Below are 58,344 nucleotides of genomic sequence, written 5' to 3' on the forward strand. Positions count from 1 at the left end.
TAATCAGTAGATAAGAACTGCTTTAGGTGAAGGGAAAGACAACACTCAATACATGGAAGGTCAGCTCAATTGGACTGGACCAAAAGCAAAGAAGTTTCCGGGATAAAATGAATGCTTCAAAGGTCAGCGGAGCAAGTGCGGGGGTCTGGGGAACATGGTTTGCGGGGACTTCTAAGTCAATTGGCAAAATAATTCTATTATGAAATCATTCTGTATCCCACTTTGAAATGTGGCGTCTGGGGTCTTAAATGCTAACAAGCGGCCGTCTAAGATGCAGCAATTGGTCTCAACCCACCTGGAGCAAAGGAAAATGAAGAACACCAAGGCCACACGACAACTCAGAGCCCAGGAGACAGAAAGGGCCACATGAACCAGAGACCTACATCATCCTGAGACCAGAAGAACTAGTTGGTGCCCGGCCACAATCGATGACTGCCCTGACAGGGAGCACAGCAGAGGACCCCTGAGGGAACAGATCAGTGGGATGCAGACCCCAAATTCTCATAAAAAGACCAAACTTAATGGTCTGACTGAGACTGGAGGAATCCCGGCGGCCATGCTCCCCAGACCTTCAGTTGACACAGGACAGGAACCATCCCCGAAGACAACTCATCAGAAATGAAAGGGACTGGTCAGCGGGTGGGAGAGAGACGCTGATGAAGAGTGAGCTAATTATATCAGGTGGACACTTGAGATTGTGTTGGCAACTCTTGTCTGGAGGGGGGATGGGAGGATAGAGCGAGGGAAGCCGGCAAAATTGTCAAGAAAGGAGAGACTGAAAGGGCTGACTCAAGAAGGGGAGAGCAAGTGGGAGTAGGGAGTGAGATGTATGTAAACTTATATGTGACAGACTGATTGGATTTGTAAACGTTCACTTGAAGCTTAATAAAAGTTATTAAAAAAAAAAAAAATCACTGCTCAGCCTCTGAACTGCCTCCTCCAAGTCTGGAAAATACACTCAGGAGAATACTGGCCCATACCACTGAGCTCACCTCCCAGGACCTCCATCTTCTCAGTGGTCCTGGTCCAGTAATTCTGTAGTCATCTTAGTTCTTTGATGCCTTCAAACAGATGTTTAAAAATATTTTGTCTAGCTTTCCTAGTTGCCCTCTGTGGGATGGTCAGAACAAATCACCTAGCCACCATTACCAGGCACAGAATTCCTTCAGGAGTTATGTTGGAGTTACCTGAGTAGTCTCAACAAGGTAGCAACATGTAAAATGTCAATACACCCTTGATCATCTTTGCTTCTGTTGAAAAACAAACAAACAAACAAACAGTTTAGTAGTAACAACTACGCCTTGGCAAAATCAAATGCTTTCCCCAACAGGAGCTGCAGATTTTTATACTCACAGCAGCAAGTAAGGTTACCTCCACCTACTGAGGGCACACGGCAGTTAACTGATGCACAAGTATGTATTGAGAGTCTATTATGTGTGAAAGGAATGAAGAGATGGCATTCTCATTTTATACCAAACACTAGCTGATTGGTTAATTAGCTGACAGACTTCAAGATAAACCCTAAGGTTCAGGCTTCTGCTCTCTTCTGCTTTTTCTAATTGTATATTCTTCCCAAGGATGTCCCATCGCCGTTGAGTCAATTCCGACTCATATTGACCCTACAGGACATAGTAGAACTGCCCCATAGAGTTCCCGAGGATCACCTGGTGGATTTGAACTGCTGACCTTTTGGTTAGCAGCCATAGCACTTTACCACTATGCCACCAAGTTTTCCAAAGATTACAGCCTTGGAAACTCTATGGGACTACAGGAATCTAATTTCCACTGTTTAAATGCTTTTCTTTCTTTCAAATCAAACTGAAAACGGCAGAATAGCAACTCGATAGTTTCGGATTCTGGGGCAACAATGTTTGACAATTCTCAAAAAAAATAAATAAAATAAATGACCAACAAGGATACAAAAATTTCATTACAAATAAATGTAAATTAAAACAATGAGATACTATTTATTCCTCCTGTTAAATAGATAAAATATTTTTATGATAATAAATACCCAGTGTTAGTAAAGGTACAGAGAAAGGACTGCTCGTTAACACTCCCGGAGGATGGTAAACTGGCATGAGTTTTTTGGAGCAATATGGGTCAATAGAGCAAAATTTTGGAGACGTGCACCCCCGGCAATTCCATTTCCAATAATGAATGCCAAGAAAATAATGAAGAATGTGTATACTGATTTAACTACAAGGTTGCACGTTATACCAATGTTTCTAAGAGTAAGAAACTGGAGACAACCTAATAGCGGATTGGTTACATTAACTATAGTACAGCAGTACAAAACCAGAAAACCAAACCTGTTGCCCTCGAGTCGGTTCTGACTCATAGTGACCCCGTAGGACAGAGCAGAACTGCCCCCACAGAGTTTCCAAGGAGTGCCTGGTGGATTTGAACTGCCGACCTTTTGGTTAGCAGCCGTAGCACTTAACCACTACGCCACCAGCGTTTCCCAACAGTAATACAATGGAATACTGAAAACAATCGTGTACACAGATGGATGTCTACTGACATGGGATGTTTATCCTGTTTTGTTAAATGAAAAAAGCAAGTTATAAAAGGGTACAGTATGATCTCATACTTGTTTAAAAAACTGTGTTGTTGCTCTTAGTTGCCATCGAGTTGGCTCCTTCTCGTCGGAAAGCTCACGTATAACAGAACAAAACACTGCCCGGCCCTGCGCTGTCCTCACAACTGTTGGTATATCTGAGTCCATATATATATACATGTAGAAAAACACTGAGGGTCCACACATTACCACCAGCAATCTCTGATTTAAAAAATTTTATACCCATTTTTTAATTTATCTGCAACGAGCATGTACTACTTCTGTGATTAAAAAAAAAAATTACAAAGAAAAAACCTAATTAAAAAAAGAAAATGCTTTGCCTAGGTTTGATCTGTGATGTGAGGGGCCTTATGCTCCTAGAGGCATCTACTTGGTTTTGTCCCTTCTGACCTGAATGGATAATTCTCACAGTTGATTTTCTACAAATGCCATAATGGACATGACCATTTGCCTGGAAAGCACAGCTCTCATTTTCTACTAGAGGTCATTCACGCTCCCTCACAAGGAAGGGAACCACTTTTCTAGGGGAACAGGTTAGTTGTGGAATCGCTGGGTGGCACAAACAGTTAAGCGCTTGACTACTAGCCAAGACGTTGGCAGTTCAAACCTATCCAGAGGCACACTGGAAGACAGGTCTGGTGATCTGCTTCCCAAAGGTCACACCTTGTAAACCGTATGGAGCACAGTTCTACTCTGCAACTGAGGGGTCACCATGAGATGGAATCGGCTCAATGGCAACTAACAACAAGGTTGGCTGCAGAACTGTGTCCGTGGTCCCCACTTAATGGGGCATCCTTAGAGTAAGTTTTGGGGTGATGGAAGAAGCAACCAGAAAACAGATACAAATGAATGGACTGAAGTAAAGTCTTTATTTAGTCCTTATTTCAATTCTAGGCCCCTTGAATCTTAGAGGCAGAGATGACGGGAGGATTCCTGAAACCTGATTGTACAGATTCCTTCTAAGATGTTGAGTCATTTCAAAAGAGAAATGGCAGAACAATTGGAAATCACGTTCAAGGTTAAACAAGTAATCATGATAATACCCAACTGTTAGAGCAACCCCACAGCCACAGGAATAGTGGCGTTTGAATGGAAAGTTTGTACTGACGATTGATATCACGATTCCAACTGAACCAAAAAACTCTGTGAGGAACATAGCCAGCAAGTTCAGTAAATGATAATCCTATCTGTTTAAGAAGTCTTTCCTAAGAACGAAGGAAAAAAGTTACCTGTTCAGATGAGACAAACCTATAAACTCGTATAATTTGGCAAAGGCCTATCCCTTATATATCCCATACCTTCTACTCTAATTGCAAGAGATCCTGGGAAAACAGCTAGGACTGAGTTTTCTTTGCAGTGGCTGCCAAATAGGGTTGCAAATCTGATTTTAAACTTACAGGCTAGAGGAGTGAGGAGTTAATATAGAAAAACCTCATCAGGACATTAAGGGAAGAGGGGCCAAGTTCATCTTAACAATACAATGTTACCATCAACTTAGAGAAGAAGCTCTCAAACATGGTGTTAAAGGTGTGTCCAAAGTGATGTTTCTGATTAGTGGTTTAAACACTGTAGATACAAGGCTAGCCATAAAACAAAGCCACTCTCAGACATCTGTATGCTTTCTTCAGCGAGAGAGGAAAAGGTGGGGTTTCAAATGCCAGCACATGTGCATCATTTGTTGGGGGCCATCGTGGCTAAAAGGTTGATACTGCTCTTCTAGAGCAAGTAACAAGGGAGCCCCTGGGTAGGATGGAGCTCGAGAAGAACGGCAAGGCTGTGGAGAGATTGGTGGAGTGCCCCAAAACTGGGAGACAGGGAGATTAGGAAATGTGATGCAAAGCAAACTAAGCAAGAGGCATGCACTTGAGTATTAATTCTTTGCATGTTCCAGTGGACCTGCTGGTACTCATAATTTTATATTAGTACAGAGAAGGCTGCAGAACAAGTATGACAGGTTAAATGCCAGTTCTTGTGGGGAGTAGTTTGTATAGTTGGGGGTACAACTGAGGTCCCTTCCCCTCAGTTATTCATGGGAAACCCGTTCCAAGGCCACATAGAAACTGTTCTTGTCATCTAGGCAATGCCAACCAATTGGCCCAATTTCACAGTCTGCGCAGACCAGAAACTTGATGTTGCCCACGTCCTTGGTGAAGCCCACGTTCTCAAAGATGAACATGTCATCAACCAGCCAGTGCTCTTGGAGGAGATCGCCATCAGGATTGCTGCCATCAGCCAGTGCTGGCTTCTTTCTCATGGAGGGAAGGAAAAGCTGTAGGGGAAGAGAACATGAAGAACATGTCATGGACTGAATTGTGTGCCCCCAAAATATGTGTCAACTTGGCTGGGCTGTGATTCCCAGCATTGTGTGTCTGTCCTCCATTTTGTGATCTGATGTAATTAGCCTCCATTCATGATGTGTTGTGAATTCTAATCTCTGTATGTTACTGGGGAACCCTGGTGGCATAGTGGTTAAGAACTATGGCTGCTAACCAAAAGGTCGGCAGTTCGAACCTACCAGGCACTCTTTGGAAACTCTATGGGGCAGTTCCACTCTGTCCTATAGGGTCGCTATGAGTCGGAATCGACTTGGCAGCAACGGGTCTGGTTTTTTGGTTTCATATGTTACTGAGGCAGGATTACTGCAGGTGATCAAGTCACACCCTTACTCAAGTTATACCCTTGCTTGAGTCACACCTTTTATCTTACAAGAGATAAAAAGAGAGAGAAATGAGCTGAGAGAAGAGGGACCTCATTATCACCAAGAAAGAAGAGCCAGGAGTGAAGCACAGCCTTTGGACCCGGGGTCCCTGTGCTGAGAACCTCCTAGACCCAGGGGAAGACTGATGCCAAGATACACGGAGATCTCTGAGGAACGCCAGGCCCACACATGCTGAAAGGAGACAATGACCTTCCTCCAGAGCTGACACAGAGAGAAAGCTTTCCCCTAGAACTGGTACCCTGAATCCACACGTCTAGACTCCTAAACTGTGAGAGAATAAATATCTATTTGTTACAAGCCATCCACTTTTGGTATTTCTGTTACAGCAGCACGAAGACAGAACATAAATGCTGAACCCACCATTACCCTCATTTTGCTTATATTTTATGCTGCCAATAGTTTCCTGGGAAGAAAAAAAAGAGAAGGAGCTTTATCCTTAAGCTACAGACTAGGATGCTGTGGTGACTTGGCTTCAGTGCTATCCTTACCATGACCTCCAAGGAAGCTACATGGTCCTGATATCCTCCCAGCCCATTCTGCTCCACCTACACTGGCCTTTTTGCCCTTCAAACAAGGTAAGTCGGCTCAAATGTAACCTCTTCAGGAGATCTTTCCTCACCAAACAATCTGAATTAGCCTCTCTCACTGCCCATTTTTTTTATTTTTAAAAACAGGTTTATTGAGGTATAGCTGACACATAAATTGCACATATTTTAAAGCGCATCATTTGGTAAGTTTGGCGTAAGTACACGCAGGTGAAACCATCACCACGATCAAGATAATGAGCATATTCATCACCCCAAATGTTTCCTTGTGTCCCTCCCACTGTACTTTTTACATATCACTTAATCCCTCTGAAGTTATTAATTTATTGGCTTACTTATTTACCATGTGTCTCCCTCTACTAGAATGTAAGCTCCTGGAAGGCAAGGAATGTGCCTTCCTTGTTCCTTACTATACTCCCCAGCGCTTGGAACAGCACCTGACATACAGCGGAACCTCAAATATTTATTAAAAGAACGAATATAGGATATTTGGTTTTGATATATTCCATCATTATTATAAGTATGCTAGAGTTACCTTATAAAAAGAAAGAGCACTAAAAATGAAAACCTAGTTCTGGATTTGGAATATCATTCTAAGATCCCTCTATCTTCAATCTACTTGATTTTTCAGTAACCAGGAGAAAGCCTGTAGCAAACAGAGGCAATCCCTTTCATTTGTTCCACATGGCTAGTTTATACACTTTTACTTGTCCCAGACTAGTGCAGAATACAATACCAGTGAGGCTAGTTACCTCTCTGTTCCTCATCGTTATGGCTGTCAGTATACTTATTTCCCACTTCACAAACAATCCTCATGCATTTCCAAACTCTAATGCAATAGGATGGCCTCAGTGTGCTAGGCTGGCACGAGCAATCACAATAAAAGCAAAAAAAAAAAAAAAGACTTAAAATTAGCCCAGAAAGGTAAATGCTTTGGTAGAGATGAAGTTAAGCCTCTCCCCAAAGTGTAGTTAGGAAGCCCACAAGCGCTGCTAGAGCCCGGGGCCACATGTAGCTAGTGGAGTATGAGAACAGGTATCTGTGCACTATCCTTTGCTGTGTCACCTGAGACTTCATCTGAGGAGGTCACGAAATATATGGCTCCTCCTTCAGTTAGAGTTGTAAAGTTATTCCAGTCACTCGTTTTGCCTCATCTGATATTTAAATGTGCCCCTAATGCTTTCTTCTGAGCCCTGGTGGTGCAGAGGTTAAGTGCTCAGCCACTAATCAAAAGGTCAGCAGTTTGAACCCACCAGGTGCTCCTTGGAAACTCTATGGGGCAGTTCTTCTGTCCTATAGGGTCGCTATGAGTGGAACTGACTTGACAAGCAATGGGTTTGTTCTTGTTTTTTGGGGTTAATGACTAATAGGAGCCCCTGGTGACACCAATGGTTAAGCACCTGACTACTAGTCAAAAGGCTGGTGGTTTGAACCCACCCAGAGGCGTTTTGGAAGACAAGCCTGACAATCTGCTTCCAAAAGGTCACAGCCTTGAAAACCCTATGGGGCAGTTCTACTCAGCACACATGGGGTCACCATGAGTTGGAATCAACTCGACGACAACTACCATCATCAACAAATGACTAATGACATTGAGAATCTTTTCATGTGTTTGTTGGCCGTTTGTATTTCTTTGATGAAATGCCCATTCAAGTCTCCTTTGCCCATTTTTTGACTGTTGCAGTGCAATGGGTTTCTCTTATACAGTCACATGCTGCATAATGTCCCTTCTGACGATGTTGAACCGCACAGATGTTCATGGGCCCATATGCTTATATGGGGAAATGAGTGGCATGATTATGGCATTTGTAAGCTAAGTGCACAGGCCCCCCAAGGTGAGCTGTCCATTCAGGGCTGGCAAATCGCTTAAGACCACCAGGCAGGCAACTGGAATAACAAATGCAACACATGCAAACTGCCTGCCTGCTGTTGCTAAACAACTGTTTGTCAGCCACCATGCACCGTTCAGCCTGGGAGGCCTGTGTACTTTGAGAGCCACCAGTAAGCACTCAGGTCACAAATGCCATAAACACACCGATTTCACATACAACCTTACAGGACCGTAAACAGACGCTGCCCGAATAGATGCAGCACGTTACTGCATGGTGTTCCCACAATGTCCAAATCACATAACGTCCTATTTCACGGAATGTATTATGGACGTTGAACAATGCATGACTGTATATGTTCTTTCTGGCCTTGGGTTTATAACTCTGCCAAAACGATTGGCTACGCCACAATATTGCAAGCAACTGGTTATTTACTATGTAATTGACTTTACTATTTAAGACCACCCAATAGGATTAAGTTACCTTGTGGGAATTGGTCAATTACTGTACAATTTGAGTGACTGTGTTCTACTGAAGGGATTGGTCAGTCTATGGTTTGGCCAGGAGAGCTATGCCCTGAAATTGAACACAAGGGCCAAACCCTGAGGTTGAAGGGGGCCTCATTACCATCAAGAAAAGCCTGGAGCTGGCATGTCCTTTGGACCTGGGGCCCCAGCTCTGAGAACCTCCTAGATGCAGGACAGAGCTCTAATAATGAATATGATACGAGACAGTAAAAAACTGCGGTAACCACAGCAGAGCCCAGTGGCAGTGAAATGGCAGCAGGAACCAGGAGACTGGTATGAAGCAGCTGCAGCGGGCTTGCTGGCCCACAGAGGGAGAGAGAGCTGCACACCTTTGGGCAGGAGGCTTGCTGACAAAGTAGGGGTGCCTCCAGGCACTTGTTGGCTGAGCTAAAGAGCTGTAACTCTTGCCCAAGCAGGGCAGAGGCCAGAGAAGAGCCACCTGCCTGTGGCATGGCTGACAGAAGGGTCGCCTGCCAGTGGGCACAGGGGAGAAGGGCCTGCCTGCAGCATGGCCAACAAGCTGAGAGCTGTCTTGGTTGGAAGCTGATCTCATTGAAGAACTGTATGCTGTCTCCTGAGTTGTATCCTGTTACTTCCAAGTTGATCCTGATCCTGAGCTGTAGCCTATTTCCCTAGTAAACCACATAATCGTGAGTACGGTCTTTGAGTTCTGTGTGGCCACTGCAATGAATTATCAAATCCAACAGGGAAGTAGAAAGTGCCATGTGGGCAGCAGAGTGGGGTCGGCTGGTATCAGAAATGGTGAAAAAGTTGGAGAGTGGAGGTATGTCTGACTTCCATTTCAGAGGAACCTTTATGCTGATCTTGATTCTCAGCCCTCCCTCTTCCTGAATGTAGACAGGCCCTGAGGCTGGTTTAGATTTGTCTCTTTTTAGGTTGTAGTTCTTTGTATATTCAGGATGTAAAACCCTTATCAGATATACAGTTATCCGAATCTGTAGGTTATCTCTTTGCTTTGTTCATAAAGTCCTTTGATGAACAGAAGTTTTTAATTTTAACGAAGTCCAATTTATCTACTTTGCCTTTTGTTGCTAGTGCTTTTAGTGTCATATTTAAGAATCTACTCTTAAAAACTAGGTCTTAAAGCATTACCTCTATGTTTTCTTCTAAGAGTTTTATGATTTTAGTTCTTATATTTAGGTCCTTGATCCATTTTGAGTTATTTTTTTTATGGTGGGAAGTAGGGGTCCGGCTTGATTCTTTCACATGTGAAAATCCAGTTATTCCAGCACCATTCATTAAAAAGACTATTCTTTTGCCATTATATGGGCTTAGCACCCTTGTCAAAAATCAGTCTACCACAGATGTATGTATTTCTGCACTCTCAATTCTATTCCATTGATCTATATACCTATCATTATACTAGTATCAAACTGTTTTGATTACTGTAGCTTTATAGTATGTTTTGAGATTGGACCACATGAGTCCTAATTTACTCTTCTTTTACAAGATTCCTTGGCTATTCGGGGCTCCTTGCAGTTCCATATAAATTTTAAGCATTGGTCTTTCCATTTCTGCAAAGAAGGATGTTGGAATTTTGATGAGGATTGCACTGAATCTATAGTTAACTTTGGGTAGTATTGACATCTTAAGTCTTCCAATCCATGAACAGAATGTCCTTCCACTTATTTAGGTCTTCTTTGATTTCTTTCAGTAATGTTTTATAGTTTTCAGTGTAGAAATCTTTTACTTCCTTGGTTGAATTTATTCCTAGATATTTTATTCTTTTAGATGCTATTTTAAATGGAACTGTTCCCTTTATTTCCTTTTCAGAATGCTCCTTGCTGATGTATGGAAACCTGACTGATTTTTGTGCCTTGATCTTGTATTCTGCCATTTTGCTGAATTTGTTTATAAATTCTAGTAGCTTTCTTGGGGATTCTTGGGGGGGTTTCTCTAGATAGGATCAGGTCATCCACAAAAAGGGATAGTTTTACTTCTTCCCTCCTGATTCAGATATCTTTTATTTCTTTTTGTTGCTTAACTGCTCTGGTAGTATGACTTCTAGTTTTTTTTTTTAATTGACAGCTTTATTGAGATAATTGTGTTGTGGTTGTTGTTAGGTGCTGTTGAGTCAGTTCCGACTCACAGTGACTCTATGTACAACAGAATGAAACATTGCCGAGTCCTGTGCCATCCTCATAATTGTTATGCTTAAGACCACTGTTCCAGCCACTGTGTCAGTCTATCTCCTTGAGGGACTTTCTCTTTTTCACAGACCCTCCATCAAGCATGATGGTCTCCAGGGAATGGTCCCTCCTGATAACATGTACGAAGTACGGGAGACAAAGTCTCACCATCCTCACTTCTAAGGAGCATTCTAAAATAAAATACACCAAAGATGAATTAAAAATTTTAAAACACACACAGACCAATGGAATAGAACTGAGAGTCCAGAAGTAAACCCACACGTCTATGGTCAAGTGATTTTTGACAAGAGTGCTAAGTCCATTCGATGGGGAATGAAGAATCTCTTTAATAAGTGGTGTTGGGAAAATTGGATTTCCACATGCAGAAAAATGAAATAGGATCCATGCCTCACACCATATACAAAAACAAATTGAAAATGGATTAAGGACCTAAATATGCAAACCAAAACCATAAAAAAATTTTTTTTAATTGTACTTTAGATGAAGGTTTACAGAACCAGTTTCTCGTTAGACAGTTAGTACACATATTGTTTTATGACGTTGGTTAACAACCCCACGACATGTCAACACTCTCCCTTCTTAACCTTAGGTTCCCTATTACCATCTTTCCTGTCCCCTCCTGCCTGTTAGTCCTTGCCCCTGGGTTGGTGTGCCCCTTTAGCCTCATTTTGTTTTATGGGCCCGTCTAACCTTCGTCTGAAGAGTGAACCTCAGGAGTGACTTAATTACTGAGCTAAAACGGTGCTGGGGGCCATACTATTAGGGTTTCTCCAGTCTGTGTCACACCAGTAAGTCCAGTCTTTTTTTGTGAGTTAGAATTTTGTTCTATATTTTCCTCCAGCTCTGTCCGGGACCCTCTATTGTGATGCCTGTCAGAGTAGTCAGTGGTAGTAGCTGGGCACCATCTAGTTGTGTTGGATTCAGTCTGGTGGAGGCTGTGTTAGTTGTGGTCCATTAGGCCTTTGGACTAATCCTTCCCCTATATCTTTAGTTTTCTTCATTCCCTCTTGTTCCCGAAGGGGTGAGACCAATGGAGTATCTCAGATGACTGTTCACAGGCTTTTAAGACCCCAGACGCTACTCATCAAAGTAGAATGTAGAACCTTTTATTAACTATGTTATGCCAATTGAGCTAGATGTTCCCCGAGACCATGGTCCCCACAGCCCTTAGCCCAGCAATTTGGTCCCTCAGGGAGCTGGGATGTGCCTACGGAGCTTCCATGGCCTTGCCTTGTACAAGCTGTCCTGGCTTGCCCAGTACTGTGTACTGTCTTACCTTTCACCAAAGCTACCACCTATCTATTGTCTATTTAGTGTTTTTCCATCCCCACCCCTTCCTTTCCTTGTAACCATCAAAGATTCTTTTTGTATGTAAACCTTTTCATGAGTTTTTACAGTAGTGGTCTCACACAATATTTGTCCTTTTGTGAATGACTTATTTCACTCAGCATAATGCCCTCCAGATTCATCCATGTTATGAGATCCTTCGCAGATTCATCATTGTTCTTCATCGTTGCGTAATACTCCATTGTGTGTATGTGCTGTAGTTTATTTTTCCATTTGTCACAGACTGAATTGTGTTCCCCAAAAATATGTGTCAACTTGGTTAGGCCAGGATTCCCAGTATTGTGTGATTGTCCTCCATTTTGTTATTATAATTTTATGTTAAAGAGTATTAGGGCGGGATTTTAACACCCTTACCCAGATCACATTCTGATCCAATGTAAAGGGAGTTTTCCTGGGGTGTGGCCTGCACCACCTTTTGTCTTTCAAGAGATAAAAAGGGAAACAAGCAGAGGGGGGGACCTTATATACCAAGAAGAAAGCATTTCTGGGAGCAGAGCACATCCTTTGGACTTGGGGTCCCTGCACGGAGAAGCTCCTAGTCTGGGAGAACATTGATGAGAAGGCCAACAGAGAGAGAAAGCCTTCCCCTGGAGCTGATGCCTTGAATTTGGACTTCTACCCTACTAGACTGTGAGAAAATACATTTCTCTTCGTTAAAGCCATCCACTTGTGGTATTTCTATTACAGCCGCACTAGATAATCAAGACACCATTCATCTGTTGATGTGCATCTAGGTTGTTTCCATCGGTTTGCTATTGTGAACAATGCTGCAGTGAACATGGGTATGCATATTTCTATTCGTGTGATGACTCTTATTTCTCTAGGATATATTCCTAGGAGTGGGATCACTGGATCATCTGGTATTACTATTTCGAGCTTCTAAGGAAGTATCATATCATTTTCCAAAATGGTTATATCATTTTGCATTCCCACCAAGCAGTGCATAAGAGTTCCCATCTGCTCGCAGTCTCTCCAACATTTAAAACCATAAAATTCTTAGAAGAAAATGCAGTAGCAATGCTGTCAGGCCCAGCTTTTAACAATGGATTATCTGATATATTAACAAAAGCACAAAGAGAAAAAGACAAATAAACGGGACCTCACAAAAACTGAAAACTTTTGTTCATCAAAAGACTTTACCAAAAAAGGGAAAAGACAAGCTACCAACTGGGAGACTATCTTCAGAAACCACATATCCAATAAGAATCTAATAACAACAACAACAAAAAAAAAAACCAAAACTTTGACTATTTAACAACAAAAAGACAACCCAATCATAAAATGCGCAAAGGTCTTGAATAGACATCTCACCAACAAGGACATTCAAATGGCCACCAGACACATGAAAAGAAGCTCTGCGTCATTATCCATCAGAAAGATGCAAATGAAAACCATTTCACTCCCATGAGGTCTTAAAAAAAAAAAAAAAACCTCAGAAAATAACAAATGTTGGCAAGGATGTTAGGAAACTGGAACCCTTACCCACTGCTGGTGGGAATGCAAAATGGTACAATTATTGTGGAAAACAGTGTGGCAGTTCCTCAAAAAACTAAAAATAGAAAGGTCTATAACCAAAAGACTTGAAAGCAGAGACTCAAATAGTGCTGCAATGTTCTCTGCAGCGCTATTCGAACAGCCAAAACCAAAATATCCATCAGCAGGTGAATGGATAAACAAAACGTAGGACATACATAGACTGTAGCACATACATGCTCAGCCAGCAGAGAAACGAAGTCTCGATACATGCTATAGTATGGATGGAGCTTGAAGACCATGCTGAGCAAAATAAGCCAATCACAAGAGGACAAATACTGTATGACTTCACTTATATAAAAAGACAAGAAAGGGCAAGTACAGAAACTAAAGTTTATTAGTGGTTACCGGGGTGGGATGGGGGAGAAAAATGGGAGTTAACTGTGATGGAAAAAAATACACTGATTAAGGGTAACCTATTATTCTAACTGCTGTCAATACGTTGTATACCTGTAAAAAGCTGAACTGGCAAAAGTTTTGTAATAGATATATTTACAATGACAAAAAAAAAAAAAAAAACTAGCTGCTGAGGCTGCTTACGTACAACCAAACACCCCATGGGATTTGGTTGCTTGGTTTGGGGGTTTAGAGTCATGGTCTCATGGGACATTCCAATTAATTGGCTAATAATGTGTTTAGTGCTCCAGTTCTACCTCCTAATTCACTGCATAGCATCTGGGGTCTTAAAAGCTTGCAAGCAGCCATCCAAGGCACAATGATTGGTCTCCTTTTGCCTCGAGCAACAGTAAAGATAGTCAGGAATAGGAGGAGGATATAGAATGTTTGGCTAATGATCTCCATGAACAACTGCCTCCTTTGCTGTGAGACCAGACAAACTGGATGGTGCCTGGCTGCCATTACTGAACATTTTGATCAACGAGTCAATAGACAAATCCTGATCAAAAGGGGGAAAACGCAAAACAGAATTTCAAATTCTCATGTACTCCAGACTTTCTGGAGCCCTGGAGTGTGGTGAATCCCTAAAACTACTGCCCTGAGATAATCTTTAAACTAAAAATATCCCCTGAAGTCATCTTAAAACTGAATAATAGTTTAGCTTCCAAACCAAACCAAACCCTCTGCATTCAAGTCCGTTCCGACTCATGTCTTGAGCATTATGCTCTTTTAAGAAGTATCTAAAAAAAATCTATATGAGATCAAACTGACAACAGCAACTGGAAGATTAGAAAGGAACCTTAGGGCAGTGAGTTTATGTTAACGAGGGAAGAACAACTCAGAAAAGGAGTGTGAGAATGGTTACACAACTTGAAGAATGTCACTAAACTGTACATACACAAACTGTTCAACTGGTATCTGTTTTGCTGTGTATATTCTCGACAACAACAAATACATAAAACTTAGGAAAAACAAATTATAAAGTCCTTTCTGCCAGTTTATAAAAGTAAATAAAACCTTGCCAAAGGAAAGGGGAGTGGGAACTAGTACATATCATGTACAAAATGCCAGGCACAGTGCTGTCACATAAATCCTTTCCTGTAATATAGCCCTTATTTTACAGAGTGAGCAAACTGAAGTTCATGGACATTAACTAACTCTTGCAACGCTACTGAATGATAAGGTCAGAATTTAATACTGTGTACGTTTTAATCCCAAGATCCACGCTCATTCCGCCGCTCAATAATAAAACGAACAGAAAGCTCTACTCCCGATCCTTGGAAGCCTGATCAAGAAAGCTGGAGGAGGTCCGCCAGTCTCTAGACTAAAAGTCATAAAAACACCCATAAAACAAAGACATTGATCGATTCTCCCTTCTTTTATGAAAAGGGACCTGCTTTTGGAGGGGGTGGTGCTGCTTCTTGCTCCTACAGTGAAACCCGTGAGAGCTGTAACTTGACGGGAACTGCCTTGTTTTTCCAGGTCTCTCAATTTCTCTGCCTTTGACAGTCTTACCACTTTTCTATCACTTGCTTTAGTGGAAAATATTTTATCTGTCCTTCTCTGACAGGTTTCCACCTTACACAGGTTCTGGCTTTCACAGGTTTCACTGTATATTGCACATTACACTTTACCGTCTGTTCAACCACCTGAAATAATAAAACGATCTACTGCACATTAAAAAAAAAAGTTTGGAGTGATAGTATATGTACATGGTTGAAATAAGATTGTACTTTCCTGCGGGTATGATGATGTTGTTGTCAGGTGCCGTTGACTCAGTTCTGGCTCATAGCGACCCTGTGCACAACAGAACGAAACACTGCCCGGTCCTGCGCCATCCTCACAATCGTTGTTATGCTTGAGCTCACTGTTGCAGCCACTGTATCAATCCACCTCGTTGAGGGTCTTCCCCTTTTCCGCTGACCCTGTACTCTGCCAAGCATGATGTCTTTCTCCAGGGACTGATCCCTCCTGACAACATGTCCAAAGTATGTAAGAGGCAGGCTCGCCATCCTTGCCTCTAAGGAGCATTCTGGTCGCACTTCTTCCAAGACAGATTTGTTCGTTCTTTTGGCAGTCCGTGGTATATTCAATATTCTTCGCCAACACCTCAATTCAAAGGCGTCAACTCTTCTTCAGTCTTCCTTATTCATTGTCCAGCTTTCACATGCATATGATGTGACTGAAAATACCATGGCTTGGGTCAGGCGCACCTTAGTCTTCAGGGTGACATCTTTGCTCTTCAACACTTTGAAGAGGTCCTTTGCAGCAGATTTGCCCAATGCAATGCGTCTTTTGATTTCTTGACTGCTGCTTCCATGGCTGTTGATTGTGGATCCAAGTAAAATGAAATCCTTGACAACTTCAATCTTTTCTCCGTTTATCATGATGTTGCTCATTGGTCCAGTTGTGAGGGTTTTTGTTTTATGTTGAGGTGTAATCCATACTGAAGGGTGTGGTCTTTGACCTTCATTAGTAAGTGCTTCAAGTCCTCTTCACTTTCAGCAAGCAAGGTTGTGTCATCTGCATAACGCAGGTTGTTAATGAGTCTTCCTCCAATCCTGATGCCCCATTCTTCTTCATATAGTCCAGCTTCTCGTATTATTTGTTAAACATACAAATTAAATAGGTATGGTGAAAGAATACAGCCCTGACACACACCTTTCCTGACTTTAAACCAATCAGTATCCCCTTGTTCTGTCCGAACAACTGCCTCTTGATCTTTGTAAAGGTTCCTTATGAGCACAATTAAGTGTTCTGGAATTCCCATTCTTCGCAGTGTTATCCATAGTTTGTTATGATCCACACAGTCGAATGCCTTTGCATAGTCAGTAAAACACAGGTAAACATCCTTCTGGTATTCTCTGCTTTCAGCCAGGATCCATCTGACATCAGCAATGATATCCCTGGTTCCACGTCCTCTTCTGAAACCGGCCTCAATTTCTGGCAGTTCCCTGTCGATATACTGCCACAGCCGTTTTTGAATGATCTTCAGCAGAATTTTGCTTGTGTGTGATATTAATGATATTGTTCTATAATTTCCACATTCGGTTGGATCACCTTTCTTGGGAATAGGGATAAATATGGATCTCTTCCAGTCAGTTGGCCAGGAAGCTGTCTTCCATATTTCTTGGTATAGATGAGTGAGCACCTCCAGCACTGCATCTGTTTGTTGAAACATCTTAATTGATATTCCATCAATTCCTGAAGCCTTGTTTTTCGCCAATGCCTTCAGAGCAGCTTGGACTTCTTCCTTTGGTACCATCGGTTTCTGATCATATGCTACCTCTTGAAATGGGTGAGTAACGACGAATTCTTTTCGGTATAATGACCCTGTGTATTCCTTCCATCTTCTTTTGATGTTTCCTGAGTCGTTTAATATTTTCCCCATGGAATCCTTCGCTATCACAACCCAAGGCTTGAATCCGTTCTTCAGTTCTTTCAGCTTGAGAAACACCGAGCGTGTTCTTCCCTTTTGGTTTTCCATCTCCTGCTCTTTGCACATGTCATTATAATACTTTATCTTCTCGAGAGGCTGTTTGAAATCTTCTGTTCAGTTCTTTTACTTCATCAATTCTTCCTTTTGCTTTAGCTGCTGGATGCTCAAGAGCAAGTTTCAGAGTCTCCTCTGACATCCATCTTGGTCTTTTCTTTCTTTCCTGTCTTTTCAGTGACCTCTTGCTTTCTTCACGGATGATGTCCTTGATGTCATTCCACAACTCGTCTGGTCTTCGGTCACTAGTGGTCAATGCGTCAAATCTATTCTTCAGCATTAGCCAGTGAAAACTTTATGAATAGCGGCGGAAAGCTGGAAGATGAACCCCGCAGGTTGGAAGGAACTCAAAAGGTGACTGGGTTAGACCTGCCTCCTCAAAGTAGAGTTGACCTTAATGACGTGGATAGAGTAAAGCTTTCGGGACCTTCATTTGCTGATGTGGCATGACTCAAAATGAGAAGAAACAGCTGCAAACATCCATTAATAATCAGAACCTGGAATGTACGAAGTATGAATCTAGGAAAATTGGAAATCATCAAAAATGAAATGGAATGCATAAACATCGATATCCTAGGCATTAGTGAGCTGAAATGGACTGGTATTGACCATTTTGAATCAGACAATCATATAGTGTACTATGCTGGGAATGACAACTCGAAGAGGAATGGTTGTGCATTCATTGTCAAAAAGAACGTTTCAGGATCTATCCTGAATTACAACGCTGTCAGTGATAGGATAATATCCACATGCCTACAAGAAAGACCAGTTAATACAACTATTATTCAAATTTACGCACCAACCACTAGGGCTAAAGATGAAGAAATAGAAGATTTTTATCAGCTGCTGCAGTCTGAAATTGACTGAACATGCAATCAAGATGCATTGATAATTACTGGTGATTGGAATGCAAAAGTTGGAAACAAAGAAGAAGGACCAGTAGCTGGAAAATATGGCCTTGGTGATAGAAACAATGCCGGAGATCGAATGATAGAATTTTGCAAGACCAACGATTTCTTCATTGCAAATACCTTCTTTCAGAAAGACCAACATAAACGGCGACTATACACATGGACCTCGCCAGATGGAACACACAGGAATCAAATTGACTACATCTGTGGAAAGAAACGATAGAAAAGCTCAATATCATCAGTCAGAACAAGGCCGGGGCCGACTGTGGAACAGACCATCAATTGCTCATATGCAAGTTCAAGCTGAAACTGAAGAAAATCAGAGCAAGTCCATGAGAGCCAAAATATGACATTGAGTATATCCCACCTGTGGGTATGATTTATTTCAATAAAAAGTTTACAAAAAAAACATCAACTTTCTCCTTGGGGTGATGGGGTACGAAGGGTACTAAGAATCCTAGCCTGAAAAAAACCTTTTAATTCTTCCTTCAAAGTGTATTTCCAGGATTTCGGACTTTTATCCCATCTGAAATACGGTTCTTCTGTGAAACCTTGGGTTCCAGTACCCTGGTAAAGTATTAGGGTTACAGGATTTTTTTTGTCATGAGTTGCTGTTTCTGGAGCTCCGGTGTGGAGCAGATCCGAGCCTGTCAGGATTAAGGACTGGTGGGTGAGGGCTGGATGCGGGACACTTATCAAGTTAACACTCAAGCGCCAGTTTGGCAGCTTCCGAGGCATGGAGTTGAAAGATAAACCTGCCCGGTCTCACAGGTTCGCCGGTTCTAGGAAACCAGCAAGCTCAGGGCGCATTCCTTCCACCTGTACGCCGAGAGGGACAGGAACCGCCCGCCCAGCTGTAGCTCCGTTGGACCCGGCCCCAGACGCGGCCTCCGGGATGGGATGGCATGGGCCGGACCCCGGGGGCGGCGCCGAGTGCTCTCCCGCGGGCAAGCCTGGAGCAGACGATGACTCTCAAAAGCCAGGCGGAAGGGCAGACGGAAACGTTCACCGCAAAGCGCTTCTGCAGTCCAGGACCCGGGCCGCCGCCCCTGCCTCCTCCATCCCCTGCAGATGGCAGCCGCGCCGCAGGGAGCCAGGAGGGGCGCGGCCCGGGCTGGGCGGAGCCTCGGCCCCGGGGCGTGGCTTGGAGACCGCGAGGAGGGGTGCGGTCTCCACAAAATGAGGAACCGGGACTCACTCCGACCTCCTCGGCCTCTCGGCAAGAGCGTGCGGGGTGTTTAGTGCCTCTATTCCGCTTTCCTACCTGTCGGCGGGAGAAGAGAGCGGTCCCTGGCTGCAGCACCCGGGAGCCACAACGTTGGCACAGCACCGCCTTCCGGTTTCGGCCCTCGGCTGACACTAATTCGTTCAGCTGCTCCGCTGGTTCCATTGCCGCTGCCGCCACAGCCTCCTTGGCCACTACCGCGCAGGCGCTGTCTCTTAACTGCGCGGGCGCGGCTTGGCGGAGACGAGGCGGGGAGCGGACGACCACTCCCTCTCTGCGCAGGCGCCCGCTTCCCCTGCTCTGGACTCCACTGCGCAAGCGCCCTCATTCATTGCCTGAATCGAGTGACTGGGCGTCCCTTGGCTTTGTGACAAGGTTACCTCCTGGGACCAGTGGCAAATCAATTCTCTCCATACATACCTGGTCACTGGACTTCCCTTAATATTGAGTGAGGAGTGAAAAGCCATTAAAGATAACCTTAACTCAAGTTTTCTGACTGAGATTTGAATCCATTCTCATACAGGAAGAAGGGCATTATTGGGGGCAACGTGAAGGGAATCCAGTTCTGATTTCCCATCATTAAATTTTAGTCGTGTTAGATTCTTCTATAGGAAATTATATAGCAGAGTATGTACCTTTGTGGTGTTGGAGAAGGATATCTGGAAGCATTACTTGCTTACCATTTAGGATGTGAAGGAGCCCTGGTGGTGCAGTGCTTAAGGGATTGGCTGCTAACCAAAAGATCTGCAGTTTGAATCCACCACCTGCTCCTTGGAAATCCTATGGGGCAATTCCACTCTGTCTATAGGGTCGCTATGAGTCGGAATCCACTCCACAGCAATGGGTTTTTTATGGTGTGAAAGTGCTTTAGAAATTAACTTATTAAATCACAATTTCCTTATGGGGTTGGTACTGTTGTTATCCTCAGTGCACAACGAGGAAGGTAAAAATCAGAAAGGTTACTTTCCACGGTCTACAGATCCAGGCCTGACTCTAAAGCCACTGCTCTTGATCATTACACTGCATACTTTGTTACTCTGATTAGCCGCCTTTAGATCTTAGTTCTATTCCAATAGGCCATGCGTCTCCTGAAATGGGCAGGGGAAACGGAATATGAGGAGGAACTACGCTACTTGATTAAGTAATTCCTAGTCTATCCACCACCCCATCCCTTTTCTCTTCTTCCTCTTCATCCCTAATTAATTCACCATTTAGTGGGTATATAACACGCCAGACATTATACTAAACCTTAAGGGTACAATACACAATTTGTACTTGAGAACATAGTCTAGACAGAACCAAACCCAGTGACATGTGATTAAAGACAACAGTCACAGGAACAAAGTAAATCGAAGCATGGAGTGCAGAGTAATTCTGTCCGGGCAGTTAGAAAAGGCTTTATCTAGTTGACATTTGAATTAGACATTAAAAGGTGACTAGCTTTTGTTAGGAAAGCAAGAATATTTCAGGTAGAGGAAACAGTATAATACACAGACAAAGGTGAAAATAAATTTAGTGGTTAGTGTGGCTGGAACACATTATGCCTGGTAAAGAGGGTTAGTGGAGGGAGGTAAGATCAGAAAGGTAGAATACATCCAGATCACAATGGATCTAGTGTCATGTTAAGGAATTTGAACTTTATCATATAGATAATGGGAATCTACGGTTTTTTAGGCCAGAAAATCTGCTGAATGCTAAGTACTGTAATGCTCCTGTGCTTTAAAAAGATAACTGATGACAAAATGGAGGGACTAGATTGGAAGAGGAAAAGACCAGAGGTGAGACTATCAGGAGGCCATTACTCCATGAGCCCAGGCAAGAGATAGAGGCCTGAACCATCTGGTAGGAGAGGGAATGAGGTATGAGAATGGATGGAGAACAGTTAAAGATAAAACTGTGTAGAACTCAGAAACAAATCGCATGTATGTATTGTGATGGTGGTGACACAAGATGAATGATAGCTTTCCTAGGTTGGGTAACTAAGTGACTAGTTTCCACTTAAAAACAGGAGGAACCACCAATTAGGGGTACCTTTGTATCTGTGCGGGAGCATGAAAGGTTTAAGACCAGGAAGAGTGGAAAAGGCAATGAGTTTTACACGTTGATTTTTCTGCAGAATACTCAGTTGTGGCTGTTCATATGAAATATTTGGAAATCATGTTCTAAAGCTCAGAAGAGATGCCACCAGTCTACTAACCATTCCTCACCCAACCGCTTTTCTGCCTCCCCTTCAAAAAAAAAAACAAACCCTGAATCTCTTCCTGAGACAGCAGGGACCACGTGTTCTCCAGACTGTGGTTTGTCTCATCAGCAGGCACAATCCATCTGTTAAAGAACATAGATCGAAAGGCTGGCAGGCACCTTTAGTAATAATTTCCTCATGTGGTTCCTTCTTCCCTTTGCTCTGGGAATATCAGGATTTTTGAAGTTTTGCAGGACTTCTGCATAGCGGTTTATATCACTCGCCATAAATCAAAGCAACCAGAAAAAGGTCTAGGGAGACTGGAATCCTAAAATTCAAGTGGGGTGCTAAATGAGTTCAAGACTGTGGTCATTGTTAGGTGCTGTCAAGTTGATTCCCACTCATAGCAACCTTATGCGCATCAGAATGAAACACTGCCCGGTCCTGCCCCATCCTCACAATCATTATGGCTGAGCCCATTGCCGCAGCCACTGTGTTACAGTCTATCTCCTTGAAGGTCTTCCTCTTTTCTGCTGACCCTCTGCTTTACCAAGCATGGTGTCCTTCTCCAGGGACTGATCCCTCCTGACAACATGTCCAAAGTATGTAAGATGCAGTCTTGCCATCCTTGCTTCCAAGGAGCATTCTGGCTGCACTTCTTCCAATACAGATTTGTTCAATATTCTTTGTCAACACCACAGTTCAAAGGCAGCAATTCTTCTTCAGTCTTCCTTATTCATTGTCCAGCTTTCACATGCATATGATGCAATTAAAAATAGGATGGCTTGGGTCAGGCACACCTTAGTCTTCACAGTGACTTTGCAGCAGATTTACCCAATGCAATGAGTCTTCTGATTTCTTGACTGCTGCTTCCATGGGTGCTGATTGTGGATCCAAGTAAAATGAAATCCTTGACAATGTCAATCTGTTCTCCATTTATCATGTTGCTGCTTACTGGTCCAGTTGTGAGGATTTCTGTTTTCTTTATGTTGAGGTATAATCCATACTGAAGGCTGTAGTCTTTGATCTTCATCAGTAAGTACTTCAAGTCCTCTTCACTTTCAGCAAGCAAGGTTGTGTCATCTGCGTAATGCAGGTTGTTAATGAGTCCTCCTCCAATCCCCCATGTGTCTGTCAGTTTGTCATACTTTGGGGCTTGTGTGTTGCTGTGATGCTGTGATGCTGGAAGCTATGCCACCGGTATTCAGATACCAGCAGGGTCACCCATGGAGGACAGGTTTCAGCTAAACTTCCAGACTAAGACAGACCAGGAAGAAGGACCTGGCAGTCTACTTCTGAAAAGAATTAGCCAGTGAAAACCTTATGAATAGCAGCAAAACACTGTCTGATACAGTGCTGGAAGATGAGCCCCCTAGGTTGGAAGACACTCAAAAGACAACTGGGAAAGAGCTGCCTCCTCAAAGTAGAGTCGACCTTAATGATGGGGATGAAGTCAAGCTTTCGAGACCTTCATTTGCTGATGTGGCATGACTCAAAATGAGAAGAACCAGCTGAGTTCAAGACTGCCTCTTCTTTATACTCCTTTGTTTTGAGGTAAACTACAAGTGTGAAAGGGCCGAATGAAAATGGCAAATTTTAGGTAAACATTTTACTGATGAGAATCTCCATGATGGTTAAGCAGCTACCTCTTCTCTGTGTCTAACAGAGAAACAGAACTAGTAGGCAAATACACAGGGTGAAAAGGCTGAAGAGATGGGACCTACAGCTGATCCCTATCTGCTCCCCCCCGCCCCACTCCCTCAAACGTCTGCTGAAGGCAGTGCTGGTTAGTCACAAACTCTCCTAGACTTTTCAGACAGGTATTTTTAATATTTTCTTAAAAAAATATAAAGGAAATTAACTCTGTGGGTCAGCACAACTCAGAGAAAGGGGAAAAATGGCATTTCTGAGCAAGGGAAAGTGCATCCTTGTTTAGGTTATTATCCCACAAGCCCAATACCCATAAAGCAAAAATTTCATTCCACAACACACAGGAGCCTTGAATGGTGTCTTAGAAATGGTGACAGCAGAGGTACTGGAAGTAAGAAAAGAGTTTTGGTTCTCCCTGATTACTCTGGGATAATAACTGATTGTACCGGGATGAATAAAATCCTCCCTAAGGACAGGTAAGGGAACCTTACAGGAGGAAAAGGACTAAGTGTACCAAACACAGCAGTAAAAACCACTCCTTGTCAGAAGTGTGCCCGTCAGAGAACAGGGCAGTAGTCAGGTAGCTGAACTACTAGGCTGCTGCCACCACGACCCCATCCCAAAATAAATAGTCTGGAAGTGTAATAGTGTAGTAGTATTTGATGCAACAAAGAAGAATGGTCTCTCACCCATTCAAGGCAAACCTTGCCACAGCTAGCAAAGCCTGGCCGGGATTAAGACGATTGTAAAATCACAGGTACTTTTAGTTTCTCCCCAGGCGTACTGAACTCTCATATTATACCATCTTCTCTCATCCCAACATCTGCTCACTCTGTTATTCTTTCCCATGGTCTCCAGTGCCAAGATGTGTAACACCCTACTTTGGAAAGACCTTGGGAAATTAAAAGATCCTTCAAATAATACACCCTTCTCAGTCTCCCAGGTGACACGTCAGTGGTGTTCCACTTCACTTACTCTAACCTCAGATACCAACCCTGTCCCCCTGAAGGCGTGTCAGATGAATCTCTCCTCATGATACCCAAAGTTTTGATAGGACCTCCCCCTTTCTTCCCCTCCAGAATGGAACTGTGTTACCCCTAGCTAACTGTAGACTAAAAAAGATATTTGTTCCCGGGGGAAAAAAAAAAAGACTTGGAGTGTACCAAGCTTACTCAAGTTGGTATCCTTCCAATCATCTAGGCTGGATGCACACACCTAGTAAGCCATACTTACCTTAGTTCTCTGCAATACATGAGGCACAACATACACACATATATATATATATTCTCCTAAGCACATGACAAGAGAAAGTGCTCCCCAGACCACAGAGGAGAGATGATCCTGGACTTCCACCTCCACTCAATGTGCATTCTCTTTCCTGGAGTGTCTGTTACCCACCCTTCTCAGGGACAACTAACATCCTCAGGAGGAGTGTGTATCAAATAAGTACAATCATCACCATACTGGTGCCTATAATCACCCTGTGAGAAACAGACATTCTGGAAAGGATCCTTGATTCTACCGCGAACAGTCCTTTGGACTGGCCACTAGCTCTGGCTGATGCTCCAGCAATGGTCACTTCTCTCGGAGAACGCACACGCCAGCATCACACCGCTGGGTTCCCATGGATGTTATGACTTCCCAGCTGTCAATGATAGGGTCATAGCATTCAATGCTACTCAGCAGGGAATTCCCATCATATCTGAGTGGAAAAGAAACAAAAGAAGAAATTAAGCTTTTGATTTTTTTGCACGTAAGTCCTTCATCCAGGTTGCCACTGGAGATGTCTCCCCCACCCAAGCTCAATCTCCAACCAAAAATGAGGATTGGATCACACAGACTCTTGCCCAAAAAAATGATGACACTAGCCTGGGTTCTAAATCCTTACCCTGCAATTGCATAGAGTCTCCCCCGAAGCACTGTGGCCCCTACATAGCATCGTGGGGTGGTCATACTAGTGACAGTAGTCCAGGAATCAGTGCGAATGTTGTATGCTTCAACAGAAGAAAGGTGGGCTGTACCATCAAATCCCCCCACCACATAAATATGGTCATTCAGCAGAGCTACCCCTGCACCTGGGGAAAAAGAGGGGATGGCAAATGAATGATACTAAGCCTAGGATCTGAAGCCCAGAAATAAAACATGGTCCCTGATGGCTAGTTCAATTCTAGGGTAACTGAGGGATGTGAACTGGGGCCAGGCAGATCTAGAGTATCTAGTCCAGCACAGGCTGTCCCATCTGTAAGTCCTTTGGCTAGGACGTGAAACAAGCAAAGAAAGATTGAAGTGGTTCTTTTCTTCACCTTCATTAATTCAGAGCTCAATTCCTCTTCATTAGGAAAAAAGAAGAGAGTTAAAAAAAAAAAAGGCAATAAAAGTGGCAGGAAGGAAAGGACTATGTGACTGGTTTTGCAGCAATTTTAACCTATGGAGAGCTAGAACAGCACAGTGCCTTCTCTTCCATTTCTGCCTCCTCCACTTCAAGAGTTTTTTAGTGAAGGTAAATAGCTACCTATGCATTAAAGATTTTATTCAACAAACATTTAATATGCACTACATGCACTAAATTGTATTAGATATTGCAGAATGTAAGGAAGAACATGGACATAAAAAAAATGAATAAAACAAGAAGGATTTTTCCCTCAAATTTATAATCTAATTGAAAGTTTAAGCTGTCTTCATCCGCACTAATACTCAGAAAAAACAGAGGTAAAGAGGAGAATGGAATTTGCCTACTGTTTTACATTGTCTACTGTGAAGTGGGAAATTTAACTCTGACTTACTGATACCCTGTGCTGTGAATGAACCATTACTGAGTATGGCAAGATCTGACAGCACTGTGTTTTGACCCCTCGTAAGTCTGGCTGTCTTACCAGAGCGCTTGATGGCCATCGGTGTAACATTAGTCCAGTGTCCTGTATGGGGATCATATTTCTCAACTGAATTTAAGATATTCAAGCCATCATATCCTCCTGAAACACAAAGTAGACATCATTCCACAGAGAACGGTAAATTCCCGTGTCCACTCCCAGTCTGCCTTTGTCTGAGTGCTTCTACTAATTTCTTTGGTTTCAGGTCTCCCACAGCAGTTCCATTAACCTGAGGAGAAACTGACAGTACTCTATTTTCTGTTTACAAAAAATAGATAACCCTCATTAACAGAAAACATATTGAGCTAGGCCATGGTTTCAGTTGAAGGAAGTCTATGAACCTAATTCTGGTAAAAAGGGATTCCCATACAGTGTCTGCTACCCACTGAGTTCTTTCCTATCCCTGTATCCCAGGCTGAATACCAAGACAGTAGATCACCCCACTGGCCACCACCAGTCCGGCGCCTTCCCGGGCTGTCTGCATATCTCCCAGCATGCTCCACTGATCAATGTTTGGGTCATATCGCTCCATACTGGTATGACGCCTGCTTCCATCAAAGCCTCCAGAGACATAGATCATATCTGCCCAGGATGAACAAATTAGACTATTAGAGTTTGAGAGATTTCTAATAATTCTCTTATCTACAAATTCTTCACAGATCTTTCAAATGTCTGGTAGCAAAATTCAAAGTGTTTTTTATGGGATAAACCAATTAAGTCTAAAAAGAATGGGGCAAGATGGAATCCTCAAAAGCATTTGAAGTCTAGATGGAGTCTGTAAAAATACAACTACCACCAGTTTCCCACCCAGCACGTAGGAATTTGCAGCTTAGTAGTGAGTGCTGAAACAACCATGAAGACTGAATAGCTTTGGTAGCATTAATATTTCCCAAAGCAAAAAGGAGTATTTGACCCTACCAGTCTTCCTCTGTTTCATGCTTCTTCCAGACAACAGGAGAGATATGAAGCCTGATCCATCCACAGGGAAATGAAAACATCACCCTGCACATCAAGCCTACCTCCCAGGGTGGTGGCTCCAGCAAGGCCTCGTCGGACATTCATAGGAGCCACAGAATACCAGACCCCATCCTCATCTGCTGTGTAGTCTAGACATTCCACTGAACTGAGGCGGGAACGGCCATCATAGCCACCAATTACGTAGATCCGGTCATGTAGGGAGACCGAGGCCACATAACGTCTCTTACGTGTGATGCTCTATGGATTTTGGAGAAAAAAGGTACACAGCATTTAAGTCAGATAACTCTTTGGGCATTACCTTTTGCTATACATCCTGTTTTTACCCACAGACCTCTTTGTTTCTTCACCTGTCACCATGAGCCATCCTTTAGACAGTGGTTGATCCTCAAGTGGCTTCTGGCTGTCTGCCTACCGAATGAATACTTTCTTGCTTGTTGTGGTGTTCTTAAAGATGCAATCTTCTACACATTTACCTCCTTCCAAAGTTTTCAAAGAATGTAATGTCCTTCCATTATTTAGTATCTGCCTCCTTTCTACTCCATAGGGCACTGGGCTAACAGACTGATATCCTTCCATGAGTGGAAACTATTCCAGCATTGCTAATCAAAGGGCTAGGATTCTAAGACCCTAAAGGTAAGAGAACTGAGCAAAAAGATGTCTATGTTTTCTGAGAATAATGATTATTGTTCATTAAGCACTGAAATAAGGATGTATCGAAACAGAAAGACCACAAACTTCTGAGTTCAACTGAACACTACTTCAATTTAACACTGACTTCAGTTTAACACAGTATGACCAGTGAAGCATGTTGGGAATTATACAGATGCCAAAATAGTTGTGGCCAGCTGAGTTTCATTTGACACAGGGCCAATCACTTTCCGAAGTCTAATCTTTAGTCAACAACTGTTTAGTACATACCCACTGTGTGCAAGACACTGTTGTAAAGAACACTGTTACTAGGTTTTTCTAGTCTTAGGACTGGATTAGCTATGACCTAGAGTCAGGGAATGAGGACATTTAAGCTCTCTGCCCACAGCTGGTTCTACCATACTTACTGGCAAAAAGCTCCACTCCTGAGTCTTGGGGTCATATTTCTCTACCACATCGATGGGAGACTGCTGGCTTCCAAAGCCCCCGACCACCAGGAGCACTTCATTGGCTCCTAAGGACAAAGGGAGAAAAAGACAGGTTACCTCACCATCGCTGGCTGCGTAGCTACTCACAAGGAAGTATAAGTAGAACAGTACTAGGGTATCTTGTTTGATGTGGCCCAGAGAAGCGATCTGGAATAGGAGATACATTGTAAGGCTGCTTAATAGGAAATTATTTCTTCTTGAGGACTTGACTCTAAAATTTAAATTTCTGGACCACATTAAGACCCCAGAAGGCAAACAGAACATACCACTAAACCATCTCAACCATCTGCATAGCTTTGGCTGACATACTAACTGAGGTCCTAAGTGCACGTGGGAGACTAAAAAGCTCCCTCCCCTCTCAGCCTGGAAAACTCAAATTGGGAGAAAAAGAACATCTCCTAACCTTGTCTCTAAAAAGTTGAGAGTTGAAGCTTAGGAACCAAATGATAGATTTTTTAAAATCTCTTCTCCATGAACTTTTACTTTTCCAATTTAGCCAACTATGTATGTATATGACCATATTCCTTGCCAATTCATCAAAACTGCCAACTGACCATAGATTTGGCTTTAAAAGAGTCTTTTTCTCTATCATTTACCCAAGCTATTTTGACAGCCTTTAGATCCTCTTGTCTTTTCTCCAAGACCTTGTTCTAATAAAATACTCCCTACCATGTCTCTCCATTGAAGAAATCCTTGTGCATCTAGTCTACCAGAACCAATGCAGAAAACGGTTGTTGTTGTTGTTGTTAGGTGGTGTCTAGTTGGTTCTGACTCATAGCAACCCTGTGTACTACAGAACACAACACCGCCTGGTCATGCGTCATCCTCGCTATCATTGTTATGCTTGAGCTCATTGTTGCAGCCACTGTGTCAATCCATCTCATTGAGGGTCTTTCTCTTTTTCGCTGACCTTCTACTTTACCAAGTATGATGTTCTCCAGGGACTGGTCCCTCCTGATAACATGTCCAAAGTATGGGAGACGAAGTCTCACCATCCTTGCTTAAAGAGCATTCTGGCTGTACTTCTTCCAAGACAGATTTGTTCCTTCTTCTGACAGTTCATAGTATATTCGAAAAAAGAGAATGGTTAGGTGGAGCATGTTAGACAATTCAATCTTTAGGAGGGCATTTAGAAGCCTAAGGTGATCTTATAACTAACTTGGACTTGAAATAATACAGCAACTTCAAGCTGACAAGAAATACATCACTAATGAAGTAATGGATCTGACAATTAGCATCAACGGCTGCTAAAATCAATAGGTGGAAAGCTGGTATACTACTTTATAATGGATGAACAATCAGATATTGTGCAATGTGATATAATAAGTACACCACTACCGCCCAGGAAGTATTCTTTCCAAAATACTGAACTGAATTTCATCAAACCTCTAGTTTAACTACCAGTTTAAAGGAAATATAAGGGACAGATAAACATGTTAAGTGACACTACAGGGATGCAAGAAGCAAAACTCAGAATGTGGGAAATTCTACTGGTCAAACAACCTAATTTTTTCGATAAATAAATTGCAAGGAAAAACCAAAGCAGGTGGTGAAACTTATAGATTAAAAGAAACCAGGGAGAGATGTAAACCCAATGCAATGTGTAGACCTTGTCTGGATCCTGATTCGAACAACCTAAGTGTTCAAAAACAAATGATAAAAATTATGAGAAAATTGGTGAAATGTGAACATGTGCTTGATATCTGAAGATAATAAGGAATTAGTTTTTTTTTTAATGTGATAATGGTATTTTGAATATGTGTAATTATATATAAACCAAAAACCAAACCTGTTGCTGCTGAGTCGATTCCGACTCATAGCAACCCCATAGGACAGAGTGGAACTGCCCCATACAGTTTCCAAGGAGTGCCTGGTGGATTTTAACTGCTGACCTTGTGGTTAGCAGCTGAACCCTTAACCACTATGCCACCAGGGTTTCCCTAAATTATTATATATAGATAAGATTATATCGTGTCCAGCATTTGTTTCAAAGTAGACGAAACAAAATAGGTCATGTGTCAAAAAATTGTTGAAAGTGAGTGATGGCTATAGGGGGAACACTACATATGTTAGTTTTTTTTATGTGTGTTTGAAATTTTCTTAACACACACACACACAGTTTATAAACTGAGGAGTTGAATCTCATCTTCTAAGACAGCAGCTGTCTCCTACACTTGACCAATAAGGTAAACGGACCCTTCTCCCAAGTGAGCCAGAAAGTAGGTCTCAGCAGTCAGCTTCTTAGAAAATCAAAGCATTTGAACAAAGGACCCTTTCATATTAGAATAAGTTTATATGTACATAAAATTCTTTCATGCTGGGAGAGGCCAGGGCCAAAAGTTATTTGTTTCTTCCTTTGGAGCACTATTTCCCTGTTCACCTCTTCTTACCCCACCTATTCTATCCCTCTGACTTGAACAGAGAAGGTAAAGCAATTCTTCTATCCAAATACATATACCCCCTTGTAGAAGAGTATGCTAGTGGATGATATCTGTATGAGTCAGAGAATGACAATACTCCACATCAATTTTCGGCTGTAATTTCTGTTGATCTATGTAATTCCCTCTGCATACAGATTAAGTACGGTGAAAGGACACAACCCTGACACACATCTTTCCTGACTTTAAGCCACACGTATCCTCTTGTTCTGGCCGAACGACTGCCTCTTGGTCTATGTACAGGTTCTTCATGAGCACAATTAAGTGTTCTGGAATTCCCATTCTTCATAATGTTATCCATAATTTGTTATGATCCACAATATAACACAGGTAAACATATTTCTGGTATTTTCTGCTTTTAGCCAAGATCCATCTGACATCAGCAATGATATACCTCATTCTACGTCCTCTCCTGAATCCAGCTTGAATTTTTGGCAGTTCCCAGTCTATGTACTGCTGCAACCGCTTTTGAATGATCTTGAGCAAAATTTTACTCATGTGTGATACTGATGATATTGTTTGATAACCTCCACATTCTGTTGGACCACCTTTCTTTGGAATGGGCATAAATATGGATCTGTTCCAGTTAGTTGGCCTGGTAGCTGTCTTCCAAATTTCTTGGCATGGAGTGAGTACCTCCAGCACTGCATCTCTTTGTTGAAATATCTCAATTGGTATTCTGTCAATTCCTGGAGCCTTGTTTTTCACCAATGCCTTCAGTGCAGTTTGGACTTCTTCAGACCTCGGTTCTTGATCATATGCCGCCTCCTGAAATCGTTGAACACTGTCATGGATTGAATCGTGTCCCCCCAAAATACGTGTCGACCTGGTTAGGCCATGATTCCAGTACTGTGTGGCTGTCCTCCATTTTGTGATTTTTTTGTATGTTATAAATCATATAATCTCTGCCTGGGGTTAAAGAGGATTAGGGCAGGATGTAACATGCTTGGTCAGGTCACATCTCTGATCCAATGTAGAGTTTCCCTGTGGTGTGGCCTGTACCACCTTTTATCTTAAAAGAGATAAAAGGGAAGCAAGCAGAGAGTTGGGGACGTCATATCACCAAGAAAGCAGTGCCAGGAGCAGAGCATGTGCTTTGGACTTGGGGTTCCTGTGCAGACAAGCTCCAAGTCCAGGGGAAGACTGGTGACAAGGACCTTCTTCCAGAGCCAACAGAGAGAGAAAGCCTTCCCCTGGAACTGATGCCTTGAATTTGGACTTCTAGCCTACTAGACTGTGAGAAAACAAATTTCTCTGTGTTAAAGCCATCCACTTGTGGTACTTCTGTTAGAACAGCACTAGATGACTAAGACAGATTTTGGTACTGACAGAGTGGGGCACTGCTCTAACAGATACCTAAAACGTGGAAACAGTTTTGACACTGTGAATGGATAGAAGACTCTGAAGAAAGTGAGAACTGCTAACGCTGGAGAAGGCACAGATGGTGAGAAACAGCAGCAGAGGACTGGCAGCAGCAGAACCAGGAGACCAACACCAGACAGTGCTGGAGCTGACCCATGGAGCGACAGACCTGAGTGCCTGTGCGCAGGAAGCTTCCTGACAGAGTGGGGTGCCTCCAGGCACTTATTGGTGGAGCTACAGAGCTTGGAACACTTGCTCCCACAGGGCAGATGCAGCGTGAGGCCCAGGGACCCAGAGGTCAAGGAATACAGGAAGCTGAGCTGCCTCAGTCTCAAAAGGTATGGCCACGACCTCTGGGGTTTCAAAGGGTGGACCCATGGCTTCTGGTGTTTCTGTGGATGGAGTCACCATACAGGTGGTCTAGGAGAATGCTGTACCTAAAGCCAAGGGAGCAGAGTTACCATCCCAGTGGCCCTGGAGGGCGAAACTGAAGCCCAGGGCTGAGGAGCCTCCACTCAGAATCTGGAGAACATGGTCAATACCTAGAGTCCGGAAGGCAGGGCTACTGTGTAAACGGTACCAGAGAACAGAGGATTATTTTCAAAGTCTTGAGGACTAATCCTGTTGGTGTAGTGGTAAAGAGCCACGGCTGCTAACCAAAAGGTCAGCAGTTCAAACCCACCTAGGTGCTCCTTGGAAACTCTATGGGGCAGTTCTACTCTGTCCTACAGGGTTGCTATGAGTCAGAATCGACTCAACAGCTATGGGTTTTTTTTTTTTTTTGAGGGCTAATGTGTTCTGCTGACTTTTTTGGTGCCTGTTATCCCTTCTTTCCCTGCAATTTCTCCCATTTATAATGGAAATGCCTAGCTTGTGCCCGTTCTGCCTTTGTACTTTGGAAGCAGATTAACTTGTGTTCTAGACTTCACAGACAAAGAGGAGTTTTTAGATTTTGGACTTGGAGTCGATTTAAGACTTTTGCTATGATACGATGGGGTGAGTGTGTCTTATGTGTAGCAAGGACATGAGTTTTTGGGGGCCAAAGGGTAGCGTGTCATGGATTGAATTGTGTCCCCCCAAAGTATGTGTCAACTTGTTTAGGCCATGATTCCAGTACCGTGTGGTTGTCCTCCATTTTGTGATTTTCCTATGTGTTATACATCATCATCTCTGCTTATGGTTAAAGAGGATTGGGGTGGGATGTAACACACTTGCTCAGATCACACTCCTGATCCAATGTAAAGGGAGTTTCCCTGGGGTGTGGCCTGCACCACCTTTTATCTTACAAGAGATAAAAGGAAAAGGAAGCAAGCAGAGAGTTGGGGACCTCCTACCACCAAAAATGCAGCACCAGGAACAGAGTGTGTGCTCTGGACTCGGGGTTCCTGTGCAGAGAAGCTCCTAGCCCAGGGGAAGATTGATGGCAGGGACCTTCCTCCAGAGCCAAGAGAGAGAGAAACGCTTCCTTTGGAGCTGATGCCCTGAATTTGGACTTCTAGCCTACCAGATCATGAGAAAAAAAAAAAAAATTCTCTTTGTTAAAGCCATCCACTTGTGGTATTTCTGTTAGAACAGCACTAGATGACTAAGACAAACATCAACCAAGCCTTTCTGCTATGGTGACTCTGTATTCCTCCCATTTTTTTTTGATGCTTCCTTCGATATTTTGCCCATAGAATTCTTCAACATCTCAACTCAAGGCTTGAATTTTTTCTTCAGCTCTTTCAGCTTAAGAAATGCCTAGTGTGTTCCTCCCTTTTGGTTTTCTAACTCCAGGTTTTTCACATTTCATTATAATACTTTATCTTCTTGAGCTGCCCTTTGAAATCTTCTATTCAGCTCATTTACTTCATCATTTCTTCCATTCACTTTAGCTGCTGTAGGTTCAAGAGCAACTTTCTGAGTCTCTTCTGACGTCCATCTTGGTCTTTTCTCTTTTCCATCTTTTTAATGACCTTTTGCTTTCTTCACATATGATGTCCTTGATGTCATTCCACAACTCATCTGGTCTTTAGTCATTAATGTTCAATGCGTCAAATCTATTCTTGAGATGGTCTCTAAATTTAGGTGGGATATACTCAAAGTCATACTTTGGCTCTCGTGGACTTGTTTTAATTTTCTTCAGTTTCAAGCTGAACTTGTAGAAAATACTGAAGTTGTCAAAGATTTACTTGGATCCACAATCAACGCCCATGGAAGCAACAGTCAAGAAACCAAATGATGTATTGCACTGCTGCAAAAGATCTCTTTAAAGAGTTAAAAAACAAAGATATCACTTTGAGGACTAAGGTGCACCTGACCCAAGCCACAGTATTTTTAATTGCCTCCTATGCATGCAAAAACTGGACAATGAATAAAGAAGACTGAAGAAGAATTAATGCCTTTGAATTATGGTGTTGGTGAAGAATACTGAGTCTACCATGGACTGCCAGAAGAATGAGCAAATCTGTCTCGGAAGAAGTACAGCCAGAACGCTCCTTAGAAGGATGGTGAGACTTGTGTCACGTACTTTGGACATATTATCGAAGGATATTTCCTGCAGAAGGACATCAGGTGTGGTAAAGTAGAGGTTCAATGAAAAAGAAGAAGACCCCAATGAGATGGACTGACACAGCGGCTGCAACAATGGGCTCAAACATAGCAACGATTGTGAGGATGGTGCAGAGCCGGGCAGTGTTTCGTTCCGTGGTACACAGGGTCACTATGAGTCGGAACCAACTCAACAGCATCTAACAACAACAACAGTTCCCAGAAAATAAACTAGGGGAAAAAAAAAAAAACCACCTTTTTCCTTTATAATACAATTGCATTTAGGCAGTTCTTGAAGGGTAGGGGCATAGAAGCAGATAGGAGGTATTTAGATCATGCTACAAAACTCAGAGTGCTGACAGTACTTCCTGTTGGTTCAAAGTTTCTTAGCAAACATTCTGGTAACAATACGCCCAGAGCAGAACCTGGACCGAGATGTGTGAGCCACTCTGGGATTTTATGACTGTAGCAGCTGGGGCTCTAGGCCACTGGTTCCCAAACTTCGTCATAAAGGATTCTCTATTATTATTTTCCCGATAGATCCTATGTTTTGAAAGACTGTCTACCAAGTTGACTTTAAGTAATTAAGTCTCCCATTATTGTCGGTAACAACCAACAGAGCTTTTGATAAATATGAGAGCACCAGTATTTTCACACTGAATGGATACAATTTTAGTCAAGTTTGATATCTTTGTTTAGCCCATGTAGCTTTCTCTAGCATAAAAATGATTTTCTTAAAATTTAACCATAATTCCACAAGCTAAAAACACAGCAAAATATAGTATTTTCTTCCAGCCTTGTTTCTAAATATATATAAACATAAATAGGACCACACAGTATTGTATCCTGCTATTTTTATTTCATTCTCCCACAGCATTAGCTAAATGTTTTACTACATGCTTCTATAATATTTTTAGGCATTTCAGTAGTTCACAATTTTAGGTTATAAACAATCACAAATCATCCTGTGATAAATATTCTTGAATATGAAACTTTTCCTGGTTAGTATTATTATTTTTAATTGTGATCTAGGTGAAAGTACACAGAGCAAATTAGTTTCTCATTAAACAGTTAATACAAATTGTTTTGTGACATTGGTTGCCAATCCTGTGACATGTCAACACTGTTCCCTTTTCCACACCAGGTTCCCTGTTTCCATTTGTCCAGTTTTCTTGTCCCTTCCTGCCTTCCCATGTTTGCTTTTGGGCTGGTGTGCCCATTATTAGTCTCATATACATGTTCCTGGTTATTTTCTTAATATAGAAATGAGGAGATTCCTGGAGTGAACATGAAGTTTTAAAAAATCTTCTGATATATAAGATTAGAGTTACATTCTGAGGTTGTACAATTTATACTCCCACCACTACTTTGATATAAAAGTGTCCAATTCAGTCTGTTTCTCTTTAGCACTAGATATTGTCTTTTAATCTTTGATAATGTGGTAGACAAAAGGTTGTATTTATTATTTTAATTCCTATAAGATTGTATTACGAATTACTGGTAAGATAAATCTTTTCCCCTTACATTTAGTAGTCATTGTACTTCCTCTTCTGTAAACTGAGTGCTTTAGTGTAAAGATACGAACATACAGTTCACAAAAGAGGAAGTTCAATGGCTACTAAATACATAGATTTTCTGTTACACATTTTTATGAGCTCTTTACATACAAACTATTTTCACGCTTTGCTGTGGTTATAGCAAATCTATTCTCCTACCTGGCCTTATAATTTTGTACCAATTCTTTGAGGTAGGAAAGATAAAATTTTTTATTTAGTCAAATACACTGATCTTTTCCTTTGTGCCTAGAAAGTCTTTCTCCCCTGGAAGAATGCCTAAGAGTTTAACATCTTTGGGCCCTAGGTCTCCTAGGCTGGGGACCACTACTCCAACAATCTAATGTTTAAAACTAAGAGCTAATGAAAGGGTTGGCCAAAAGGAAGCCTCTTCCTTCTTTGCCAATAAATGGCGTAATTGTTAAGTTAGATTTTAATCTTTATGATGAGGAAAGTGTGTCCAAAAAAAATCTGGCAAGAACAGAGTGAAAAAGTACATTACTAAAGCAGAGGCATCTTGGCAGTGCTATGGTCATTATTTTGTTGGTGGGGGAGGGGTGAGTACATGCTGTGGTGTGCTACTAGAGGAACAGGGAAGATAGACAGCAGTACTGCTGAAGTAACAGAGTTCAGAGACCTACATTTTCATTTGCATTGATCTGTAGCTCAGAAAAGGAAACAGTCAGAAATTAGGAATGCAATTTCCATAGATTTTCTGTGAGAGAGTAGCGGGTAAGGTTAATAACTAAAACAAAAATCCCCAAACTTTATTTGGCATGCTATTTTTACTTAGCTATTGAAACCAAGGCTTAAATTCCTTATGCTGTATACAGAAGAGTCATTATTCTGGTAGCTGGTTGAGCAATCTCTATGAATACAGATGGGTAGAGGACAGGATGGTGGCAGCAATCTGCCTTCTAAGTCACTAACAAGTTTTAAGAATCTAGTTGGAGACGGCTTCAGAATTTCCCTTCTAGAACTTCTGAAAACTAATTTCAAAACTATGAAGGCATGTAGAATCATATTCTGATCCCTCAACGTCAGGGCAACAAGCAAGTTCTTTGAGCAACCAGAAGTCTTTCATTTGCCTGTTTAGAGAAATGCAAAAAGAGTATCTCCAAAGAATTTTCTGGGTTTGCTGATTCACCAAAATTTTCATTGGCTTCAGTTCAATTTAAAAGGCAATTAGTGAGTGCTATCATGTACTGTCTAGGACACCTTTGGGTCTACAAAAAAAAACCCAAAAACCCATTATATATATATATATATACACACATATATATATATGTATGTATCTTCTGTATTAGAAAGAACCTTAGTGATTGAACTTAACTTACTTAACATAGAGATGAAGTGTTAACCCAGGGAGGTTAGAGGACTTGTCCAAATTCATACAGCAAGTTACTATAGTGATAGCTGGGAGTGAAACCAAAACGTCTTATCTCCTTAGTGCCAGGTTCTTTCCCCTCTGTCACTGTCTCACATCGTATTTAAACATATGTTTTATAATTTTTTAAAAAACAAAAGTAACCACACACTTATGGTATTAACACAGAGGTATATAAGTAAAACGTTAATAGTTAATACTCCCCTGCAATCCCATCTCCACAGGGTAACCTTGTCAAAGGTTTAGTGTAGATTCTTGCATACTTTTGCTTATGCTCATAGAAACATAAACACATATACAAATAAAAGTTTTAATTAAAAAGAGTTTTTTTTTCCCCTTTTCCCACTTAGGCCGGTAGCCTGTCTACCCAGCTATCTGACGCAATGCTTTTAGCTACACAATATTCCATGGTACAGTTGTATTATAAATAAGTCAACTACTCATTCCTTCAGACAGAATTCACGTGGCATCCCCTTTCTTCTGCCAATGCTAGCATCTTATAGTAAACATCCTTACACACATATCCTTATATGCTGGTGTTTATTTCTACAGTATGGATTCCCAGAAGTGGAACACAAAGGACATGCACATTTTAAACTTTATAATAAGCTTTAATCTTTATTTCCAGACCTGCTAGTGAAACATATTTTTAAATTTTTATGGATGACTTAACTTTTCCTTTTCTGCTCTGTATACTATCTGAACGTCTCTTTGTCAATCTACCGCCTATACGTTTCTTCTGCAATCTTGTATTATCTTTTTCTTGTTGATTTATATAGGTTCTTTTTTTATTAAAAATATTAACCTTTTGTCACACACACCAAATATATTTTCTCCCATTTTATGTGTTTTGCCTTAGTTTGTGATGTCTTTTGCCATGACTTATAAAAAAAAAAAAAAAAACAGATATAAGTAACCTAGAAGGCTTCTGGGTTTTTATATCTTAGTTAAAGGATCCCACCCAGAAGCTACACAAATATTTTCCTATAATGTCTTCTAATATTTTCATAGTTTTTCACATTTAGCCCTTCAATCTATCTTGTGTTGATTATATATCTCTGTATACTGCATGAGATACAGAGCACATTTTGTCATCCTGTAGGAGCTAAAAGAATAGTACCATCTACTATTCCTTCTCTAAGAGTTCCCTTTTTAAAAAAAAATGCAGGTATCTCTGGGTGGTGGAAGTATGAGTGATTTTTTATTTACTTTTTCCTTATTTGTATTTCTAAAATTTCTAAGTTGAATATGTAGTACTTAGGCCATTAAAAAACATACAGGATAAATCACTATTGTACTGAAACCTATCCAACCCAAACCAAATCCACTGCCATCAAGTCAATTCCGACTCATAGCGACCCTACAGGACAGAATGGAACTGCTCCATAGGGTTTCCAAGGCTGTAAATCTTTATGGAAGCAGACTGCCACATCTTTCTCCTGAAGAGTGGCGGGTGGGTTCAACTGTTGACCTTTTGGTTAGCAGCCGATTGCTTTAACCACTGCGTCACCAGGGCTCCTTGAAACCTATCAGTGAACAGCTTAATTATCAATTAACACCTTAGCCTGCATGAATCCAAAGTCAAATAAAAGAACACGAAGCAGTAAAAACAAAATACCACCCCACAAAAACAGAGTAATTTATAACCTACAAAATGCTTTTCCACATTATATCTAGGCTCTTGGGACAGTAAAGTAAGGAGGCTAGAAAATGGGAAGTGAACTAACATCTGAGTATTTATTATCTTAGATACATTATCTCATTTAATCCTTCCAGTAACCCAGTAAGATAAGACATTGGTACCTTCATTTCAGAGGTAAAAACATAGGCTGAGATAAACTGATATCTTGCCCAAGGTCATACAACCAGTCACTGGAGTGGCTGGGATTTGAACTTTAATCTGTTTGTTAAAATAATAGCTAACATATATAGCACTTATTATGTGCCAAGAAATGTTCTAAGTCTTTTACATAAATTACTTCATTTAGTCTTCATAATGGCCTTAGAGTAGGTACTATTTATGATCCTCATTTTACAAGTAAGGAACTGAAGTGCAGAGAGGTTAAGTTTCTTGCCAAAGTTAACATACCTAGTAAGTGGTAAACTGGGATCTGCACCCACAGTCTGGCTCCAGAGGTCAGGCTCTCAACTACTGCACATCACTGCCAAAACCCCTGTACTTTCCACTATACTGGGCTGCCTCTCCTTCCTCTTTTCATTCCAGAATGGAGAAAACACATGAGGGGAAGGGAACAGTGGGTAAGAACATAACACTTAACACATGGCATTCCAAATCATCTCTAATTCACAGACGGTAAATGAACTGCAATAAAATGCTAATGTATTACATAATACTTGACAATTTATAATTGCTTTCATACACTTTATCTCATTTGATCCTCCAAATTGTTATTGTTGTTGTGTATCCTCAAGTTGAATCTGATTCATAGCGACCCTACAGGACAGAGTAGAACTGCCCCATAGGGTTTCCAAGGCAGTAGTCTTTACAGAAGCAGACTGCCACATCTTTCTCCCTCGAAGCGGCTGGTGAGTTCGAACCGACGACCTTTTGGTTAGCAGCCAAGTGCTTAACCATTGTGTCCCCAGGGCTCCTTAATCCTCCAAATAGTTATGTGGAATAGACAGGGAAGATATCCTTGGTGTATACGAAAGAAAGCTCAGAGAGGTAAAGCGACTTGCCTGAGATGACACAATTACGAAATGATTGAAAACAGGTTTGAAACAGTCTCTTTACTTCTTACACAGTATTTTTTTGCAACTACATTAAGCCACCTCCAAGGAGTAGCTGAAAAATACCCCAATTCTGCCAAAATGCCAGCTTACCTAGACGAGCCCTTGTCCTGGGTCCCTGCATCTGACTCCGAAGTTCAGGCCTCAGATGAAACTTCTTTGCTTCATCAACTAGGTCTCTGCACTGTAAACTACAGCGGATGAAAGGCTGAAATACAGCAGATGGTACAGTGAATCACAGGGGCCTTCTTTAATGCTAATTAGGGTACAAATGGCACATATAAAGGATTAACTTCTAGTACAGAAAACCAGTTTCCAAAGCCCTGTGATCCCAGGAGAGCTGCTGGTAAATAACTGTAATAAATTTAAGAAACTATTTCCGTGGGTTTCCAGAAAGTTTTTTAAATTTATGTTCTGAATAGATACATTTTACATAGTTAAAAAATCAAATGATAGAAGATGATACATACCAAGAAGTTTTGCTCCTAGCCCTATTCCCACCCACCTCGGCACTTACAGGTAGTAACTTTTATTAGTTTGTACATTCTTCTGATGATTATGCAAATGTAAGTACAGAAAAACTGACAAGAATTTTAAGAGGAAACCAAAAGGCCTCTGTCATTCTCTGAGATGATGGGGAGAAGTACATCTTACTTGAAATAGTTTCTCCAAGGTTCACAGCACTAACATAATCCCTTTGTGTATTTTAAAAATAGATATTTTATTGTGTTTTAGGTGAAAGTTTACATAGCAGATTAGGTTCCCGTTTAACAATTTTTATACAACCTGTTCCATGGCATTGGTTACATTTTTCATAACACTGTCATTTCTATTTTGTTTGTTCTGTTTCCATTAACCTAGCTTCCCTGCTCCTTTCTAGCTTCTCATCTTTGTTTTAGGATAAATATTGACCATTTGGCCTCATATAGTTGATTATTTAAGGCGGCACAGTACTCACAGGTGATATTTATTTTATAAGCCAATCTATTATTGAGCTGAAAGGTGACCACCAGGAGTAGCTTCAGTTCCAAGTTCAAAGGGTACCTTAGGGCGATAGTCTCAGGGGTTCCCGTAGTCTCTACCGGTCCAGTAAGTCTGAATTTTTTTAGGAATTTCAGTTTTGTTCTACATTTTTCTCCCTTTCTATCCAGGACTTTCTACTGTGTCCCTGGTCAGAATGGTCAGTAGTGGTAGCCAGGCACCGTTTAGTTCTCCTGGTTTCAGGCTAGATGAGGCTGTGCTTCCTGTGGGCTATTAGTTCTGTGGACTAGTTTCTTCTTTGAATCTTGGTTTCCTTCATTGTCTTTTGCTCCGGACGAGTAGAGAACAATAGTTGTTTCGTAGATTCCCTGGATATCTTTCATTTGCCTTCCCAAATTCACTCTGCTGCTGACTCAAAAGACTGACCTGTATGAACTATATAAACTATGTCAATAGGGCTCCCATGCCCTCTGGCTTCTTGTTGGGCTCAGTTATTGGGAGGAAGGAGAGTGAGGTGAGGGTCTTTATGCCCCTGGCTCCCTCACTGCAAAGCAGGCTGTATCCCTCAACCAAAGGCCACAGCTCCTCACCAGGCAATGACTCCACTGACTTTCTTTCCTTCCAGGTTTTGGTAACCAGTCCTCGACCTTGTCCCTTCAGGCCTTGGGGTGGTTAACGACTTCGCTGTATGAGCTCCCAGTTACTTCACTGTCTTTTATTATTCTCCCAACTCACACTTTCGTAAACAGCTCCTTTCTAAGAAAGCCCTCCTCAAATTATCCTGCTTTTGAGTATGCCATCTGGGACAGGACTGATACAAGCTCTAATTACACAGTACCTCCATTAACCTAACCCAAGAAGTTTTCACTATGAATTAAAAAGGAAAAAAACAATGACTGTAGCAAATACCATGTACAAGACAACTTGTACATAAAAGCTCTTAAATATATTTAACTTATTTAATATTGACAACAACCTATGAGGTAGTACTATTACTATTTCCACTTTACAAATAAGAAAGCTGAGCCACAAATAAATTAAGTAAACTGCCTAAGGTTTTCCCAGTAACTGGCCAATTTGGGATTTTAGTCCCAGAGTCTGGCTCCAGAGTCTGTGTTCCTAAACACTAGGTAAAGAACCAGACACAATGTGTATGTGGATGAGTTATCAGAAAAAAATTACAAATAGGAAAAAAAAAGAGTTTGAGATGTTACACTAACCAGTTTGCACCGTTTCTAACAAGAACAAGTGAAAGACTGTGTTTGCAGTTAACTCCCAAGAGATGTGGGGTTCAGCTAGCAGGAAAAACTCATTCATTGATTTGGGCCTTAACTACATGATATCAGTGTTACCCCAAAATGTTGTTCAGATAATACATGTGGTATATATGGTAAAAAATCATGAAAATATACTACAAACAACTTAAGTTGGAGAAACACTTTAAAAAATAAACTCAAAATGATATAACCAAAATTGATATTAAAATGCATAAAACTGTTTCCATGCTGATTTCAGCAGGGGTCAAAAATATAGAAGGTTGCTAAGCAAAGCATCTGTGCCCACTGTTTCAGAGCAATTACGACCCTTTATTTTTAATGAAGAAGGGGACAAAGTTTACCATCTGATGTTGGCTATGTAACATACTAGGGGCATGTTAAAAAAAAACCCACAAAATTAAATTAAATTATCGATTTTCATCTGAGTCAGGAGCCTGACTTGCCAAGCAATTAACTTTTCTGGAAAATATGCCTGAGGACTGTCAAGAACAAGCCCCTCTCAGATTCCTGGAGAAGCGAACCAGGAGACTCTGTGCCGACATTAAAATAATTGAGTACACAATACTAAGCTACAAGCGACACTCAAAAACGACTTACCTCAGCATCTATCACATCTGTGATATACCTGGGGGTCAGCAGGGGCATCCTGACATACTGCAGCAGATCAGGCAAAGATTCTTCTCGTTCCTTCTTGCTGTGCTTCACCCAGTTGATGACGGCCTCAAAGACTGGCTCTTCAGAATCCACCTATAAATGTATACATGGATCTCTGCTTTTCAAATTAGCTCACATTCTCAAAGGTAAACCATATTTTCTCCCTCTCGCTCCCTGTAACTGATTGAACTGTGTCCCCAAAAAATATGTTGTAAATCCTAATCTCTGCCTATGGTTATATAATCCCATTTGTGAATAGGCTGTGTTATGTTAATGAGGCACGATTAGGTTATGTCAATGAAAATTAGGTTGTTTGTTATGTTAATGTGGCAGAATTAGGGTATTATCTTCCGAGATATAGAGGAGATTAAACAAGCAAGAAAGGGAGCAGAGATGGGGGAAGAGAGATGCCAAGCCACACGAAGACTGCCCAGGAGCAGAGGCTCAAAAGAGACAAGGACCCTCCTCCAGAGCCAAGAGAGAAAAAGCCTTCTCCTAGAGCCGACACCCTGAATTCAAATGTCTAGACTCCTAAACTGTGAGAAAAAGAAATTTCTGTTTTTTAAAGGCACACATTTATGGCATTTCTGTTATACAGCAGCACTAGATAACTAAGAAGTCCTGGTGGTATAGTGGTTAAGGGCTCAGCTGCTAACCAAAAGGTCAGCAGTTCAAATCCACCAGCCACTCCATGGAAACCCTATGGGCCAGTTCTACACTGTCCTATAGGGTTGCTATGAGTCGGAACTGACTTGAAGGCACCTAACAACAACAGATAACTAAGACACTCCCCATTTCCACCACCATTATTTCCAGTCTTCCAAAAATAGACAGGCTCTTGGGAAAATGAGCTTTTCAGACACAGCTAACTCAGTCCAAGAAAAGAATTACAGTCAACTTGGGTAAAAGCAGCTCGTAAGACAGATGGTGCCTATCACATGTTAGCCTTCACTTCAGAATTTTCCCCATCCCTCAATTTTTTTCCTGGTAATTTGTTGCCCTACTTGAAATAACTCTTATTCATAAGTCTTGTCTAATCGTCTCCAGCCTTGCTCCCCAACAACTCCTTCATCCAAGCCGGTTAAGCAGAAGTTTCTCTTACATTATTATATGGAATGCTGCAGTTTTCAAAGTATTGTCAATGAGCGTTTGAGGAACTACTACATATTAGGCACTATTGTTTGAGCTGACATATATAATTAGTCATCTGGGGAACTTAGGTCTAAGCTTATATGTGAGACAAACTGAGTAGCTGAGACGCACCCTAAAGAGCCTACAATATACTACTGGGAGTACATTAGATGTAGTAACACGACCTCCCAAAGGCAGACAACTAAGTATAGGTCCTGTGTTCCTTCTACCAGTCCCTAAAGCATTTCTCTTCTGAGAGATACTTTTCAGCGTGTGATTGTAACTAGAGAAAGAAACTATCCCCATGAACTTTTTCTAAGAACTATCTCTAGATATGCAGAAAATGTTTCAGAAAGTTCCTTCATTCCACAGATTTACTGACAACCTACTAAGTGCCAGGCACTCTGCTGGGGGCTTATAAAATGAACAAATCAGGTATCATCCTTGCTCTTAAGAGAAGAGACAATTGTTAAATCAGAAAAATAAACAATCCCACTTAGTCATTATACAGTATATAGGAAAGGTACAAGGTAACAGAAGACTTCTAATTTAGGTTGGTGGGTCAGTGAAGGGCTCCCTGAAGAAGCAAAAACTACAATCCAATGTGTGAGTAGCAGTTAGCCAAAGAGAGTAAAAGAGTAGTCCTAGGCGGACAGAAAAGCACCTGCAAAGACCCTAGGGCTGCATAGTTCAATATAGTAGCCACCAGCCACATGTGGTTATTTACAGTTAAATTAATTAAAATTAAAAATTCAGTGTCTCAGTAGCACAAGCCGCATTTCAAGTACTCAATAGCTACATATGGCTATAGGCTATCAAATTAGACAACACAGATGTAGATCATTTCCATCCTCACAGAAATGTCCTAGTGGATAGCACCGCCCTAAAGCAAAACAGAAGTGACAGCTGAGAAAATGATCAAGGTTAGTGTAGTAGAACGAAGGAGGGAGGGGCAAGGGTGGCAAAAGATGAAGTTGGAGGGGTAAGCAAGGGCCAGATCACAGAGGGCGTTATAAGACTGGAGTTTACCCTAAGAGCAACTAGAAAACATTAAAATGTTTTGAGCATGCTAGTGACATGATCATAATATCCTGGCTGCCATTGGTAGAACAGTTGGAAGGATCAAGAGCGGGGAGACCAGTTAGGAGGCTACTCTGGTACACTAGGCAAGAGATAATGGTGCTTAGACTATAGTTATGGCAGTGATGACGGACAGAAGTAGATGCACTGGAGAAATACTTGGGTGGTAAAAGTAATGTAGCATACAGATGGATCAGATGCAGAGGAGGGTACAGAAGTGTCCATGAGGTTTTTAACAATTTCTTTTAAAGGTAAGAATGGTAAGCTCAAAGTTCTAAGCAACTGCATGCTAAGCTCTAACGTTTTCTAGGTTTAAATTAGCTACGTCAATTATGAGCAGAGATCCTTGATCTAACTGAAGACAGAAACTCTAATTGCAGAAAAACAGCTAAACTAGGAGGAAAAAAAAAAAAAAAAACCCATATAACATTCATGTTTAACCACAGGGAAAAATGCATTTTTTCCATAACAAATTTTCAGGGAGAATTCTCCTATGTATCAGACACTGGCATTCTTATTTAACGGTCTGTAAATTTTATACTAAGTACTAATATTATCTGCATTTTATAGAAAAAGAAACTGAAGATTAGTGGTTAGGTAACTTATCTAATGTCACAAAGCCAAGATTCAAAGCCCACGTTGTTTTAACTCATATGATATACTGCTTCCCATTGTTTTAAGTACTATTGTTTTGAATAAGAGGAAGCTTTAGTTAGTAACTGGGAGTCAGACTTCTGGTTTCTATATCTAGCTGGTCAATGCAACAGAAAAAATATGTCATTTGCTGTTTTTTCAGAAAAAAAAAAAAACCAAGGACAGTTTGACCAACACTTATGGAAGGCCCCACAAAATGGTTCTCAAACGGTTTCTCATCTCAGCTTCTGAATAAGGTGGCTAGTTATTGGCTCTCTCTGTTCCATTTAGTTTTACTATAGATAGTTCTGAAGTAAATGACTTCTGTGACTGCCTCCTCATTTGGCCAGTCAGAAGCAAACTGACTAGGTAATCAGCTCACAGTTTAGGGGTTAAGAGACCAGACCCTGAAGCCAGACTGAATCCTGGCTCTCCCACTTACTAGGTGTAGTATGGTAGAGTTAACTTCCACGCCTCAGTTTCCTTCTCTGATAAATGGAGATAGTCATGAGAATCATATAAAATAATCTCTATAAAATACCAGAAATAGCACCATCAGCATGTAAGCCCCAGGGTCCAGGGATTTTTAAATATGTTTTGTTCACAATTGTCATGCTCCTCTGGAACTATCTGGGCACACAGAAAGTGTTCGATAAACACTTGATAAACGAACCGATAATAAATGCCGAGCGTCAGCTATTTTATTCTCATGTACAGAGAACTTCAAGTCATGGTGTCGATTTTATTCACTATATTTTCTAATATATGGAAAAGTCAAGAAAAATCAAGATATTCTAGCGAATTATCAGTTCTCAAGTCTGCATTTGTACACTTTGGCCATGCCTGGCCTTTTAGTGCGAGGATAGTGCATCACGAGGGTAAAAACAAAGACTAGCTAATACTGCAGCTCAGCAGCATTTGTAAGAGCAGCTTCTCGGAGGTGACAGGATTGCTCCTTTTTACATGGGAACAATGTCACCAATGAGCCCTAAACAATTTTCTCTCAGAAAAGTCACTAGGGAAAGGTGTAAAGAAAAAGTTGGCTCAAATGTGACAAGATGTATGGAAATTACAAAAACAAAAGTGGGAATTAAAAAAAAAAATTGATAAGAAATTTATGTAAGACCTGTTATTATACTACATAAAACTCCTGGGTTTTACAAAATAAATCAGGTAGTAATCATTTGGTTTACAAAAGAGTCTGTTTATATTATAGGATTTCTTTAACAAATTCCCCCTCAAGGACTTAGAATATTAATCAAGCTTTGATTCTTTCTAATACACCTCTTGTTTAAATTAAGGCATTTACCTGTAGAGGTGCCACTAACTTCCAGGAATCTATTAATTTAAAATCTGGTTTTTATTATTGAGGAGACACACAAAAAAATGAACTCTCAAGCCTTTCTAGAAAATCTAATTCCTCCTAACTGGGGGAAATAAAACCCAGCAGGTGGACTTTTATCCTACCACTTGACTCTGCTAGGAATTTTCTAGAAACTACTACTAACTTAAACAACTGGGTCACCAAAGATAAAAGGCATATGAAAGCCCTATCTTGGACTTCTCACTACAATTCTTAGCCTGATGACAAGCCCAAATGCAGTAAAAACTCTCCTAACCTACTGGTACTATGATTCAAACTCAGGACTAAGATTCTTCCTGCTGGGTTAAGTCACTGAACACTGGCCTGAGCACAGGTAGTCCCCTCTGCTGGGTGAGGTACTACTCCTCTAACACCCAGTTTGCACGTCCCTTCCTTCCATCCTCCTTGCACCTCCACAAGCACTGAGGATCCGGCCCTGCTGACACAGATCATCACCTCCAACCTCTTGTCCCTTGCTTTTTGATCCACTCCAGGCAGAGGTTTACTTTTCTCTCTTCTGTGCAATCTCCTTACCTTACACAGGCATTGCTATTACTCTCATAATCTATTATAATAACTTTTTGCTTATATGTTTGTTTCTACTACTACATTTGTGAATTCTCTGAAAGCAGGAACTGTCTTATTCATTTTTAGATCCTAGCACCTGTTATAAAAGGAGATATTCTCAATAAGTATCTGTAAAATGAGTGAATGGGTAACAGAGAAGTACCATAGACATCTACTTCCATTTCCAGTTTTTGCTTATTCTACACTGTTAGAAAGTGATTGTTAACCACTGGGATCATACATTTCATAGAGGAAAATGGCTAACTCCTTCTCTATAAATATGCAAATAAATTTGGCCTGTAATTTCAGGAGGGTCAATGGCTCCTTTGGAGCCAATACAGATGCTGGATTAAGAAGCCCTGCAAGGAGACACAGTAACTCCACCCTGCTTTGCAACTTTTCAAACAGCCCAGTCTTGGAGCCACATCTGTACCTGGATTTCATCACACTTGATTAGCTTTTCCACCTCTCCTTGACTTAGAAGAATGAATTCTTCATGCTGTACCACTTCGGGGAAATGCTTCTGGCTAAAGACCTCAGCTGCTTGCATCAAGTCAACACAATTGTGAGTTTCAGCAAAATCTCTGATACCCAGGCAATTTGAAGGGTCCAACTGACTTTCTAAGAACTCACAGCAGGCTTGCTTCACACCTAGGACAAACACAGTGAATATTTCAGGATACTTGTCAGGTGTTGAATTGGTTTATATTCTCAGATCTCAACATTTTCTCAATACAGTATCAAGAACTCTGGCTCAACACCTAAGAACCAGATTAGAAATTTTATGCTTAAGCGGTTCAAATCCTACTTGTATTTTATATGCTATATGATCTTCAGCAAGTCCTTTATACCTGTCTCTGCTTCATCTTTAAAATGAGCATAGTAGCAAGACCAATTCCTTTCAGGGACACTGGCACAATGACAGGGAGAGCCCTGGTGGTGTAGTGATTAAGCATCTGGCTGTTAACCAAAGGGTCAGCAGCTGGAACCCACCAGCTGCTCCTCGGGAGAAAGATGTGGCAATCTGCTTCAGTAAGATTATAGCCTTGGAAACCCTATGGGGCAGTTCTACTGTCCTATAGGGTCGCTGTGGGTCTGAATTAACTCAATGGCAATGGGTTTGGTTTAGCTTTGGGCACAATTAAACAAAAATGCATATAAAACTCTTGGGAATCAAGCTAAAAAACCAATTACTAACTTAGCATAACATGCCTCGTTTTTACTCTATGTGAAAACTCACCAAAAAACTCCAGTGAAGGAAAACAGAAGGTATTAATTACAGCGTCATGTTTCTCTAATTGAAAAGTTCAGAGTACAAACTTAATTTCATAACTATGCACTAATGTAAAAGCTTCACACTGTTTCAATCATGCATATATAAAAACTGAAATTAATAAAAACTAGAGGTTAAGAAAGACAGGAGTGGGAACCAAAAGGGGGGCTACCTCCAGTGCTGTGAAAACTTCATATTCTCATTCTTGTACATCACTTTTAATAATATTTTTGAAGAGATAATTTACATGGCTCAAAATTAAAAGATACAAAAGGGTTTACCATGAAAAGCCCCCCTAGCTTCCCTAGCCTCCCAGCCACCTAGTTCCCATCCATGCAGGTAATGAACAGTATCAGCATCTTTTGTTTTCTTCCAGGGCTACTGTGTACAAATCTGTAAGAAAGCGCAGATATTATCCCTTCCTCCACTTTTTAAAACACGAAAAGGTGTAAATGCTTTTTTCTAAAGAGTCAAATACATTTGGAGAGGTTCCCTTACGTTGCTATTGACATCTGATCTTCTATTGCTCAGGAAGACAAAAGCCAGGGGAAACACGAGTTCCCAAGTCTGTCTCCAAGATTTTCACGATTAGGTTTACATTATTAATTTTAAAGATTTCCAGGGCTCTTTTGGCATGAACAATAGAAGCCTCTAATGTCTGTACCTTTCAGTTGAAGCAGACAGGCTGCAGGGAGCAGCTCTTGTACATTCTCCACCGTCACATGCACTGTTTCTGTGTACACGAAGTCCAAGAGTATTTCCATGGTAGAAGCAGTTAAACCCTGGATATCAACATAAGGCTTCCCCTTCTCAGAAAGCTGCAAATGCAAAGGGGAGAAAATAATGGTAGGTAGAATTTCAAATTCCAAAAGAGAAAGGCAGACTCTCACATCCAAGAGCTTGAACAAATGTTAATAATATTAATTGAATATACATCTTTAAAAAATTATGGTCTATTTTACTTGATTTGCACAAAGCAAATAAGGTGTATATTTTTATTATTTTTATGTGTATACAGCTTTTCAATGATGGGGAGGTGGTCCCAAATGGAGGGTGGGGTGTGCACCAGGAGTACATGGTGAGGTGACAACTTCCTGGAATATCAATTTTACCAGTGAGGAAATTAAAACATTGCTTTCACATTAAAAAAACATAGATGTATTACGGAACAGAATGCAAATTCCATGAACGTACCACTAGGGCTCATGAACATTCAAGGTAAAACACAAAGGAATTTCATGCTTATAGAGGACCCTGTGAGTTATGCTCCTCGGCCCCCCAGGAGTACCCAGTCCCTCTCATCTGCCCTTAGACTACATCTGGTAGCGACAGGAAGGAACATGTGGACCATTCTAAGGAGTCTTCTGCTGTAACACTTAAAAAAAAAACTCACTGCCATCGAGTTGATTCTGACTCATAGTGACCCCACAGGACAGTGCAGAACCGCCCCATGGGGTTTCCAAGGAGTGGCTGGTGGATACGAATTGCCTACCTTTTGTTTAGCAGACTGAGCTCATAACCACTGTGCCACCAGTGCTCCACTGTAACACTGCAGAAACACAACTGAACTGTCTGATACTTTTTCAAAATATTGAGTTAACTCTAGCTTTTGATTATGGAATTGTAGGTGGTATTTTTATTCTTTGAAACCCTGGTTATGTAGTGGTTAAGAGCTACAGCTGCTAACCAAAAGGTCTGCAGTTTGAATGCACCAGGTGCTCCCTGGAAGCCCTATGGGGCAGTTCTACTTTGTCCTCCAGGGTCACTATGAGTTGGAATCAACTCGATGGCATTTTTTTTTTTTTTTTTAATATTTAGTCTAGGATATATTTTTACAGTTACAAGTGTTGATGAGGCCAGATAATAACTGTTTAGCTCAGGGTGGAAATCTTAAATTTTTACAGGGCAGTAAACTATTTGAAAACTGATTACCTTACGAAAATTTTACTAGATCTTAATCTTAGTTTAGAAATTCTTATTACTCATAAAACTTCATCACGCCTCTGTGATGTTAAGGTTGTGTGTCAGCTTGGCTGGGCTATCATTCTCAGCAGTTTGGCAGTTAGGTGCTGATGTAGTTATCCTCCATTTTCTGATATAATGTAATCACTTCCCTGATGTGATCTGATGTGATCAGCCAATCAGTTATAAGGAGAGTTTCCTTGGAGGTGTGGCCTACATTCAATATATATGGACATTCTGGCAAAGCTTGCTGGCTTTTGCTTGCTCTCAATCCTGCATCCGGCTTATCTGACCTCCGGTTCTTGGGACTTGAGCCGGCAGCCTGCTGTACGGCCTGCCAATCTTGGGATTTATTAGCCTCTGCAGCCTGAGAGCCAGTGGCCAGCCACCTGATCTGCTGATCCTGAGTTCCTCAGCCCCTGCAGCTACATGAGTCAGGAGAAGCCTCCAGTCTGATGCCTGACCCACAGACTTGGGACTTGCCAGCCTCTATAACCATGTGAGCCATTTACTTGAGATAAATCTCTCTCTCTCTATATATATACATGTATACACTTTGTTGTTATGCTTTTCTGGAGAAGCCAGCCTAAGACAACCTCCATTACAAAATAAACGGCTTTATCACCTTTGATTCTTTCATTAGCCCAGAGTAATTGTCAAAAAGCATTGTCTACGAAAGCCAAAAACAAAATCAATCCCTAATACTACAAAAAAGTCACTAGTACATTATTTAGGAAAAAACATACTAGATTTTTTAAATAATTACTATCCCAACACATGAAATATATTCACTACTAATGACCCTGGAATACATGAGTACATTTATTCTAGAAGTTTCTCATTCAATAATTAAACTGTATTTCCATAAGCCAAATAGTTTAAATATGGGAAGGATTTTAGTATGTAATAACTTAGAACAAGTACAATACCATTTCACATTCATATTTTGCTTTACAATTTTTCAGAGTGTTTCTTATTTACTGTTATTTTGTTTGATTTTCACAGCAACCTGGTAAGAAATGAAGAATTCGAAGAAGTTTGTGACTCAACCAAGGTCACTTAACTAGTAAGAGATAACAGACAAAACCCAAGTCCTTTAACTTCAGTCCTGTGATCTTTCAATTGGAGCATTTCAGAGTTGGAATAGAACTCTGAAACCTTCTAGTTCGATCACTTTATTTTATAGATTAACACAATGAAGTCAGATGGTTGCCAGGGTTCATACAGAATTGCTAAGATTGTTGAACCCAGAATCCAGGTCTCTAGATCCACTCCTTAACCTTCTACTGTTAAAAATAAAAACAAAATCATCTGGCATTTTCTTGCCCAATGTCAGTTTTTTAAGAAAAACTATAAAATAATCACCAATGAGAAAAGAGAGAATTCTCTTAGATAACTCCATACTAATTTCTAAATGTGTAGAAAAAGGATGAAATTTCTAATTTTCTTCAAGCTGACAAAGAACAGGATGCACAATACATAATTAGCAGTCCATACTCCTAGTCCACTAGTATTTCATGCTCACCAGATGCTGGGTGACACTCTCCTACCCAGTTAAATGCCAACTACTTTGGATGCTCTTGTGCAGGTATCGTGGAGCACAGTATAGGATGAGGATCTGTAATGTCATGTTACACAAGACCGTTTTAAAATTAGTCTGGTTAGAATGATTTGTCAGGTTCCTATGTTCTCCTAATAGCCATGTGACAGAGCATCATAAATTATTATGGTTTTAGAGTCAGATCATAGAACATAAAAATCCATATTTCAAAGGCTAAGGAGGCACAGGAGTTAAACACTACTTTGGCTTTAGCATAAAAAAATTTAGAATTAAACCCACTTTTACCACTTATAAGCCATGTGACTTTAGTAAGTCACATCTGAGACTTTATTTCTTTATGTGTAAAATAAGATGGTTAACACCTACCCCTAGGGTGAATGAGATATGTATAACAATCACCTACCACAGTACATGGCCCATAATAGGTAGTTATTTTCATTATGACAATACCAACCTTTCCTATTCAGATCCAGTAGCAACATCTTCATTAAGGTAACAGAATTAACTGAATATTGATGCTTAATAAGATTTCTTAAAAAGTGGTATTATGATGAAATATTTCAGGTATACATAAAGGACATAATAAACACTGGTGTATCAAGCACTCAGCTTAAGAAATCAAGATAATTTACTTAAATCTATTTTTCAAATCAGACATAGGATCTTGAAAAACAAAAAAGTTGCAGCCCTCACCTGTGTTCAACTTTCTAAGACTACCTCACAATATATTCAACAACCTTATTCTACTATTCAAGTGTTTTGCCAAGCAATTACTAAATAGTCTTCAGTCTTAATACTTTGTGAGCACTGCCGTTTTTCTTGTCAAGACGACCTTTTCCTAACTCCTTCTGTTAACTGTGTCCACTCCAGAGTCAGCATCTTTTTCCAGTTACACTCCATAATCCTATATAACCATTCATGAAATCTTCTTCCTCTCATTTGAAATTACCCTAAATCTATACTGGTAGAATGAATACTGATTTTCTTCACATACTGTTAAGAGGAATGGGATGAGGACTGAATCCCACTCCTCTTCTTTCCTTCCCTTCTCCCTACCCCTTGGTCAAACCAAAAGCCAAACCCATTGCTGTCGAGTCAATTCCCTATAGGGGCGCTATGAGTTGCTACCCCTTGGTAGTGACTTAAAAATACTAAAGTTTAGAAGGAGAAAAACAGGGAAACAACTTTATAAAAAGTACGTTAAAACCCAAGAGCTGACATTTGAGTTTTTTCCTATATGCTAAACACTGTTCTAATCATGTTACATGTAATTTCATATGATCTTCACAATAACCACGCTACTATGTATGACTATTATCCCTAGTTTAGAAATGAAGAAACTAAAGCACTCAGGTTAAGTGGCAGATCTTTTCCAGAGCCTTTTTATGTAACCACCACAATAGAGAATTCACTATTATATCAAACCTCTATATTATTCAGCAAAAAGAGACAACTACAAGATTACATGTGTCTCATTTGTGAGGAGATAACTTATTACTTACCTCACTAGTGAACATGGCACAGAAGTAATCACTACAAGCAGCCAGCACAATCCGATGGGCAGGGAAGTCTTTTTGCTCTACTCTCAATGTCACATCACAGAGGGTGTTGCTTTTCCTGAGGGAGTTCATTGAATTGAGGATGGATTTAGCATGAGTATTTGTCATTATGTCTTTGGGGGCCATAATGCCTCCCATTAAGCAATTTGGAGAAAGAACAAGAGTCGTCCTTGGATCCTACAACTAAAACAGAGGCAGACAGAGAGAGAAAAAAAAGAGCATATTTGAAAGACTGAAGGAAACCGAACATATTCAATTAACTTTAAAAATGAAGGAGCTAAGGGGAAGTTTCCTGAAACCGAACCCTCCACCAGTAGAGAGCACTCTTCCTCCTGGCATCACTGCCAAAACACAATCCGGCTACTACTTCAATTAAATGATCTTTTCTTTCTCTGAATTCCAATATCATTGAGTGCCCTTACCACTTGACATTATTATAATTAATACTAAACTGTATTGTAAGTAGAAAGATATTATACATGTCCTGCAGGTTTTCACAAAATCGTTGTCTCAAATGATAAAATTCCTTAAAGGTCTGATAACTACCAATATCCACAGGTAGATAAGATTTTAGAGACTGAGGATCCGGTTTTATAGTTCTGCTATCCTAGCAGGTACACAATAAACATTAATTGAATACAAGAAAAACTGTGTTCAACTTAGAGCAAGAATGGCCAGAGATGGTGAAAATGAACTTTTTCTAAAGAGTATGCAAAGAATTATTTATGAAGACCTCCAAATATATCTGGGTTTCTTATAATGAAACCTCAAATGAGAATCCAATGTCTACACTGCATAATGAAAACCATGCAAGCTACCTATGGGCTTTCAGTTGATTAATCAGTTGAAGCTGTTCAACAGAAGAGTCTGCCTACTCTATATTATTAGTAAATGTCCATCAACATTAAAAAATCAGTATGTGTACTTATTCTTCTATACCCAAAGAGCCTTATTAGAATTATAAACCTATCAGAACTCACTAGCTTTACTGGGATAGCTCATCACTTGCAAAGTTCACTGTATGCAGCTTAAGGAGTACTTTCTTGATTGTTGACAAGTTTTAGTCACACTTTTTTTTTCTTCTAGGGCAATTTCTAGGTAATGAAGTGGGATGGACTAAGACAGCTTATCTTTTTTGAAATCTGTAAGTTTCCGAAATGATCGGGGGGTGGGGGGTGGGGAAATCAATCAGTTGTCTTCCAGACACCACAACTCCCGACCATAACTTTTGCAGAGCAAAAACGAGCTCCTCACTACTTTCCTAAATTCTCATCTACTTCTGTTTATAGTTCGCATATAATTCTGTCAACACTAGATAATCCCTCTAATAGCTCTGCAAGATCCATTTCACAGAAAAGAAGGTGATGCGTCAAACGATGTTTTTAGAAGGATTTTCGTTTACTCAGTTTCAAATCTGGGGATATAAAAAAGGTCTGAACAAATGCCGATTTTATTGTGAAGATGGTGGGGCGGGCGGTTAGTCTATGACTGGGCTTATAGTTTTAGTGTAAAAATGACAATAACCCTAAAGCAGCGTGACCTTCCCTCTTTGGGATTCCTGTCCTTCAAGTTATCACCAGGGGAAGTCTCAGCCACATCCCTCACCCTCACCTTTCTGAGGTGACCTATTCTAGAACTTCCGTTAATATCTGAATAGAGAGGTTCCAACACGGGAGATTCGGGGAGGGGCTAAGTTCTGGCTATTCGAGGTGGGAGAAAAGAAAAGGAGGTCTCTTCCCCTGACAGCATCAGGAATAAGGCCGGCACCGTCAGGTGAGGTACCCAAGGGGCGCAGCTCAGGGCGGAGTTGAGAGGAGCGAGCTCGCTGCCAGAAGCCCCCAGTCTTCCTCCTCTCCAGGGCATCTCTCCCATTCCGCCTCGGAAGGAGACGACAGACGGGGGAAGGGCCAAATCCCGGAGCTGAGGGGTAGGAGGAAGAGGGCTGACTGCCGCCCCCTCCGCGCAACTCACCTCCGCTCCCGGGCCCACCCAATCGCTCCGGCCCGTCCCCCGCCCGTGGGGTGGAGTGGGGCGCGGGGCTAGCAGGCGGCTCAAGTGAAGCCGAACCGCCGCCGCCCCGACCCGGAGGCCCTGGAGCCGTCACTGTGATTGTCGCTGTTTTCGTCACCAGGTCCGCGCTAAGTGATGACGTATGCAGCTAAAGGCTCGGCCTCGTCCCACGGGGCTGCGTCACGTGAGGAGGCGGTATCACGTGACCTGAGTCTACCTGGATGTCCGCTTTCAGTGCGTTTGTTCTTCTGCTTGTTTGGTGCTGTGGAGCTGATTCGGACTCATAGCGACCCTATAGGATAGCGTAGAACTGCCACATGGGGTTTATTAGGCTATGATCTTTATAGGAGCAGATCGCTAGGTCCTTTTTCCCCCGTGGATTCTGCTGGTGGGTTTGAACCTCCTGCTTTTTCGATTAGCAGCCAAGCGCTTAACCATTCCGCTGTGAGGGCTCCTTCACTTTAGTGCATTAAAAAAAAAAAAAAAAAAACCGAACCCATTGCGGTGGAGTTGATTCCGACTCATAGCGACACTACAGTGCGTGTAGTGAAGGCGAAAAGGGAAAGGTGGGTGGGCGGGGTGTGGCAGGCAGGTGTGTGTGTGGAGTGGGGTGGGGGTTATGTACAGCTTTTCACTTTGGTGATTGCCGGAGGCTGAGCCCCTTCTTCCTAAGGTGCACAGGCAAGGACAACTGAGAGGATTCCAAAGATTTTTAAGCTCAGAATTTGATTGCAAACATACACATAGACCAACTTAACAGTTTCTACATGTACGGTTCACTGAAATTGATGATATTCTTTCAGTAGCACAGCCATTCTCAGCCCCCTTTTCTGAGTTATTCCTCCTTCATTAATATAAACTCAGTGCCCCCCCAAGTTTCTATCTAATCTTTCAAGATACTGTTGTCTATTTGTTCCCACAAAGATAGTTCTTAAAAGAGCATAATGCTCAAAGCAGACGTTTTTTTTTACTAGTTAAGCTAAACCGTTGTTCAGTTTTAAGGAGAATTCAGGGTACATTTTTGGTTTAAGGTTTAAAATTATCAGTGCTCCATAAAGTTTTCAAGGCTAGGCCTATCTTGGAGGCACCCCTGGGTGGGTTCCAGTGGTTAATGTTTACACCGTTCAGGGACTCCATATGTGCTTGTATATGTATAAAATGTATATGGAAAGGTATAAAATAAAGTGGTAACTGGTTTCTTTGGGGAGAGGAACCTGGTAGTTGGTGGGGGGGGGTGTGGGCGGGCAGGTGGGTGGAAGATAGTCTCTCTATATCTTGTTGGGCTTTTGTAATTTTGAATCCTGTGAATTAAAAATATGTACAATTTAAATAAAAATCATCCCTTATTTTTGGAGTACAAAAAGACACCTTAATAATATTGCCTAATTCCTGGCTACTAAATCAAGAATTTTTCTAAATATGGGAGGGAACTTAAAAAGATGGTTTCTTTAGAGTATGGCTACTGTTTTCCAGAGAATTAAAGATGGACAAGCAGCTAGCAAGAGTCAACACACTGAGGAAACCAGTTCAGGGTTCTCCTATTTTCTGCAGGGGTACAGTCCTGGCACATATTGGGTCTTTGAATCATGGGTTAACTCTCCTTCCCATACAAGAATGTCTCAGGAAAAGACAACTCTCAGTGCAGTCAGTGAGACAGAGAGGCATACTATGCTGACCATGCTATCTCATTTTAATCTGGATTATAGCTATATGTTTTTCTCAAAAAAAAAAAAAAATGTTTTTCCTCCATGGTCAAAACCAGGACGTGAAATCATATGCCCTGAGGGGTCTTAACCAAGTGACCATCTGCACCCCTGAAAATACATGCACTCAGGAAGAGTGCTGTCTGGGTGCTGTTGCCAACAAAGTATTTTTGCAAGATAACCAAACCCGTTGCTGTCGAATTGATTCCAACTCATAGCCACCCTATAGAACAGAGTAGAACTGCCCCATAGGGTTTCCAAGGAGTGGTTGGTGAATTTGAACAGCCAAGCTCTTAACCACTGAGCCAGCAGGAGGCCTTTGTGACCATGATTTAAGTAAGCATCCTGTGAATTCTCTGTAATCACTAACTACACTATTAGTAATCCGTAACCAGTGTGATTATTACAATATTTATTTTCCTGTAATTGCCTTCGCTGTGGTTTGGTTCCGTTTTTTACCCCATAAGAATACTTGTA

At 41.3% G+C, this 58,344-nt stretch overlaps 2 protein-coding genes across 2 annotated transcripts; both read right to left on the reverse strand.

The window, feature by feature from the left end:
* Positions 1-3,431: 3,431 nt before the first annotated feature.
* Positions 3,432-19,518, reverse strand: RABIF (RAB interacting factor). Its single transcript, XM_049858307.1, has 2 exons — positions 19,317-19,518; positions 3,432-4,850 (listed from the first exon to the last, which is right to left on the reverse strand). Exons 1-2 carry the CDS (start codon positions 19,440-19,442, stop codon positions 4,605-4,607), a joined length of 372 nt encoding a protein of 123 aa, XP_049714264.1. The 5' UTR covers positions 19,443-19,518; the 3' UTR covers positions 3,432-4,604.
* A 4,855-nt stretch (positions 19,519-24,373) lies between these two features.
* On the reverse strand, positions 24,374-56,284 carry KLHL12 (kelch like family member 12). The gene is made up of 12 exons (XM_049858303.1): positions 56,126-56,284; positions 54,098-54,337; positions 49,737-49,890; positions 48,233-48,450; positions 42,969-43,118; positions 40,207-40,321; positions 28,013-28,119; positions 26,999-27,194; positions 26,403-26,561; positions 25,983-26,081; positions 24,998-25,184; positions 24,374-24,811 (listed from the first exon to the last, which is right to left on the reverse strand). Exons 2-12 carry the CDS (start codon positions 54,290-54,292, stop codon positions 24,685-24,687), a joined length of 1,707 nt encoding a protein of 568 aa, XP_049714260.1. The 5' UTR covers positions 54,293-54,337; positions 56,126-56,284; the 3' UTR covers positions 24,374-24,684.
* Positions 56,285-58,344: the final 2,060 nt, after the last annotated feature.

This window comes from Elephas maximus, chromosome 18, assembly GCF_024166365.1.
Source record: "Elephas maximus indicus isolate mEleMax1 chromosome 18, mEleMax1 primary haplotype, whole genome shotgun sequence".
Lineage (NCBI taxonomy): Eukaryota > Metazoa > Chordata > Mammalia > Proboscidea > Elephantidae > Elephas > Elephas maximus.

Coding starts and splice junctions, on each gene's coding strand:
- RABIF (XM_049858307.1), bottom strand. CDS start 19,442: ATGGAACCAGCGGAGCAGCTGAACGAATTAGTGTCAGCCGAGGGCCGA. Junction 4,851..19,316: donor CTCTCTTCTCCCGCCGACAG/GTAGGAAAGCGG, acceptor CTTCCCCTACAG/CTTTTCCTTCCCTCCATGAG.
- KLHL12 (XM_049858303.1), bottom strand. CDS start 54,292: ATGGGAGGCATTATGGCCCCCAAAGACATAATGACAAATACTCATGCT. Junction 49,891..54,097: donor GTGCCATGTTCACTAGTGAG/GTAAGTAATAAG, acceptor TTGCATTTGCAG/CTTTCTGAGAAGGGGAAGCC. Junction 26,562..26,998: donor TGGAGCCACCACCCTGGGAG/GTAGGCTTGATG, acceptor CATCCTGGGCAG/ATATGATCTATGTCTCTGGA.